Here is a 72,089-nt window from a genome sequence, read left to right on the forward strand (position 1 = left end):
CATTACACAAGGGAGAGTATGTACAACACAAGTATAACATAAACATACACACAGCAGCAGGGCTCAGCTGCTCACTGATGGAGAAACAGAGGAAGACTCCGGCCTCACATTTCCAGGATTACTTCATTCACAGTATTTCCATTGCCCACTTACACAGGACGCAGACATGTCCGTGGTGTTAGCAGGTGTAGGCATGATGTCAGAGGTAGCGTCATGCGTTACACCATATACCGGCTCTCTCGGCGATTAGCCATGTACCCTGTAGATGTACAGGGTCTAATTCACAGGAGCCATTAAATAAAAAGGGATTAAACAAAGCGTAATTTGCTCCTGGAACAACCATGCTGCAATGCATAGGTGTGCGGGTGCATTTATTGTTTGGCTTGCAGGCTAAGGGGGACATTTACTAAGCAGTGATAAGAGCGGAGAAGTGAGCCAGTGGAGAAGTTGCCCATGGCAACCAATCAGCACTGAAGTAACATCTATAATTTGCATACTATAAAATGATACAGAGCTGCTGATTGGTTGATGGGGAAATTTCTCCACTGGCTCACTTCTCCACTCTTATCATTGCTTAGTAAATATACCCCTAAGTACTGTCTGCTTTTGCATGTGGCCTACTAATGCTGGACAGTAATACTGAAATGTAGAAATAAGATAGGACTCGCCCCTTTTTCCAGCTGTATAAATCTCTCCGCACATTTTTCATCTGGCCCACATGCCGCGCAACGTGGTTTTATCAAGGTGCAAATTGCTCCTGTTTTTGCTCCTTTTTTATTTGATCCTACCCCAGAATCAAACAGTGTTCTGTAAACACCCTGTCGCCATTGAAACCCCCGCTAGAGTGTTACTGCCTTTTGCTAAATTTGCCCTATACTGTGCAGCACTAAAGGGGCCCAGTTATCATTGTATATTGGGCCTAATTCAGACCTGATCGCTCCTCTGTGAATTTGCAGAGGTGTGCGATCAGACAGCCGCCGCCCAGACAGAGTGAAAACCCGCCCTGTGCAAGTCTGCGAATGCATGTGTACGCCGTGCGAAAACTTCACCACAGCTGCAAATCCATTCGCATCTCACTCAGGGCCGGATTTAGGGGGGGGGGGGGGGGGCAAGGGGGCGACCGCCCCCCCCCTAACACAGTCATAGCCACGCCCACTTTTGAGCAGAAGAGAGCTCTCCAGGGAGAGCCTGAGGCAGAACGCTGTGCTGCAGCCTATACCACAGCAGCACAGAGGAGCCAGGAGAGCAAGGGTTACAGAGCATTTGCCCCTCTCTTGCAGTTGTGTGGGTACTAGGGCTAATAAATACAATTACCCAACAGCACAGTCACATGTACATAGAACAATCACAAAGCTCTATCTCAGTCTCACTCAAAAAATTCAGTTTTTCAGGACTTGAGAGAGGAGGAGTTAGAATTGCAGATGGGAGGAGTTGGGACTGGAGAGAGGAGGAGTCAAGATTAAACAGTAAACCGCCCCCCCCTAAAAGAAAAGTCTAGATCCGTCCCTGATCTCACTCACCATCTAATGATTTTTCCAGTCTGTGTGTAGCCCAGGATTTACTGCTACAGTGCAATAGAATCAGGCTGATCGGGGCCGGAGCTGACGTCACACACCCTCCCTGAAAACGCTTGGACACGCCTGCGTTTTTCCTGACACTCCCAGAAAACGTCCAGTTACCACCCACAAACGCCCGCTTCCTGTCAATCACCTTTTGTACGCCATAGGATCAACATTTTTGCATGATTTTTACGCTGTTTGGCATCACCCGTGCACACTACGATCCGTACGCATGCACAATCGTTCGATGATGGCCTGTCATGCGAAACCGCACAACAGCGATCAGGTCTGAATTAGTCCCTTTGGCCACTGTGCACGTGCAGACAGCGGGACCACGCAGAAGCCCTTGCAGCCCTTACAGCACATCGCAGTGATGAGCTCCTTTCAGGGCCCCTGTCTCTGTGGGCATAGGCATTTCTATAATGGGTACAGTGTGTGGGGTGCACGCGGTTCGGGGGGGTCACACCGCATACACTGCACCCATAGAGTATACTTACTCCTCCAGGAGTCCCTCGGCCGCGGCCCTGCAGTGCGGGCACAAATCACTTGGAAATGGCCGACATGGGAGATGTCCCCGGGAACAAGGAGCAGGCGCCATGTTCCCGGAGACCTGCACATGCATAGTAGACTCTAGCATTATGCCGGAGTCTACTAGCTGCCGTAGAGGAGGGGGCCCGCGGGTCCCCTCCTCTCTTAAAACGCCCCTGCCTGTGGGTGCATGATAATACATTTACCTGCAGGGCACTAATATGGCACCCTGGTCACAGTGAATATTCAATTAATGATAAATGGGCCCCTTTGAGCGTTATGAGGCGGTGAAGAGCTAAGTTGGGTCATTTTGCTGAGAAATTGTATCTCTGGTTAAAATGGCGGTACCTCACTGCTAGCGCCCAGGGAACAGATCTCCACTGACGTGCCCCCATCTCTCCTCCTGGAGTTGAAGTGCACCACCCCAACCACCCCCCAACCACCTTCAACTAATGTGGGCGGTGGGGGCATTGACATAACCCCTCTCACACGTGGTGCCCAGAGGCAAATGCAGGTCCCGCAGGCAACCGCTTCCACAGCAGCTGGCAGTTGCGCCACTGTCTGGCTTATTATTATAGCATATTATTATACGTTGAAGAAATTGTGGGAGAAGGAAGTTACAGAGGGTGCACAGCACAGGCAAGGACAGGAGAATACAGCAGGAGCCGACTGGAAGGTCATAGGTAAACAAGATGGGGGGTTTGCTCCCTATAAAACAAGTTCTAGATAGCCGCATAATAATCTTGTCCGAGTTGATCCCAGACCAACTTTGAACACGTTCAGTGCCATCAACATCCGGGTTTGAAGGCAGATATTGGTTATCCGGTCGCGCTCTGAGATTCGGAGGGGGCGGTCTATGAAATTGTGTATTTTTCAGAACGTTACAGCCCTCATGTAGTAAATGCATTCAAAAGGTGTCACAGATTTGGGGAAAATGAAACAAGTTATTGGACCGGGTTCAGTATGTTTGACCCCCGGACTGGGTGCCGGCCGTCACAATACCAACGTCAGCATCCCGATGTTTGAAATCCCAGTAGGATCGAGGTAAGTATGTTACCCTTTCTTCCGTAACCCTAACACCCCTTCCCCATAACCTAACTGTCCCCCCTTAGTGCCTAAACCTTACCTCCCCCTGGTGGTGCCAAGCCCCAACCCCCCTCCCTGCAGTCTAACTCGAACTCGGGAGCCATGAGGCATGAGGCATTTCAGGTGCAATTATGATGGTTTATATATCACTGAACACGTGTGACCCTGTATCAGTCAGTGGAATCCGTGGCGCAGTCCTTACAGCCACAAGAATCGGGACAATCACAATGCGTCTGAGAATTAAAGGTGACACCATAGATTTGTGGACCAACCTTTAAAAGGAGAAAGATTGAAGTTGGCAGAGGTAAGTGTGTTACTATGACAGAACAAACCAAGGAAACAGCTCGCGGGAAACATTCTTTCTTCTTACAATAGTGGAAATTATACGAAAGTAAGCAGTGATGCAATTAATTGCTCTGCGCTATAAATATCGTCTGTGATAAGGGAAGACTCATTATACAGAAATTCCATAAAGGAAATAAACCCTATACCTGCCAAACGATTAATACAATCTAAAACATAGTCCACATTTATGTATTATATCTAAAGATCATGCTTAAGAATCCCATAACACAAAATATTTAACAACTGACATCTGTCCCTGCCCCACTGAGCTAACAATCTATATTCCCTGCCACATGGACACACGCCAGGGTTACTTAACAAGAAGCCATTTACCCTACCGTTATGTTTGTTCACTGTGGGGGGTATTGCAAGCACCCAAAGGAAGCTCCGGCAAAGGTGGGGGTCACATACAAACTCTACACAGATACACTGGTCAGGTGGAATCTATGACTCAAGAGGCTGTGGGGCTGCAATGCTAACCACTGGTTTTGGTGATACACTCAAGGGTCTCGTCCTAAGAGGACAACTCAGGTACAGAAACACAATGAGATATTTTGTAAGCCTTAGCAGCCAATCAGATTCTGCCATATTTCCTGTTCAGTTTGGAAAATGAAAGCAAACCTCTGACTGGTCTGGGAAGCAGAGCAGCTGTGCACATTAGTAATAACTTAATTAATCAATTAATTAATTCATTCATTCATTAATTAATTAGTAACTGACTATATTTTATTGTTGTTTTTTTCCATTGCACTTATCGTCTCAACATTTTTTTGAAATGTTAAATATTTTCTGGCGCTAAAGTATTTTGAAATGTGAGGATTTTTTTTTCCGAAGAGCGGGGAATTATGGATTGTTTACATATTTGCAAAGAAAAAAAGGAAATAATTTAATGACTGTTCAAAAACAGCCCCAGATATTGCTGACTGCAGACGTTCAGTTCCACACAGCCGGCAGAAATCCTCACTGATATTTATGTCCCAACCGAGAAGAGTAATACTGCGCTGTGTGCGCCGGAGAGAAATAAACATTGACAGATTACAGAAGTGAAACACTTACTGGTCGATCCTACCCCACAACACCCACATTTCCTTTCAAAAGAGAATCCAACAGAGTGAGGGGGAGAGGTATCAAGCCTTGGATAGAGATAGAGTGGGGAAGTGTCCCAAAGCAATCAGCGTCTGTCATTTCAAAGACTGTGCTAGATAAATAACAGTTAGGAGCTGATTGGTTGCATTGCACAATGTCTCCACTTCCAAGGCTTGAGACATCTCCCCCTAGAGGAAGATAAATTAGACCAGTTTAACTGTTATAAGAGGAATTTGAACCTGGAGATGTAAGAGGTCGCTCTTGTTCTTGTTTTACAACATACATCCAACGTCAGAGAGACAGAGAGAAAACTAGAATTCATTACTTTATCAGGCACTAGCGTTTTACCACAGCTTCGCTGGGTATGGGTCATTTGGTCGACCTAATGCATGTCGACCAATAGTGGTCGACCTAATGACTGTTGACCTAATGACCGTATCCCACTTCGCTCACATGGATCTCTATTATTGCTCAGCGGAACTAATTTTACAAAGACCATCTAATGTTGTGATGTATATTTTATATTGTACACATTGATCACAACATTTCTCTGTAAACAATATTTGCCGTTTTTCCTTCAGGGATATTAACACATCTGACTCATGAGCAAGCCATGTAAAGCTGCCCCGGGGAGAAGCAGCTGGTCCTGGGATCTGCACCTGCAGTCCTGAGCACTTGCCAATGCAATTTGATCATCATAGTGAGCAGACGTTTCGCGGACACTGCAAGTGCTTGAAAAGCAAAATTGTTGGGGATAAGGGGTATACGTGGTATAAACACAGTCTCACCTGCGCCATATCCTGTTAGAATCTCTGTCTCTATTATACCCCTTTCAGACCGCATTGCTGGGTCGCACCTGGATTTTGTACACGGATCCTTCCTGGGTGCCATCCCGCTGAGGCCTCTTTCAAACTGGCAGCCTGATGATCTCAAAGCGCCACCTATTACGACTTTGCATCTCCCGTCCATGTGCGTGCGCCCATTTTCTTTGTTTGCGCTGTGAGAATTGTTATAAGATACACTCAGCAAATAGACGTCAGTCTGACCTTGCATCAGCTCCTCAGATGTTACTCAGAGTTAAAGGAGGATACGCTTGGGTGATGACCTCTCTGTGTCTGCAGTCACCGTCTGAGCGCACTCACTGCGCCCTAACCTCAGAGATCTTTCTATGTTTCAGATTCTAAGATTGACATTTGAACACAATTCACAGTAATCTGCAATTCCCAAAAAATGCCATGGTCCATCACTGGGGGGTTTCCACTACCAGCTCTGATACACACCTGGGGGGCATTCAACCAAGGAATGTGCTAATCAAGGTGATCCCTTCCCTACCTGGCCAGATGCTAATTACCATGCACTATCCCATCTCACAGTGTACGTACCTTCAGACAGCTCCTGCATTTACACTAAGGGGGTAATTCAGACCTGAATGCTCGCTAGCGCTGCGTTCAGGTCAAAACTGCGCATGCGTATATGCACCGCAATGCACAGGCGCGTCGCACAGGTATAAAGAGGATCGCCGCTCAGCGATGGGTTTGTGCGAAGAATCCATTCGCACGGGCGATCGCAAGGAGATTGACAGGAAGAAGGTGTTTGTGGATGGTAACTGACCGTTTTCAGGGAGTGGTAGGGAAAACGCAGGCGTGTCCGGGCGTTTGCAGGGCGGGTGTCTGACGTCAATTCCAGCACCAAAAAGACTAAAGTGATCGCAAGCGCTGAGTAAGTCCACAGCTACCCTGAAACCACAGAAAAATGTTTTTGCAGAGCGTTTGCAGGGAGGGTTCCTGACGTCAATTCTGGTCCCGGACAGGCTGAAGTGTTCGCAGCGGCTGAGTAAGTCCTGGGCTGCCAGAGACTGCTGTTTGCACAGCTCTGCTACACATGCGATCGCACACTTGCACAGCTAAAATACACTGCCCTATGGGCGGCGACTATCTGTTCGCAGCAGTGCAAATAACCCCTAGCGAGCGATAGGGTCTGAATTAGGCCCTAAATGTGGGGGAAGGAGCACACAGCCACAGGTAATAACAGGTATGGACGTGTAGGCAGGGCAGCCATCGGGGGGGACTATGGGGACTGGTGTCCCGGGCTCTTATAGAGAGGGGGGCCAACCCTTTCTCCTAGCACCAAAACCTGGAGAGCTGCACCAGTCTGTGAAACAACAGCAGTCTGATGCACGTCACTGCTATGTAGGCACATCTGTAAGCTAGACAAGTGTCTCTGAGGGGCCAATATATCAAACCCTTCAACCCCATAAACTGTAGAAACAGCAGTTTCTGTATTAGTTCAATAAAGTAGCTATTTACTAAGTGCAATGTGAACGGCCGCCCCCAGGCAATGTTTGGGGATATTGCAGTAATGAAAGTCATCCAGCACCAATAACCAAGTGTTTTCGGATATTGTCTGCGTAAAGTAATGCCATCTGAGAGAGAATGGCAGTACCCCGCTTACCTCTATGGAGCAGCCAGCCAGAGATGAGTCTTGAGACCCCTTCCTGGTGGACCTGAGCTGGTCACCATGAACATACGCAGTTACGTGGCCAACACCAAACTCAGAAGTAAAGTGATAGCGTTGGGCAGAGGAAGGAATGTCCCCACTCTACCCAACGGTGCCTATCGGCCGGTATTAAGATCCGCTCCTCCACAATTCCCGCCATGATAGAAATGTTGCTCATCCAACCAAAGCCACCACCGCTACGCCCACCAGTGTCCACTTTCGGATACAGTGACGCTTTGGGTGGCTGTGTCCAATTTGGGTGTAATGTTTGGTTTGGGCATGTGTTCAGGGTTTCTAAATAGCTCTGCTCTGGTCTCTGGTTGCTGAAGATGCCTGTCTGCCTACAACAGTACCTCTAAGTACCTTCACTGATATCCAGGGGGTCTGCAGACCCTCACGCTGGCTGCTGTCTCAGTAAAGGAACTCAGGTTGGACTTGGGGAATGGTGCAAGACAGATACATTAGAAGTGGTGGAATTACCATGGGCACAGGGAGCGTGCCTGCTACGGGGGTATGGAGGTGAGAGAAACCCAGCAATGTCAGGTCATCCTCCTGGTCCTAGGCCCCCACTCCTAAATTTAGATATGGGGATGACAATACACTGTTGTGCCTCAGTGTTAATGAATTAAGATTTATAAAAGTCACCATTTAGTTCGTGAACAGCCAGGAGGTAGCTGGCTATAGCGTTATCTCTCTGGGAGCACGTGTTGTGAAACACTAGTTTCCTTTTAAACAGCAGAAAGTTGTCAAGTTTCTTGTGGTCTGCAGGATGAGGTTTCGAGTTCCATGGGTTGTGTGTATGAGAAAAGCACTGAGAACGCATCCAGATCGCCCCCGTATTAGCCAAAGAGGAAGACAATGGGGCAGATAATTGAAATGACACAAAAATTAAATGAGTGATCAGTGACAAACCAGTCCTGTATCTCTAGTCAATGAAACTGAAGGGACCCAACCGGGTTTTACATTAAAGGGGCTTATTTAGTGACGTAACACATTGCTTTTATACGCGCAAATTATTAATTGAGAATAATTAAAATACGTCAAAATTTATATATATATATATATATATAAATATCCCAAATGGGACTGGCACTCTCCTGTCTGGCGTGAGGGTACCCCGGTGCCTTCTGTAGTAACAACGTAGAAATCCAGAAAAAACAGCGGCACTCGAGGATTTTAGTGAAGCAAACAAAGTTGTATTCAAAGAAAGTTACAAAAAGGCTTTTTGTAACTTTCTTTGAATACAACTTTGTTTGCTTCACTAAAATCCTCGAGTGCCGCTGTTTTTTCTGGATTTCTATATATATATATATATATATATATATATATAAAATTTATTTGAAAGTCCGCACTCACATCAGAAAAATCCATATATAGGGGTGCTCCTCAAAAAACCCCAAGGAGAGTTTCACATATACCAGGTATCCGAGACCAAAGAGATCTCAAAAGAGGGCACTCACCAGTCCAATAAATTAAAAGGCTTTTATTAGTTCATCGCAGTCATCAATAGATAGTCGACGTTTCGACCTATAAGGTCTTTTTCAGCATGCTGTTAGCTGGCATGCTGACTGGATGTCTGCGGTGACTGTCTTGAAAAAGACCTTATAGGTCGAAACGTCGACTATCTATTGATGACTGCGATGAACTAATAAAAGCCTTTTAATTTATTGGACTGGTGAGTGCCCTCTTTTGAGATCTCTTTGGTCTCGGATACCTGGTATATATATATATATATATATATATATACTTGCAATTCAGTCGGCACTCTATGGATTAAGAAATCACAACTAGCCTCCGTGCAGCGTTAGACATGTCAGATGCAGTACTCCAAGAAGAAAACGGCACTGGACGCAATGTATAAGAAAATAAGGTGTTTTTTGCAATACACCTTATTTTCTTATACATTGCGTCCAGTGCCGTTTTCTTCTTGGAGTACTATATATATATATATATATATATATATATATATACATATACAACTCAGCCGGCACTCAGTGTATAGTAGCAGCATGCCCCGGTGCCAGAATCCAGAAAAAAAAACATATAGATTCAACATTGGACAATAAAGGCACTCCAGAGGCTCAGTAATAATAGAAAAAGGTATATTGATGTGATGTTTCGGGGAGGGAGGGGCTCTGCCCCGAAACATCACATCAATATACCTTTTTCTGTTATTACTGATGAGCCTCTGGAGTGCCTTTATTGTCCACTGTTGGATCTATATATATATATATATATATATATATATAGTAAAACACAGGCGGCACTCCCAGACTTGTAAAAGTGAAGAAAACTTTATAGCAACGTTTCGGGGGGTCTCACCCCATCATCAGGATGATGGGGTGAGACCCCCCGAAACGTTGCTATAAAGTTTTCTTCACTTTTACAAGTCTGGAAGTGCCGCCTGTGTTTTACAATATCGATGGGAAATATCGTCTCTTGGATGGCACACCAGCAAGTTTTTAGGAGGTAACGCTGTCCTCAGAGTGCCGGATCCTGCACCAATATATATATATATATATATATATATATCACACTGGAAGGATATATATATATATATATATATATATTACTGTACAAACGTTTTAGGCAGGTACAGTACCTTTTTTATGGTCTGTACCGATTTTTGGTTCTCCAAACTTCCATTGAAAGTATAGGAAAAGGGGCGTATACCTGCGGCCACACCCCCTTTCCTAATGTGTACCGATTTTTATGTGTAAAATGTTGGAGGGTATGTTGTTATTATGTGTTGTGCTTAATAAATGTGCCCTATTCTCTTGTGTATCTATAAAACACAGGCCATATATAACACATCTCACGTATATCACAGTACATATATAACATAGCCCATGTATAACACAGTCCATGTACAGTATAACACAGCCCATATATTAATTATGTATTTATTATTATTTATTAACAGTTTCTTATATAGCGCAGCATATTCCTTTGCGCTTTACAGTTGGAACAACAATAATAGATCAAAACTGGGTAATAACAGACAGTGATAGAGGTAGGAGGGCCCTGCTCTCAAGCTTACACTCTATAGGGAAATAGACATTGATACGCAAGGTAAGGCGCTGTCTATTGCATAATGGTCCAGCAGATTGCACAGGTTCTCAGTTGGTTGTATGATATGATCACCCAACAATGTTGGCCAAAGGTCAAGTGAATGGGAAAGTGAAGAAAGAGAAAATATGTGAGGATATGTGTGTGGACTGTGTAGAGGGAGTTGGGTTCGATTTGCTGGCGGTAAGGAAGCCGGTGGTGAGAATATTGACCGCGACATCCCGATGTTCAGAATTGCGACAGGGGAAGCTAAGTATACTTACCTTCCCCCCCAAGCTACCCTCCCCTCACCCTACACCTAAACACCCCCCCCTCCCCTCCCTGTAGCCTAACCCTAACCATCAACGGTGGTGCCTAACCCTATCCTCCCTTCCCCGCAGCCTAAACCTAACCCTCACACTGCAGCTTAACCCTATCCCTCCCTGGTGGCTGCCTAACCTTAGCCCCCCCGGTGTTCAGCCTAACCCCAACCCCTCCAGGGCGCAGCCTGAACCCCCCCCCCCCGGCCAGTGTCCTCTCATTCGGCATCCCAGCTGTTGGGATTTTGGCTCCGGGATAGTGAACCTATTCGGGATGCCGGTGTCGGCAGTCCAAATAGTGTCGGGATTCGAGTTTTGGCATTCTTACCAGTGGCGTGCGGTGAGGTCAGTGGCTGGTGAGGCACTACAGCCATAATGTCCACCGAATCCTGCCGATGACCCCTACTGGCGCCGAGCCAATGCCCGCTACTGCCACTGAGCCGATGCCTGCTGCCACCGCCAATGGCTTACAAACTCGCCCACCATCAACTGACCCAGCCCTCCACCACTAATTTGCACCTCAGTCTGATGCCGCCTATGCCCGCTGCCTGCTCATCATACTTGTGATATATTGTACATTTTTATAGAAAAAAATAAAAATTAGTATTTGGGAAGGGAGTGGGAGGAGGACATGAATGCAATTTTGTTGTCCAGGGCTTCCATTAACTTAATGGAGAAGCATCTGAATGGGTTAAAAAAGGTAAAAAAAAATAAGAATTTACTTACCGATAATTCTATTTCTCGCAGTCCGTAGTGGATGCTGGGGACTCCGTCAGGACCATGGGGAATAGCGGGCTCCGCAGGAGACAGGGCACATCTAAAAAGCTTTTTAGGTCACATGGTGTGTACTGGCTCCTCCCCCTATGACCCTCCTCCAAGCCTCAGTTAGGTACTGTGCCCGGACGAGCGTACACAATAAGGAAGGATCTTGAATCCCGGGTAAGACTCATACCAGCCACACCAATCACACCGTACAACTTGTGATCTGAACCCAGTTAACAGTATGATAACAAAACGAAGTAGCCTCCGAAAAGATGGCTCACAACAATAGTAATAACCCGATTTTTGTAACAATAACTATGTACAAGCATTGCAGACAATCCGCACTTGGGATGGGCGCCCAGCATCCACTACGGACTACGAGAAATAGAATTATCGGTAAGTAAATTCTTATTTTCTCTAACGTCCTAGTGGATGCTGGGGACTCCGTCAGGACCATGGGGATTATACCAAAGCTCCCAAACGGGCGGGAGAGTGCGGATGACTCTGCAGCACCGAATGAGAGAACTCCAGGTCCTCCTTAGCCAGAGTATCAAAATTTGTAAAATTTTACAAACGTGTTCTCCCCTGACCACGTAGCTGCTCGGCAAAGTTGTAATGCCGAGACTCCTCGGGCAGCCGCCCAGGATGAGCCCACCTTCCTTGTGGAATGGGCATCTACATATTTCGTCTGTGGCAGGCCTGCCACAGAATGTGCAAGCTGAATTGTACTACAAATCCAGCGTGCAATAGACTGCTTAGAAGCATGAGCACCCAGCTTGTTGGGTGTATACAGTATAAACAGCAAATCAGACTTTCTGACTCCAGCCGTCCTAACTATATATATATATATATATTTTTAGGGCCCTGACCACGTCTAGTAACTTGGAGTCCTCCAAGTCCCTAGTAGCCGCAGGCACCACAAGAGGTTGTTTCAGGTGAAAACGCTGACACCCCTTCATGAAGAAACTGGAGACGAGTCCCAGTTCTGTCCTGTTCAAATGGAAAATTTTAATATGGGCTTTTGTAAGACAAAGCCGCCCATTCTGACAATCGCCTGGCCGAGGCCAGGGCTAACAACATGGTCACTTCCCATGTGAGATATTTGTCAACAGCATGGTCACTTTCCATGTGAGATATTTCAAATCCACAGATTTGAGCGGTTCAAACCAATATGATTTTAAGAAATCCCAACACTATGTTGAGATCTCACGGTGCCCCTAGGGGCACAAAAAAGCTGTATATGCAATACATCCTTTACAATCTGGACTTCAGGAACTGAAGTCAATTCTTTCTGGAAGAAAATCTACAGGGCCGAAATTTAAATGTTAATGAACCCCAATTTGAGGTCCAAAACACTCCTGTTTTCAGGAAGTGTAGAAATCGACCTAGTTGAATTTCCGTCGTGGAGCCTTCCTGGCCTCACCCACGCAACATATTTTCACCACATGTGGTGATGACGTTGTGCGGTCACCTCCTTCCTGGCTTTGACCAGGGTAGGTATGACCTCTTATGGAATGCCTTTTCCCCTCAGGATCCGGCATTCAACCGCCATGCCGTCAAACGCAGCCGCGGTAAGTCTTGGAATAGACATGGTACTTGCTGAATCAAGTCCCTTCTTAGCTCCCCAGGCCCTTAGTCCTCTGTGAGCATTTCTTGAAGTTCCGGGTACCAAGTCCCTCTTGGCCAATCCGGAGCCACTAGTATAGTTCATACTCCTCTATGTCTTATAATTCTCAATACCCTGGTTATGAGAAACAGAGGAGGGAACACATACACAGACTGGTACACCCACGGTGTTACCAGAACATCCACAGCTATCGCCTGAAGGTCTCATGACCTGGCGGAATACCTGTCCCGTTTTTGTTCGGGCGGGACGCCATCATGTCCACCTTTGGTCTTTGCCAACGGTCCACAATCATGTTGAAAAACTTCCCTATGAAGTTTCCACTCTCCCGGGTGGAGGTCATGCCTGCTGAGGAAGTCTGCTTCCCAGTCGTCCACTCCCGGAAAGAACACTGCTGACAGTGCTATCACATGATTTTCCGCCTAGCGAAAAATCCTTGCAGTTTTCACTGCCCTCCTGCTTCTTGTGCCGCCCTTCTGTTTACGTGGGCGACTGCCGTGATGTTATCCCACTGGATCAATACCGGCTGACCTTGAAGCAGAGGTCTAGCTAAGTTTAGAGCATTATAAATTTGCTCTAAGCTTATTTATGCGGAGAGAATTCTCCAGACTTAATCACACTTCCCTGGAAATTTTTTCCCTGTGTGACTGTTCCCCAGCCTCTCAGGCTGGCCTCCGTGGTCACCGGCATCCAATCCTGAATGCCGAATCTGCGGCCCTCTAGAAGATGAGCACTCTGTAATCACCACAGGAGAGACACCCTTTTCCTTGGATATAGGGTTATCCGCTGATGCATCTGAGGATGCGATCCGGACCATTTGTCCAGCAGATCCCACTGAAGAGTTCTTGCGGGAAATCTGCCGAATGGAATTGCTTCGTAATAAGCCACCATTTTTACCAGGACTCTTGTGCAATGATGCACTGACACTTTTCCTGGTTTTAGGAGGATCCCGATTAGCTCGGATAACTCCCTGGTTTTCTCCACTGGGAGAAACACGTTTTTCTGGACTGTGTCCAGAATCTTCCCTAGGAACAGTAGACGTGTCGTCGGAAAAAGCTGCGATTTTGGAATATTTAGAATCCACTCGTGCTGTCGTAGAACTACTTAAGATAGTGCTACTCCGACCTCCAACTGTTCTCTGGACCTTGCCCTTATCAGGAAAGCGTCCATGTTTCTTTTAAGAAAAATCATCCATTCCGGCCATTACCTTGGTAAAGACCCGGGGCGCCGTGGACCATCCAAACGGCAGCGTCTGAACTGATAGTGACAGTTCTGTACCAGGAACCTGAAGTACCCTTGGTGAGAAGGGCAAATTTGGACCTGTAGGTAAACGTCCCTGATATCCAGTGACATCATATCGTCCCCTTCTTCCTGGTTCGCTATCACTGCTCCGAGTGACTCCATCTTGATTTGAACGCTTGTATGTAAGTGTTCAAATATTTCAGATCTCACCGAGCCGGTTGGCTTCAGTACCACAATATAGTGTGGAATACTACCCCCTTCCTTGTTGTAAGAAGGGTACTTTGATTATCACCTGCTGGGAATACAGCCTGTGAATTGTGTGAGGGGGAGACGTCTCGAATTTCCAATGTACACCTGGGATATTACATGTAGGATCCCGGAGTTCCCTTGCGAGTGTTGCTGAAACTCTTGAGATGACCCCCTACCGCACCTGAGTCCGCTTGTACGGCCCCAGCGTTATGCTGCGGACTTGGCAGAAGCCGTGAGGAGCTTCTGTTCCTGGGAATGAGCTGCTTGCTGCAGTCTTCTTCCCTTTCCTCTCCCCCTGGGCAGATATGACTGGCCTTCGCCCGCCTGCCCGTATGGGGACGAAAGGACTGAGACTGAAAAGACTGTGTCCTTTTCTGCCAATATGTGACTCGGGGTAACAAAAGGTGGATTTTTCAGCTGTTGCCATGGCCACCAGGTCCAATGGACCGCCCCTTTATACGGCAATACTTCCATATGCCGTCTGGAATCTGCCTCACCTGACCACTGTCGTGTCTTCGTCTGGCAGATATGTACATCACATTTACTCTTTGATGCCAGAATGCAAATATGCCTCTGCGCATCACACATATATAGAAATGCATCCCTAAAATGCTCTATAGACAATAAAATCCTGTCCCTGTCAAGGGTATCAAAATTTTCAGTCAGGAAATCCGACCAAGCCCCCTCAGCGCTGCACATCCAGGCTGAGGCGATTGCTGGTCGTAGTATAACACCAGTATGTGTGTATATACTGTTATGATATTTTTCAGCTTCCTATCAGCTGGCTCCTTGAGGGCGGCCGTATCTGGAAACGGTAACGCCATGTTTTTTATATGCGTGTGAGCGCCTTGTCCACCCTAAGGTGTGTTTTCCAACTCGCCCTTACTACTGGCGGGAAAAAGGGTATACCGCCCATAACTTTCTGTCGGAGGAACCCCACGTATCATCACACACTTCATTTAATTTATCTGATTCAGGCAAAACTACAAGTAGTTTATTCCCACCCTACAAAATACCCTTATTTGTGGTACTTGTGGTATCAGAAATACGTAACACCTCCTTCATTGCCCTTAACATGTAACTTGTGGCCCTAAAGGAAAAATACGTTTGTTTCTTCACCGTCGACACTGGGGTCAGTGTCCGTGTCAGTGTCTGTCGACCGACTGAGGTAAATGGGCGTTTTTACAAGCCCCTGACGGTGTCTGAGACGCCTGGACCGATACTAATTTGTCCGCCGGCTGTCTCATGTCGTCAACCGGCTTGCAGCGTGTTGACATTATCACGTAATTCCATAAGTAAGCCATCCATTCTGGTGTCGACTCCCTAGAGAGTGACATCACCATTACAGGCAATTTTCTCCGTCTCCTCACCAACATTTTCCTCATACATGTCGACACACACGTACCGACCTACAGCACACACATACAGGGAATGCTCTGATAGAGGACAGGACCCACTAGCCCTTTGGGGAGACAGAGGGAGAGTTTGCCAGCACACACCAAAAGCGCCATAATGTATATAACAACCCTAGAAGGTGTTGTTTCTATATATGGGCTCTTAATATATAATTATATCGCCAATTTATGCCCCCCTTCTCTTTAACCCTGTTTCTGTAGTGCAGGGGAGAGTGGGAGCCTTCCTCACCAGCGGAGCTGGTCAGGAAAATGGCGCTGAGTGCTGAGGAGAATAAGCTCCGCCCCTTTCACGGCGGGCTTTTCTCCCGGTTATTAGGAAAACTGGCCTGGGTTAAATACATACATATAGCCTTAATGGCTATATGTGATGTATTTATTTGCCAAATAGGTATTTATATTGCTGCCCAGGGCGCCCCCAGCAGCGCCCTGCACCCTCCGTGACCGTGTCAGTGAGCCGTGTAGCAACAATGGCGCACAGCTGCAGTGCTGTGCGCTACCTCTCTGAAGACTGTGAAGTCTTCTGCCGCCTGTTTCCGGACCTCCGTTCCGCCGTCTTTCTTCAGCGTCTGTAAGGGGGATCGGCGGCGCGGCTCCGGGACGAACCCCAGGCTGGCCTGTGTTCCGACTCCCTCTGGAGCTCAGTGTCCAGTAGCCTAAAACTTCAATCCTCCTGCACGCAGGTGAGTTGCAAGTCTCTCCCCTAAGTCCCTCGTTGCAGTGATCCTGTCGCCAGCAGGAATCACTGATTAGAAACCTAAAAAAAAACTTTACTAAACAGCTCCTTAAGAGAGCCATCCAGTTTGCACCCTTCTCGGACGGGCACAAAAACCTAACTGAGGCTTGGAGGAGGGTCATAGGGGGAGGAGCCAGTACACACCATGTGACCTAAAAAGCTTTTTAGATGTGCCCTGTCTCCTGCGGAGCCCGCTATTCCCCATGGTCCTGACGGAGTCCCCAGCATCCACTAGGACGTTAGAGAAAAAAAAAATGCGTGAGGTCCCCCTTCCTAAGTATAACCAGCCTCGGGCTCTTTGAGCCGGTCCTGGTTGTTTAAATACTGGGGGAAAATTGGACAGGGGTTCCCCGTATTTAGACAACCAGCACCGGGCTCTTAGACCGGTTCTGATTCCAAAAATATGGGGGACAAAAGATGTAGGGGTCCCCCGTATTTTTAAAACCAGCACCGGGCTCCACTAGCAAGGGACATAATGCCACAGCCGGGGGACACATTTATGTAGGTCCCTGCGGCCGTTGCATTACCCCCCCAACTAGTCACCCCTGGCCGGGGTTCCCTGGAGGAGTGGGGACCCCTTAAATCAAGAGGTCCCCCCCCCTCCAGGCACCCAAGGGCCAGGGGTGAAGCCCGAGGCTGTCCCCAGCACCCCTGGGCGGTGGGTGCCGGGCTGATAGCCATAAGTGTGTATAAAAAAGAATATTGTTTTTTGTTGTGGAACTACAAGGCCCAGCAAGCCTCCCCCGCTTGCTGGTACTTGGAGAACCTCAAGTACCAGCATGCGGGGAAATAACAGGTACCTGTAGTTCTACAACAAAAAAAATACCCAAATAAAAACACAACACACACACCGTGAAAGTAAAAATTTATTAAAACACACTTACACACTCACACATACTTACCTACATCCCACGCCGGTCACGTCCACTTGTCCATGTAGAATCCAATAGGTGGTTCCTGTAAAAATGAGAGAGAGATTACTTACCTACATCCCACGCCGGTCACGTCCACTTGTCCAGTAGAATCCAATAGGGCCGGTACCTGTAAAAATGAAAATTATACTTACAAACAAAGTAATCCACAGGAGGAGAGAGAGAAATTAATGAATATTGGCCCTCATTCCGAGTTGTTCGCTCGGTATTTTTCATCGCATCGCAGTGAAAATCCGCTTAGTACGCATGCGCAATGTTCGCACTGCGACTGCGCCAAGTAACTTTACTATGATGAAAGTATTTTTACTCACGGCTTTTTCTTCGCTCCGGCGATCGTAATGTGATTGACAGGAAATGGGTGTTACTGGGCGGAAACACGGCGTTTCAGGGGCGTGTGGCTGAAAACGCTACCGTTTCCGGAAAAAACGCAGGAGTGGCCGGAGAAACGGTGGGAGTGCCTGGGCGAACGCTGGGTGTGTTTGTGACGTCAACCAGGAACGACAAGCACTGAAATGATCGCACAGGCAGAGTAAGTCTGGAGCTACTCTGAAACTGCTAAGTAGTTAGTAATCGCATTATTGCGAATACATCGGTCGCAATTTTAAGAAGCTAAGATTCACTCCCAGTAGGCGGCGGCTTAGCGTGTGTAACTCTGCTAAATTCGCCATGCGACCGATCAACTCGGAATGAGGGCCATTATGCACTCGCTGACGCGGGAGGACATTAGCACAGACAGGGGAGAGTGCTGCTGCTAACTGGGAGGATGGAGCAGGCTCCCCCAATAGTTGTGAGCCTAGTAGCTGTACCCCCAGTAGCTTTGCCCCCTGTAGCAGTGCCCCCAGTAGCAGTGCCCCGAGTAGTTGTGACCCCTGTAGTTGTGCCCCCAGTCGCTGTGCCCCTTGTAGCTGTGCCCCTTGTGGCTGTGCCCCCAGTAGTTGTGACCCCTGTAGCTGTGCCCGTTGTAGCTGTGCCCCTTGTGGTTGTGCCCCCAGTCGCTGTGGCCCCTGTAGCTTTGCCCCCAGTCGCTGTGCCACCAGTAGTTGTGACCCCAGTCGCTGTGCCCCTTGTAGCTTTGCCCCCAATAGCTGTGCCCCCTAGCTGTGCCCGAAGTAGTTGTGCCCCCTGTCGCTGTGCCCCCAGTCGCTGTGCCCCCAGTCGCTTTGCCCCTAGTAGCTGTGACCCCTGTAATTGTGCCCCCAGTTGCTGTGCCCCTTGTAGTTGTGCCCCCCAGTTGCTGTGCCCCTTGTAGTTGAGCCGCCCAGTTGCTGTGCCCCTTGTAGTTGTGCCCCCCAGTTACTGTGCCCCCAGTTGCTGTGCCCCTTGTAGTTGTGCCCCACAGTTGCTGTGCCCCTTGTACTTGTGCCCCTTATAGCTGTGCCCCTTGTTGTTGTGCCCCCCAGTTGCTGTGCCCCTATTGCTGTGCCCCTTGTTGTTGTGCCCCCCAGTTGCTGTGCCCCTGTTGCTGTGCCCCTTGTTGTTGTGCCCCTGTTGCTGTGCCCCTTGTTGTTGCGCCCTCCAGTTGCTGTGCCCCTTGTTGTTGCGCCCCCCAGTTGCTGTGCCCCTGTTGCTGTGCCCCTTGTTGTTGTGCCCCCCAGTTGCTGTGCCCCTTGTTGTTGCGCCCCCCAGTTGCTGTGCCCCTGTTGCTGTGCCCCTTGTTGTTGTGCCCCCCAGTTGCTGTGCCCCTGTTGCTGTGCCCCTTGTTGTTGTGCCCCCCAGTTGCTGTGCCCCTTCTTGTTGTGCCCCCCTGTTGCTGTGCCCCTTGTTGTTGTGCCCCCCAGTTGCTGTGCTCCTCTTGCTGTACCCCTTGTTGTTGTGCCCCCCAGTTGCTGTGCCCCTCTTGCTGTGCCCCTTGTTGTTGTGCCCCCCAGTTGCTGTGCCCCTGTTGCTGCCCCCAACACAAACACATAAAAAAAAAAAAAACCACACACATACTTACCGCTCCTGCAGCGCTGTCCTCCGTCTCCGTCCGCCGGCTCGTCTCTGCTGTACTAAGGGAGAGACGTCATGACTCATGACGTCTCTCCCATAGTAGCGGCGCTGGCTGCAGCGGGCGCCCACACAGCCCACGGCGCCTGCTGCAGCCGGGAAGGGGGCTCGCTACGCTAGTGATTGGACAGCGGATCCAGCACTGGATCTGCTGGGCCAATCACATCTGGGGCACTGACAGGGGCGCGCATTCATCGGGGCTGAATGCACGCCCCTCTCATTGCGGCACCAGTATAGGTGCCGCTTGTCCATTCATTTTCAATGGTCTTTCACAGCCCATTGCTGCGCCCCGCCCCCTGCCCGCCCCCCGCTGCCCGGAGTTTTAGTGTTAGCAGCGGGAGGCACCTCTCCCGCTGCATCCCACCCTCACAAGCAGCCACAGGGGGGGAGAATTATTAAAATAATAAAAAAAGATATTTATAACAGACTGTGTTATAAATATCTTCTTTTTATTATTTTAATCATTATGACAGGGGAGGCACTGCCTCCCCTGCCTCCCCTGACTGCACGTCCCTGATTCTGACTGCGGGGATCCTGACCAGATCCTCAGAGGGGGTGTAATTGGATATATAACACAGTAAATGTATAATAACACAGCCCATGTATAATACAGTAAATATTTAACACAGCCCATGTATAATACAGTAAATATTGTATATAAAACAGCCCACATATAACACAGCCTATTTATTACACAGTACATATATAACAGTACTAATATAACATAGCCCATATTCAGTATAACATAGTACATATATAACACAGCCCATGTACAGCACAGTACGTACAATATAACACAGTCCATGTATAACACAATACATATACATAACACAGCCTATGTATAACAGTACATACAATATAACACAGCCCATATATAACACAATACATATACATAACACAGCCAATGTATAAGACAGCCCATACATAACACAATACATATACATAACACAACCTATGTATAACTCAGTACATACAATATAACACAGCCCATATATAACACAATACATATACATAACACAGTCTATGTATAACACAGTACATATAATATAACACAGCTATAACAGTACATACAATATAACACAACCCATATATAACACAATACATAACACAGCCTATGTATAAGACAGTACATACAATATAACACAGCCCATATATAACACAGTACATATATATAACACAGCCAATGTATAAGACAGCCCATATATAACACAATACAAATACATAACACAGCCAACAGTACATACAATATAACACAGGCCATATATAACAAAATACAAATATATAACACAGCCCCCTTCTGATATGAGTAGAGTATTACGGCAGGAGTGAAGGGGCGGTAATGAAGGGGTTGCAGTGTGATGAGTAGATGGACATTGCATAGATTTTAGGACACTACATGTTGTTTTCCCACCCAAGGTAACTCTCTGCAGTACCGCACTGCACCCAGTGATACAGGCAATCATTTAATGTTGAAATATGGATCTGCGTAGATAAATGCAGAATTTGCGTCCTTACCAGTGTGCCCAACAGCAAACTTTCTAACAGAAAAGTAAAAACGTATGTTTGTGTAAATTTCTTTTATCTATGCATGGCCATGGACTGAATGTTAATATATGGACTTTATGTCTCTTTCCAGATGAAGTGGAGCTGTATGACATCTGTTTACATGACAGAACACGTTTCTCTGACAGGAATCCCATGTGCCGGCTAGCTACAGAATGCACATTGTCGGCCATGTCTATGTCCCTGATATGCCCAAGCCACACTTTGTACCAAACACCATCCGTTCAAAGTCACATTCTACCCCCAATAATCTGGGCTGCCAAAACAGGAACTATCATGAAACAGTGTCGGCAGCCATTTTGTTTATGTGAAAGGGTCACAAGATGAAATGAAAGGACTGTCAGTGAAGGTGAAACACACCCAGATATGGTTTGCCCAAAGGTGCCCAAGGCTCCAAGACAATGTAAGTAAGACTGAGGATGCAATCCTGCTCGCGGGCCATAAAATTATCTACTGTTCAAAGGGGTTTAGAGAACAGAAGATGTTCAGACAGCTGGTCCTCCAAGAGAGTTTTTAAAAGACTGTCCTGAGTGCTCTATATCAGGGACATTTGGGAGAAGACAAGACCCTGCCCCTCATCTCTGACAGATATTGCTGGACCAGAATGGAGCAGGGAGAGTAAATGTATTCTGAGAATAGAATCCATCCACCCAGCGCCCGTTACCAGCAGAAGGTCCTAGGAGACCATATGCATGGACTCTGTGACAAATGAAGCCGACGGGGGGGGGGACACCAGACCACTACTCGCAAAATGATCATTATTAAAAAAACAATAGCGTGATGAATGCGTAATAAGAAAGTCCTGTGCTACCAAAGGAGTGGATACATTGGGCATATTGTGCACACTTATAACGCAGTGGGCTCTTACACCTTTTTATCAGGAGAGGGGTTAGACACCAGGTTGTCTTCTGCTTTGCCGTCTCCTCTGAAGGTGCCTCAGCTATGTTTAGCCTGCAGAACATTGACACACTGATAGAGGAACTGAAAGAGGACCTTAACAGCTTGAAGGTGTCACAGAGAATTCCAGGAAGAAAAACAATGGTGAAAGAACACGATTGTGAACCTGGCCCTGATCACATATTTAGCAGTACCTGGTGAGAACAAATAACAGGACTTCTGGAGAGGTCCTTGGAAGGAGACCTTTCGGGTTGCAGTCTACTAGGGTATATGGGGTTAATGTATCAAGCAGTGTAAAGACTGGAGAAGTGGACCAGAGGAGAAGTTGCCCACAGCAACCAATAATCTTCTACCCATCATTTTATAGACTGTAGGCTACTTGATCAATGCTACCTGGAAACTGATTGGTTGCCATGGACAACTTCTCCATCGGTCCACTTCTCTACTCTTCTCACTGCTTAATACATCACCCCAATATATCACTATTTAATTTATGTTCGGTTTCCTTTTTAGCCCTGTGATTCAGAACATAGAGCCACCAGATTGTGAAAACATCCAGACGATGTGAAGATCATGTGAAGTGGTTTCTGCCTGAGAGCAATTTATCCAAACCGCATAGTATTCTATGGAATCGTTCAGCCGTGTTCCGGCAACACTGTGAAACCCCAAAACTGCCTGCGCCGGTCTTCTTACCTCAGCGTAGAGTCTCCCAGAAGACGTAGATCTTGGCAGAACCAGTATTAGAAATATATTTATCATGCAATCAGGAACAGGATATTGAGAGATCTGCATTTAGTTGCAGAGTTCTCAGCGTTTGCAGCCTCTGTGGTTCACCTCAAATGTCAAGTGCCAAGTCTGCCCTGTTGTAAGGCTGGAAGCTTTCGTGCCAACACTGTGCATACAAACAAAATTAGTAACTAATAAACTATGAAAGAGGAGCACCTCTCTAGGGGTGACCACAATTGCATCCTCACGTTCAGAATAATACAGTGGTGCAAGTGGAAAAAATGTCTTAGTGGTGCCGTGCCAAAACATGGCTGTGGACAAATGCCATACATGGTGTGGTCAATGAAAATAGGGGCGTGATACACATATGGGTGGCCAAATACACATGTGACCGCAATGGTGTAGTGCCAAATACACATATGTCCCCAATAGTGCAGTGCCAGATACACATATGCCCCCACAGTGCCAGGTACACACATGCCCCCCACAGTGCTGTTCATTGCAGCTTGCTGCTGTGTGTGTGTCAAGGGAGGAGAGTGCAGTGCGCACTTACCCTGCCCCTCAGTGCTCAGTCCGGCGGCGGCGTGTATCTCAAACCAGGCACCAGTTTGTGAGCCAATCAAAGTTTGCGGTCCGGCAGCCAATCAGGAGCCGCTGTTGCCGGTCCACGAGCTCTGATTGGCTCACGAACAGGCGGCTGGTTTGAGATCCTACACGCCACCACCACCTGACTGAACAATGAGGGGCAGGAGAGGCGCTCGCTGCGCTCTCCTCCCCTGACACACACACAGCAGCGGCTGCAAGTAAGGTGGACGGCCGGCGGTACTACGTACCAGCCATCAATTTCTTACCGGTACGCAGTACCACCCCGTATAGCCACACTTGCAGCAGTTACATGTGTTATATACAGGGTGTAGCTACCATAGGTGCAGGGAGTGCAGCTGCTATGGGGCCCAGAGCTGAGAGGGGCCACCTTCCCTGTCACAGTTACATGTGTTATATACAGGGTGTAGCTACCATAGGTGCAGGGAGTGCAGCTGCTATGGGACCCAGAGCTGAGAGGGGCCACCTTCCCTGTCACAGTTACATGTGCTGTATACAGGGTATAGCTACCATAGGTGCAGGGAGTGCAGCTGCTATGGAGCCCAGAGCTGAGAGGGGCCACCTTCCCTGTCACAGTTACATGTGTTATATACAGGGTGCAGGGAGTGCAGCTGCTATGGGGCCCAGAGCTGAGAGGGGCCACCATCCCTGTCACAGTTACATGTGCTGTATACAGGGTATAGCTACCATAGGTGCAGGGAGTGCAGCTGCTATGGGGCCCAGAGCTGAGAGGGGCCACCTTCCCTGTCACAGTTACATGTGTTATATACAGGGTGTAGCTACCATAGGTGCAGGGAGTGCACCTATGTGTAATATACATTTTTCGCCACTGGGTAGTACGTAGGGGTCTTTCAAACTTTTTCATTGGGGTCTGCAATAGATCTAGGTATGCCCCTGGACCTGCTCATTGTAGTGTGGTATAAAATGAACTGGAGGGCATTTTAATGTTATATAATATGAACCGGGGCACTGTAATGAGGCACAATATGAACGGGGAGCACTATATATCATAATGTGAATTGGGGGTACTGTGCGGCATAATGTGTACTGGCAGCTCTGAAATGTGACATAGGGTGACCGTAAGCACTACTGTAATTCATAAAAGAAACCTGGGCACAAATATGGGGCATAACAAAACATAAGGCTCTACTATGGTTCAGAAAATGAACTAGGGCACTATTATAGGGCATAACAATAATAACTGTAGCAGAGAAGTGTCTCTCTAGAAGCATTGGGACGGGGGCCCCTTCAAAATGTTGCTATGGGGCCCACAAAGTTCTGGCTACGCCCCTGCATCCTGGCATTTGAAATACCATCTTTAATATCTGTAACATAGAGGGTTTTTTTTTAGTTTGTGGGTTTTTTTATTTCTACTTTTGCATTTTTAAGGCTTTTTAGACATTTCCCATTTCAGATGTGTGCTCCAACAAGAGGAATGATATTACTGAGCAGGATGAAGAAAAGAGAATGAAAAAAAAAGTAAAAAGAAAGAAAATTGTCAAAAAAATGACCCAAACTTTTCTCCTCAGAGAGTGTCCGAGGGGAGGGGGTGGAGGGCAGTTTCAGCAGAATCTCCGCACGTGCTGACAGAGTGGGAGGGGGACTTAGGGGAAGGGTATCGGCTTGTGCAGCCACTCTGGTTCCTCCTTCTCGTACTGTCCACAAGCTGCTGTGTCACTCAGGACTGTCTAACTAATGTGACTGAGATGAAGTTTCTCAGCCCACACAGTAACTTATGTGGTAGCTGACGTCATCTTCCTCTCTAGGTGGAAGCGATTTATTTAAAAAAAAATCAACAAAAATATACTTTAAGATGACGCCCAAATTCTGCACAATATAATGCTGGACCAAGGCTTGGGGTCAGGATAACAACGGTATGGGTACAATGACCTAAGGGGCTCATTTATCAACGAATGATAAAACTCATTGCGTATAATAAATGGTGAGACAGGAAGATCTAACATAAATCACTTTAATACATTGTTGCAACATTAAATTACAATACACATTTACATTTCAGTTGACTGAGGAATAAGTCGACTAAACGTTGGGTTTAGGGGGCCGGCAGCGACCTTGCAGCAGTGGCGTGCGGTGAGGTCAGTGGCTGGCGAGGCACAATCCGCTAACATCCCCCCCCCCCCCCCCCCCATAGAGGATAAAAAAAAAAAAAAAAGCGTAGCCCCCCCCCCCTTATTTGTAAAGCAGCACCAGGCAGAACCAGCCAGGGGGGGTAATGCCATAGCAGGGGAGACACTCGGTATGGGGTCCCCCTGCTATAGCATTAATCTACCCCCCCAAGCTAGTCAGCCCAGGGCTGGAATTCCTCGGAAGTGGGGACCCCAAAAAATAAACATGGGGTCCCCCTCCCGAGCAATAACCCCTGGTGGCGGTGGGTGCGGGGTTCATTGTTAAAATTGTTCTTTACAGGTGGCCTACAGATCCCAGCAAGCCTGCCCCAGCATGCTGGCACTTGGAGAACCACAAGTGCCAGCATGCCCGGACATAATGGGCCCGCTGGCACCTGTAGTCCGCCTGTAAAGAATAGTAATATTGTTCTTTACAGGTGGCCTACAGGTCCCAGCAAGCTTGCCCCAGCATGCTGGCACTTGGAGAACCACAAGTGCCAGCATGCCCGGACATAAATGGCCTGCTGGCACCTGTTGCCCACCTGTAAAGAAAATATTAAAATAAAAACACCACACAGTCTTAAAAAATAAGTTTTATTGCACAGGGTCTTCACCTGGGGGCGGCGGCCTTTAAGCTCTTTTGCGTGGCCGCCGCCTTCCCAGGGCTTCTGGCGTCTTCACCTGGGGGGGCGCCACCTCCCCAGGGCTTCTGGCGTCTTCCTCCGGCGTCTTCACCTGGGAGGCGGCGGCCTGTAAGCTGTTTTGCATGGCCGCCGCCTTCCCAGGACTTCCAGCGTCTTCACCTGGTGGGCGGCGGCTGCTAAGCTCTTTTGTATAGCCGCCGCCCATCCAGGACTTCCGGCGTCTTCAACCTTCAGGAGCTCTTCTCCGCTCCTCCTCCACCGTCGGACTGACAGCCGCTGCCTCGTGCTGACTTATATAAGTCAGCGGAGGGGGCGGGGCGTTGACGCGGCGAGCCATGATTGGCTCGCGGCGGCCATCTTGAATTTAAAAAATTACGCTGAGGCGCCATTTTTGAAATGGGTACCGCTTCCGCTGCCAAACTCTGCTGAACTGTACGTACTGCCGCGTCCCGCCACCAGCACCTCCGCCGCCCGGCCCGCCGCATCCCGCACCTCCGCCGCCCGCACCTCCGCCGCCACCGACGCCCACACAGTGATTGACAGCGGATCCAGTGACGGATCCGCTGGCCAATCACTGTGGCCTCACTGACAGGGGACGTGCTTTCCCTGTAGGAAAGCGGCACCTCTAATGGTGCCACTTTCCCATACAATTTCAATGGGCTTTTCCTGCCCATTGCTAGGCCACGCCCGCGCCCGCCCCCTGCTTCCATATATTTTATCAATCACTGCGGGAGGCACCACGATCGGTACCTCCCAAAGTGATTTTACACAGTTTAATCATGAGTAAAATAATAAAGAAGATATTTATGTGTCATAAGTATCTTCTTTGTATTATTTTACTCATTAATGACAGGGCTGACTGCACGTCCCTGCCTTGCAGGGTATAATTGGTGAGTATTTTCTGTCCCTCGGTGCAGGGTATACTTGTTGGTAATTCTCTGTCCCTCGTTGCAGGGTATAATTGAAGGGTATTTCCTGTACCTCGGTGCTGGGTATAATTGTTGGATATTTTCTGTCTTTTGGCGCAGGATATAATAGGTGGGTATTTTCTGTCCCTCATGAGGGTATAATTGGAGGGTATTTCCTGTCCCTCGGTGCAGGGTATAATTAGTAGTGATGTGCACCGGAAATTTTTCGGGTTTTGTGTTTTGGTTTTGGATTCGGTTCCGCGGCCGTGTTTTGGATTCGGACACGTTTTGGCAAAACCTCCCTGAAATTTTTTTGTTGGATTCGGGTGTGTTTTGGATTTGGGTGTTTTTTTACAAAACCCCCTCAAAAACAGCTTAAATCATAGAATTTGGGGGTCATTTTGATCCCATAGTATTATTAACCTCAATAACCATAATTTCCATTCATTTCCAGTCTATTCTGAACACCTCACAATATTATTTTTAGTCCTAAAATTTGCACAGAGGTCGCTGTGTGACTAAGCTAAGCGACCCAAGTGGCCGACACAAACACCTGGCCCATCTAGGAGTGGCACTGCAGTGTCAGACAGGATGGCACTTCAAAAAATAGTCCCCAAACAGCACATGATGCAAAGAAAAATGAAAGAAAAAAGAGGTGCAAGATGGAATTGTCCTTGGGCCCTCCCACCCACCCTTATGTTGTATAAACAGGACATGCACACTTTAACAAACCCATCATTTCAGCCACAGGGTCTGCCACACGACTGTGACTGAAATGACTGGTTGGTTTGGGTCCCCACCAAAAAAGAAGCAATCAATCTCTCCTTGCACAAACTGGCTCTACAGAGGCAAGATGTCCACCTCCTCCTCATCCTCCGATTCCTCACCCCTTTCACTGTGTAATCCTCACAGATTATTAATTCGTCCCCACTGGAATCCACCATCTCAGGTCCCTGTGTACTTTCTGGAGGCAATTGCTGGTGAATGTCTCCACGGAGGAATTGATTATAATTCATTTTGATGAACATCATCTTCTCCACATTTTCTGGAAGTAACCTCGTACGCCGATTGCTGACAAGGTGAGCGGCTGCACTAAACACTCTTTCGGAGTACACACTGGAGGGGGGGCAACTTAGGTAAAATAAAGCCAGTTTCTGCAAGGGCCTCCAAATTGCCTCTTTTTCCTGCCAGTATACGTACGGACTGTCTGACGTGCCTACTTGAATGCAGTCACTCATATAATCCTCCACCATTCTTTCAATGGTGACAGAATCATATGCAGTGACAGTAGACGACATGTCAGTAATCGTTGGCAGCTCCTCCTTCAATGTCTCCAGCTTCTTCTGCAAAAGCCTGATGAGGGGAATGACCTGACTCAGGCTGGCAGTGTCTGAACTGACTTCACGTGTGGCAAGTTCAAAGGGTTGCAGAACCTTGCACAACTTTGAAATCATTCTCCACGGCGCTTGATTCAGGTACATTCCCCCTCCTTTGCCTATATCGTATCTAGCTGTATAGGCTTGAATGGCCTTTTGCTGCTCCTCCATCCTGTGAAGCATATAGAGGGTTGAATTCCACCTCGTTACCACCTCTTGCTTCAGATAATGGCAGGGCAGGTTCAGGAGTGTTTTCTGGTGCTCCAGTCTTCGGCACGCGGTGGCTGAATGCCGAAAGTGGCCCGCAATTCTTCGGGCCACCGACAGCATCTCTTGCACGCCCCTGTCGTTTTTTAAATAATTCTGCACCACCAAATTAAATGTATGTGCAAAACATGGGGGTGCTGGAATTTGCCCACATGTAATGCACGCACAATATTGCTGGCGTTGTCCGATGTCACAAATCCCCAGGAGAGTCCAATTGGGGTAAGCCATTCTGCGATGATGTTCCTCAGTTTCCGTAAGAGGTTGTCAGCTGTGTGCCTCCTATGGAAAGCGGTGATACAAAGCGAAGCCTGCCAAGGAACGAGTTGGTGTTTGCGAGATGCTGCTACTGGTGCTGCCGCTGCTGTTCTTGCTGCGGAAGGAAATACATCTACCCAGTGGGCTGTCACAGTCATATAGTCCTGAGTCTGCCCAGCTCCACTTGTCCACATGTCCGTGGTTAAGTGGACATTGGGTACAACTGCATTTTTTAGGACACTGGTGACTCTTTTTTGAGGTCTGTGTACATTCTCGGTATCCCCTGCCTAGAGAAATGGAACCTAGATGGTATTTGGTACCGGGGACACAGTACCTCAAGAAATTCTCTAGTTCCCTGTGAATTAACGGTGGATACCGGAAACACGTTTTTCACCACCCAGACTGCCAAGGCCTGAGTTATCCGCTTTGCAGCAGGATGACTGCTGTGATATTTCATCTTCCTCGCAAAGGACTGTTGGACAGTCAATTGCTTACTGGAAGTAGTACAAGTGGTCTTCCGACTTCCCCTCTGGGATGACGATCAACTCCCAGTAGCAACAACAGCAGCGCCAGCAGCAATAGGCGTTACACTCAAGGATGCATCGGAGGAATCCCAGGCAGGAGAGGACTCGTCAGACTTGCCAGTGACATGGCCTGCAGGACTATTGGCTTTCCTGTGTAAGGAGGAAATTGACAATGAGGGAGTTGGTGGTGTGGTTTGCAGGAGCTTGGTTACAAGAGGAAGGGATTTAGTGGTCAGTGGACTGCTTCCGCTGTCACCCAAAGTTTTTGAACTTGTCAATGACTTCTGATGAATGCGGTCCAGGTGACGTATAAGGGAGGATGTTACTAGGTGGTTAACGTCCTTACCCCTACTTATTACAGCTTGACAAAGGCAACACACGGCTTGACACCAGTTGTCCGCATTTCTGTTGAAATAATTCCACACCGAAGAGGTGATTTTTTTTTGTAATTTGACAAGGCATGTCAATGGCCATATTCGTCCCACGGACAACAGGTGTCTCCCCGGGTGCCTGACTTAAACAAACCACCTCACCATCAGAATCCTCCTTGTCAGAAGTTCGGGCTGGTTCGGACTCCGACGAACCGAACCCGCTCATCACTAATAATTAGTGGATATTTTCTGTCCCTCGGTGCAGGGTATAATTGGTGGGTATTTTCTCTCCTGCGGTGCAGGGTATAATTGGTGGGTATTTTCTCTCCTGCGGTGCAGGGTATAATTGGTGGGTATTTTCTGTCCCTCGTTGCATGGCATTATTGGTGGGTATTTTCTGTCCCTTGTACAAGGTATAATTGTTGGGTATTTTCTGTCCCCCGGTGCATGGTATAATTGGTAGGTATTTATTGTCCCTCGGTGCTGGGTATAATTGGTGGGTATTTTCTGTCCCTTGATGCAGTGTATAATTGGAGGGTATATTCTGTCCCTCGGTGCAGGTTATAATTGGTGGGTACTTTCTGTACCTCGGTGCAGGGTATAATTGGAGGGTATTCCCTATCCCTTTGTGCAGGTTATAACTGGAGGTATTTTCTGTCCCTTGGTGCAGTGGACAGAAGGGTTTGGAGGGTATTTTCTGTCCCTCGGTGCAGGGTATAATTAATGGGTATTTTCTGTCCCTCGATGCAGGGTGTATTTGGTGAGTATTTTCTGTCCCTCAGTGCAGGGTATAATTAGTGGGTATTTTCTGTCCCTCGGTGCAGGGTATAATTGGTGGGTATTTTCTGTCCCTTGGTGCAGGGTATAATTGGTGGGTATTTTCTGTCTCTCGTTGAGGGTATAATTTGAGTGTATATTCTGTCCCTCGGTGCAGGGTATAATTGGAGAGTATTTCCTGACCCTCAGTGCATGATATAATTGGTGGGTATTTATCATCCCTCGGTGCAGGGTATAATTGGTTGGTATACTATTTTTTGTCCCTCGGAGCAGGGTATAATTGGAGGGTATTCCCTGTCCCTCTGTACAGGTTATAATTGGAGGGTATTTTCTGTCCCTCAGTGCAGGGTATAATTGGTGGGTATTTTCTGTCCCTCAGTGCAGGGTATAATTGGTGGGTAATTTCTGTCTCTCGTTGATGGTATAATTGTTGGGTATTTTCTGTCCCTCGGTACAGGGTATAATTGGTGGGTATTTTCTGTCTCTCGTTGAGGGTATAATTGTTGGGTATTTTCTGTCCCTCGGTACAGGGTATAATTGTTGGGTATTTTCTGTCCCTCGGTACAGGGTATAATTGGAGGGTATTCTCTGTCCCTCAGTGCAGGGTATAATTGGTGGGTATTTTGTGTCTCTCGTTGAGGGTATAATCATCACCAACGCCTTGTACACCCGGTGCGGCGCCGGAATAAAAAGGGGTGTGGCTTCACAGAGGGGGTGTGACTTCGCGGAGAGGGTGGGGCTTCGATTCCCGACCCCCAATTTTCGTCACTTGGGGGTTCGGGAGGTGTGTGCTGTCTCTCGTGGAGTGCTTTATGGCCCTCATACCGAGTTGTTCGCTCGTTATTTTTTTCCGCTACGGAGCGATTAGTCGCAAACTGCGCATGCGCAATGTTCGCAGTGCGGCTGCGCCAAGTAAATTTGCACAAAAGTTTGGTATTTTACTCACGGCCTAACTAAGTTTTTTCATCGTTCTGCTGATCGGAGTGTGATTGACAGGAAGTGGGTGTTTCTGGGCGGAAACTGGCCGTTTTATGGGAGTGTGCGGAAAAACGCAGGCGTTTCTGGGAAAAACGCGGGAGTGGCTGGAGAAACGGGGGAGTGTCTGGGTGAACGCTGGGTGTGTTTGTGACGTCAAACCAGGAACGACAAGCCCTGAACTGATCGCAGTGGCAGAGTAAGTCTGGAGCTACTCAGAAACTGCTAAGAAATTTCTATTCACAATTTTGAGAATCTTTCGTTCGCAATTCTACTAAGCGAAGATTCACTCCCAGTAGGCGGCGGCTTAGCGTGTGCATTTCTGCAAAAAGTAGCTAACGAGCGAACAACTCGGAATGAGGGCCTATGGGCAGTGCCGGCTCCTGCTCAGTGACAGGAATAATGTAACAGTGCAGCACTCTGCTCCTGTCACTGAGCAGGAGCAGGCATTTCGGTGTCACCCCACGGCGGGTGACACCCGGTTGCGGGCCGCACCCCCCCTGGGACGCCACTGGGTATAATTGATGGTTATTTTCTGTCCCTCTGTGTGGGATATAATTAGGGTATCCGTTCAGATGGTCGACCATGTAATGGTCGACAGTCATTAGTTCGACCACTATTGGTCGACATTGACATGGTCGACATGGACACATTGTCGACACATGAAAATGGTTGACACATGAAAGGTCGACATGAGTTTTTTTACTTTTTTTTCTTTTGGGGAGCTTTTCCATACTTTACGATCCACGTGGACTACGATTGGAACGGTAATCTGTGCCAAGCGAAGCGGTAGCGTAACGAAGGCACCATGCCCGAAGCATGGCGAGCGAAGCGAGCCATGCGAGGGGACGCGGTGCACTAATTGGGGTTCCCAGTCACTCTACGCAAAAAACAACACCAAAAGAAGTTAAAGAACTCATGTCGACCTTTTCATGTGTCGACCTTTCATGTGTCGACCATGTGTTCATGTCGACCATGTCAATGTCAACCAATAGTGGTCAACCTAATGACTGTCGACCATAACATCGTCGACCATTCATACCGGAACCATAATTAGTGGGTATTTTCTGTCCCTCGGTGAGAGTATAATTGGTAGGTATTTCCTGTCCCTCGGTGAGAGTATAATTGTTGGGTATTTTCTGTCCCTCGGTGAGAGTATAATTGGTAGGTATTTTCTGTTCCTCGGTGCAGTGTACAAATGGTGGGTATTTTCTGTCCCTTGGTGTATAATTGGAGGGTATTTTCTATTCCTCAGTGCAGGGTATAATTGGGGGGTATTTCCTGTCCCTCAGTGCAGGGTATAATTGGAGGGTTTTTTCTGTCCCTCGGTGAGAGTATAATTGGTAGGTATTTCCTGTCCCTCGGTGAGAGTATAATTGTTGGGTATTTTCTGTCCCTCTGTGAGACTATAATTGTTGGGTATTTTCTGTCCCTCGGTGAGAGTATAATTGGTAGGTATTTTCTGTTCCTCGGTGCAGTGTACAAATGGTGGGTATTTTCTGTCCCTTGGTGTATAATTGGAGGGTATTTTCTATTCCTCAGTGCAGGGTATAATTGGGGGGTATTTCCTGTTCCTCAGTGCAGGGTATAATTGGAGGGTTTTTTCTGTCCCTCGTTGCAGGGTATAATTGTTGGGTATTTTCTATCTTTTGGTGCAGGGTATAACTGGTGGGTATTTTCTGTCCCTCGATGAGAGTATAATTGGTAGGTATTTTCTGTCCCTCGGTGAGAGTAAAATTGTTGGGTATTTTCTGTCCCTCGGTGAGAGTATAATTGGTGGGTATTTTCTGTCCCTCGGGGCAGGGTATTACTGGTAGGTATTTTCTGTCCCTCGTGAGAGTATACTTGGGGGTATTTCCTGTCCATCGGTGCAGGGTATAATTGGTGGTATTTTCTGCCTTGCAATGCATGATATAATTGGTGGGTATTTCCTGTCCATCGGTGCAGGGTATAATAGGAGGGTATTTTCTGTCCCTCAATGCAGGGTATAATTGGTGGGTATTTTTTGTCCCTCTGTGCAGGGTATAATTGGTGGGTATTTTCTGTCCCTCGGTGCAGGGTATAATTGGAGGGTATTTTCTATCTCTTGATGCAGGGTATAATTGGTGGGTATTTTCTGTCCCTCGGTGCAGGTTATAATTGGTGGGTATTTTCTGTCCCTCAGTGCAGGGTACAATTGGTGGGTATTTACTTTCCCTTGGTGCAGGGTATAACTCGTAGGTATTTCCTGTCCCTCATTAAGGGTAAAATTGGTGGGTATTTTCTGTCCTGTGGTGCAGGGTATAATTGGTGGGTATTTTCTGTCCCTCAGTGCAGGGTATAATTGGTGGGTATTTTCTCTCCTGCGGTTCTGGGTATAATTGGAGGGTATTTTCTCTCCCTCGGTGCAGGGTATAATTGGAGGGTATTTTCTATCTCTCGATGCAGGATATAATTGGTGGGTATTTTCTGTCCCTCGGTGCAGGGTATAACTTGTGGGTATTTTCTGTCCATCGGTGCAGGGTATAATTGGTGGGTATTTTCTGTCCCTCTGTGCAGGGTATAACTGGTGGGTATTTTCTGTCCATTGGTGCAGGGTATAATTGGTGGGTATTTTCTGTCCCTCTGTGCAGGGTATAATTGGTTGGTATTTTCTGTCCCTCGGTGCAGGGTATAATTGGTTGGTATTTTATGTCCCTGGTGCAGGGTATAATTGGAGGGTATTTCCTGTGCATCTCGATGCAGGATATAATTCTTGGGTATTTTCTGTCCCTCGGTGCAGGGTATAATTGGAGGGTATTTTCTATTCCTCAGTGCAGGGTATAACTGGAGGGTTTTTTCTGTCCCTCGTTGCAGGGTATAATTGGTGGGTATTTTCTTTCCTGCAGTGCCGGGTATAATTGTAGGGTATTTTCTGTCCATCGGTGCAGGGTACAAATGGTCGGTATTTTCTGTCCCTTGGTGCAGGCCAGGTATTACTGGTAGGTATTTTCTGTCCCTCGATGAGGGTATAATTGGTGACTTTTTCCTGTCCCTCGGTGCAGGGTATAATTGGTGTGTATTCTCTGTCCCTCGGTGAAGGGTATAATTGTTGGGTATTTTCTGTCCCTCGGTGCAGGGTATACTTGGTGGGTATTTTCTGTCCCTCGGTGAAGGGTATAATTGGTGTGTATTTTCTGTCCCTCGTTTCAGGGTATAATTGGTGGGTATTTTCTGTCCCGTGGTGCAAGGTATAATTGTTGGGTATTTTCTGTCACCCGGTGCATGGTATAATTGGAGGGTATATTCTGTCCCTCGGTGCAGGCTATAATTGGAGGATATTTTCTGTCCCTCGGTGCAGGGTGTATTTGGTGGGTATTTTCTGTCCCTCGGTGCAGGGTATAATTGGAGGGTATTTGCTGTGCATCTCGATGCAGGATATAATTCTTGGGTATTTTCTGTCCCTCGGTGCAGGGTACAAATGGTGGGTATTTTCTGTCCCTTGGTGCAGGCCAGGTATTACTGGTAGGTATTTTCTGTCCCTCGATGAGGGTATAATTGGTGACTTTTTCCTGTCCCTCGGTGCAGGGTATAATTGGTTGGGTATTTTCTGTCCCTCGGTGCAGGGTATAATTGGTGGGTATTTTCTGTCCCTCGGTGCAGGGTATAATTGGTTGGGTATTTTCTGTCCCTCGGTGCTGGGTATAATTTGTGTGTATTTTCTGTCCCTCGTTTCAGGGTATAATTGGTGGGTATTTTCTGTCCCGCGGTGCAAGGTATAATTGTTGGGTATTTTCTGTCACCCGGTGCATGGTATAATTGGAGGGTATATTCTGTCCCTCGGTGCAGGCTATAATTGGAGGATATTTTCTGTCCCTCGGTGCAGGGTGTATTTGGTGGGTATTTTCTGTCCCTCGGTGCAGGGTATAATCAGTGGGTATTATCTGTCCCTCGGTGCAAGATATAATTGTTGAGTATTTACTGTCCAACAGAGCAGGGTATAATTGTTGGGTATTTTCTGTGTATATGATCTGTCTCTTAGTATAAGGCAGTGTCAGAATAAGAACAGGGTGTCCGGAGTGGCTGCCTAGGGGCCAGCACACACAGGGGGCTCCCACGCGTAGCTAGGGAGTGGCCCATGCTGCAGCAGTGTATAATGTGACTTGGGGCACTATAGGTCAGATTGAGAGGTGGACCTGCTACCGATGTCGGACGTAGTGGAGCACGTATAGCGTGTATAGATGCGACAATAGACTCCGCTGCGGGAGCTTCTGCCTCTACCTCTGAATCAGATCCATTGTGTTATAATGTGAATTGAGGGCACTATAGTGTGTTTAAAACATTTGTGGCACTGGGAGTATTTACACATTATACTTTTTATTAAAGTCACCAATATATAATTTGCCAATTTTATTTTTAAGTCCCTTACCAGGGCCATATTAACCAATGACCGGGCCCCTAGGCTTTCAGGTATTTCGGAACACCTCCGGCACTTCAATCTTTCACCCCACTACAGCTGACGTTTGGGAAGCAGAGCTTATGCCATCATTTACACTTTCAGTAGTCACGCGGGCACCGATACCCAGTTGAAATCAAGTTTGGTGACCTCTTTTCTCACAGCGCAATCATTCTTCCTTTTCTCTTTTGAAATAGCGCTAGTGTGCTATTGGTCCGCTGTCTCTCCCTCCCCTCCCCCATTGTCTCAAAACAAATCTCAGCTGACTACGAGTGAGACTTGCTACAGCGCAGAGTGCAAAGTGCCTTAAGCCACTGGAGCCAGCTAACAGTGCCTCCACACACACAAAAATTGACAGGCCCCTGGTCCTGGTGATGCCCCTAGGCTTCAGCCTAGTCAGCCTAACTGATAATATAGTCCTGTCCCCCACAAGTTACTGTAATTGCCCAGGAATTTGTACAAGAGCTATAATCCAGCTCTAGTGCAGGGTATACAGTAGTTGGTATCTATTTCCCTGCAGAGTAGAGCAGTTTTCACACCTTCAATGTTGGGCATGAACTATTTTTGCTGCACTGTCCCAAATGTATCCTAATATCTGAATTTGCTATAGTCAAGCTGATTTCTAGCAGATCACTTTGTGCAAGTAAAGAAGGTAACAGACATACTTCAGAGTGCTTTCTGCCATCTTACCCTGATTATTTACTCACAGATAGATACCCTGTAGCCATCCCTTTTTTAATTTCACATTAAATGTTTTAAGGACCCAAAAATAATGGCTAACATATTTGGCTCAATCCAAGTTAAGTATACTCTCCTTATGGGAAACATAATTGATCAAAGCCATAATATAAAGACCTCTGTATACCTTTGTGAACTCTAAATGCAAAAACATAAGTCAGTGACATTGACAGTTCCCATAAAAAAACTGGTATCCGTTCACATGGTCGACCATGTTATGGTCGACAGTCATTAGGTCGACCACTATTGGTCGACATTGACATGGTCGACATGGACACATGGTCGACACATGAAAATGGCCGACACATGAAAAGGTCGACATGAGTTTTTTTACTTTTTTTCTTTTGGGGAACTTTTCCATACTTTACGATCCACGTAAACTACGATTGGAACGGTAATCTATGCCGAGCGATGCGGTAGCGGAGCGAAGGCACCATGCCCGAAGCATGGCGAGCACTAATTGGGGTTCCCAGTCACTTTACGCAAAAAAAGACACCAAAAAAGTAAAAAAACGCATGTCGACCTTTTCATGTGTCGACCTTTCATGTGTCGACCATGTGTCCACGTCGACCATGTCAATGTCGACCAACAGTGGTCGACCTAATGACTGTCGACCATAACATGGTCGACCATTCATACCGGAACCAAAAAAACTATATTAATGATGTAGAGTCGACACGAATCAATATAATGTAATCATGTTTCATATGTATAAGTGCAGAAAATTATATCATTTTGTTGTCTTTTATTGTGCATCTACAGTGTTCCATAAGGGAGTTTAAATATATTTTACTACCCATTAATATAATTCTTATTGGATAATCAGTTGTAAAACAGATTAGTAGAACAGCACCCTACTTTCTGTAATGTCACATAGGTTTTGGGCAAGAAAGAAAAGCTATAACTTGTATTGAATACTTATGGGTTATTGTCAGTTTTTGGGAATAAGTCTGAAATTGTTAAATCTTCCATCTTTTGTGGTGTCTTTCTGTTAAAGTTACTTTCTTGCATTTATACTCAGTAAGCCAGTTTGCTTGTGACTTATGATCACATTGGATCCAAGACTCTTAAAGAATTTGCCTGACAGGCTATCTCCTATATAATAGCCCCGGTGGTCATTCCGAGTTGTTCGCGCGGTAATTTTTTTTGCATCGCAGCGATTTTCCGCTAATTGCGCATACGCAATGTTCGCACTGCGACTGCGCCAAGTAAATTTGCTATGCAGTTAGGAATTTTACTCACGGCATTACGAGGTTTTTTCTTCGTTCTGGTGATCGTAATGTGATTGACAGGAAGTGGGTGTTTCTGGGCGGAAACTGGCCGTTTTATAGGTGTGTGTGAAAAAACGCTGCCGTTTCTGGGAAAAACGCGGGAGTGTCTGAAGAAACGGGGGAGTGTCTGGGCGAACGCTGGGTGTGTTTGTGACGTCAAACCAGGAACGAAACTGACTGAACTGATCGCAGTTGGCGAGTAAGTCTGGAGCTACTCAGAAACTGCTAAGAAGTGTCTATTTGCAATTCTGCTAATCTTTCGTTCGCAATTTTACTAAGCTAAGATACACTCCCAGTAGGCGGCGGCTTAGCATGTGCAAAGCTGCTAAAAGCAGCTAGCGAGCGAACAACTCGGAATGAGGGCCCCAGATCTGTGACTTTGTGCTTCATTTGCTAACGCTGGGCGGAGTCAAAACACTGGGCGGAGTTAGTCAAATGAGTCACAGATCTGGGCAAATCTATAGGAGACTTGGAGCAGGAGCAGATGGTATGGGCATGGCACAGGCAGGGGTGCATACCTCCCAACTTTCTTCAGGCAGGAGGGACACACGCATAGCAAAAAGGGGGCATGGCCAACGGGTAAGGGGCATGGCTTCACGGGTGGACCCGCGATCGCGAGCCACGCCCCTGTTTTAGTCAGTGAGGGGGCATGCCCAGCGCTCTGTGAGCTGCTGGCATGCCCCCAGCGGCGGATTATGAGTCCGGGGGGGCCAGGGCACTTGAGACAGGAACCCTATCTCATTGCTGTGCCTGCTGTGGATTTAGGGGCGTGGCCTAATTGCGCCTCTCGTGGCCACGCCCCCTTATTCAAATTCCGGGGGGGGGGGTTATTTATTTTTTTATGGGATTTTGGTCCCTCAGCTAGGGGTAAATCCAGAGGGGGTGGTCGCTCCCCCCTACACACCCGCACAGGCAGAAGAAAGCAGGGAGGCTGCTGCCTCCCTGCAACACCACAGACCTGCCAATATGCAGCAGCGTGTGCTGACTGTAACACAATGCTGCCGCTGTTACTGGCAGGACGGGAGAGCTTCAGAGCTGGGACAGAGCTACTCCAGCTGGGGGCCCCCCTAAAACTGTGAGGCCCAGGATACGTACCCCCTGGGCCCACCCTTAATCCGTACCCCTTGATGCCCCCTCTCCCTCTGTCTCCACTAAATAGACGCTGTGTGCATGCTAAGCAGAACAGCGAGTACAGGAGCTTCCCAACTGCCCCCCCCCAACCGCGGGACACTGCGGCCCGCGGGTTGGACAGTGGGACAGACCCCAAAAAATGGGACTGTCCCGCGAGGTGTGTGAGGGGGTATGCCATACAGACAGACGGGCACTGGCTCACTGTGTACTTGACCCCCCCACATCAGCATACTCAGCAGGGTCACTTTCTGGCACATTCCACGCCTCTTAGCTGCAGTTTTGTGGGGCACCTGCCGCTGTGCAGGTTACGTACTGCCTTTGTTATCTCCAGCCCCGGCAACCCCACCGCTAGCTGCAGCGCTGCCGCCCGCAGTGAGGTGCGCCCAGCTCCTTCACACACTTTAGCCGGCGGGCAGCGCTGCAGAAGTCCGCGCTGCTTGCAGGCTCCGACCCCCTCCTCCCTCCAGCCGCAGCGTCTCCTGGGGGCTAACCAGTCACTCCCAGTCTCCCCTTACCACAGTGCCTGGCAGCCGCGAGGTCCGCGCCGCGTGCATGCAATGACCCCCTCCTCCCTCCAGCCGCAGCGTCTCCTGGGGGCTAACCAGTCACTCCCAGTCTCCCCTTACCACAGTGCCCGGCAGCCGCGCGAGGTCCGCGGTGTGTGACTGAGGAGTGGGGGGGAGGGATGCAGACGGGCAGTGGAAGCAGGACTCCAGCTTGAGAGAGTCAACCATGCCAAGTCTCTACCAGCAGCAGATCCAAACAGGTTGGAGTGGAACAGCAGCAGCCAGCAGCAGTGACACATCTGTCTGTCACCACTGTTTTGTCCCTAATACCAATCTCTCCCGTGCCCTGTGTTCTGTCATGTCCCTGTCACCCCTGGCCTTGCCCTGTCACCCTTATCCTGGCCCTGTCACCCCTTTCCTGGCCCTGTCTACCAAATCCTGGTCCTGCCGCCCCTACCCTGGCCCTGTCACCCCTATCCTGTCCCTGTCATTTCTGTCCTGGCCCCGTCACCCCTGTCCTTGCCCTGTCACCCCTGTCCTGGCCCCGTCACCCCTGTCCTGGCCCCGTCACCCCTGTTCTGATCCTGTCACCCCTGTCCTGGCCCTGTTACTGCATACCCTGGCAGGTACAGTACCCGCAGTGCCTCCAGACCCCTCCCCAATGCACCACACCTCCGCACCTTCCCCTCCAACACATGCGACACTCCACCCCTCCCCCACACCCTGTGCCTCCAGACCCCCTACACCACCAGCTGCTCCCACTCCCCCACCCTTCCACCACCCACAGCACCTCCAGACCCCTTCCACCATCCACCCCCCATATATGTCTCCCCCCACACCTGCCCCCTCCACCCACAGCATCTGCAGACACCCTCCTCCATTCGCGGTCCCCCCCTCACCCACCCACGGCACCTCCGCACATGCCCCTCCACCACCTGCAGCGCCTCTGGACCCCCTTCCCCATCCGCCGCACCACCCGCACCTGCCTCTCCCCCACCGCGGTGACTCCGGACACCCCTACCCCACCCCCGCCCCTTCCCATCCCACAGCACCTCCGGAACCCTTCACCCATCCGCAACATCCCTGCACCTGCCCCTCCCTCGTGGCACCCCTGCCTCTCCCCCACCTGCAGTGCCTCCGGACCCCTCCCCCATCTACAGCCCCCACTCTTCTGTCTCTCCCCCACCCGCAGCACCTCCCAACCCTTCCCCATCCGGGCCCCCCCGCATCTGCCCCCCCCTCCACCTGCAGCATCTACAGACACCCTCCCCCATCCGCAGTCCCCCCCGCACCCGGTCATTCTGTACATCGAGCCCTGCAGGTGCTGTTCACGCCGTCGCAAGGGGCTGCACCTCCTTCACCATCGCACGCCCTTTCATTGTGCAATATTTAACCACTAACAAAGGAATGCAGGTAATACTCCATATAATACAAATATTGAACCCCATATAGGCATGGAAGGATTAAAGGGGCGTAGCCCCCTGCGACGGTGTGAAGAGCGCCCGTAGGGCGCGATGAAGCACCTAGTGTTTTTATAACACTATATTTATAGAGGGAACTCTTTGGTTTACAGTAACTTTGATTAATTTTAGGCTGTGATTGAATTTTGGCATGTCAGGTAGTAACTCATTGCATTCTGATTGCAGAGTGGTGGGACAGTGCTCCAAAATCGGACTATCCTGAGAAACACAGGACAGTTGGTAGGAATGTGAGTACACATTTTTACTCCAATGGTAATTTGTAAAACCTAAAGTAGATAATTACTCTGAGATCAAAACCTGTTACTTCCATTTACCCAAGGTGAGTCTCTGACTGACGCATCATAATATTGTCTGTATGTATACAAGTCTATTTTGCCATGCTTTCATGGGAAATACAATAGAGTGATGATGATGTAATATAGTTTTGGTGCTCAACTAGAGACTTCTGCAAAAAAAAATTTTTAGATACAGTATAAATGATTTTATGCTGTTGTGTTGGAAAAGGAAGTGTAGGAAATCCCGAAGAAGATGAGATGGAGGGAATCCCCCCTCTCCCACTCTTGTAGCCATTTGGAAAATGAAAGCTTTGCAGGGTTATATAAAACCTTAGAGATGGTGCTGTCAAGACACAGACTCACAAGGAGTAGATACTGTGACATCAAGCACCAACCGACAAGATGAACATATTCATTCCAGGTATGTGGATGGCACATTAAGTTCTTTGGAGGCATGGTGGTTATAGGGTCCTTATAGAGAAGATGCCAACTGAGTACCAAAGCTGGCATCTGATCCATAGCTTTGGCCGTAGAAGAAGAGTATAGGAAACCTTCACTAATGACTATTCCACCACACCAGGTCTCCTGGGATGAAACTGGGCAAAAGCAGGATAGGTCCGAAATCAATTCAGTGGGCAAACTAGTCTTAAGCTGTCAGAAAGGGCAACTTCTGTATGGAAACCAAAGAGGAAAACTTGAGATACACTTTGATTTTTTTATTAAAGTCCTAAGTGTAGTTATTGGCCAGAGATATGGTTGGTCTGCTCTCCAACATTTATCAGGCTAGAAGTTACACTAGGTGGACAAATTGGACAGACCGAGTCGTTTCATCGCCCCATCCACCCTGGGTGACAGCAGGGCTAGAGTGACGTAGCAGCATTTTGTTTTTCTTGTGGTAATGTTTACTTGTTCATGCACAGATCAGCCTACTTCTCTACCGATGGGTTTGGCCTGACAGTAAACTCTGCTGAGTATCTTCCTCACGAGGAAGGAAATTCAGATGTTACCAATTATAAAACTGCCCAGAGAATATTGTGTAACCTCGGCTGTAGAGGAACATGAGACAGCTACGTTATGCAGAGAGAGAGAGAGAGAGAGAGAGAGAGACAGAGAAGAGGAACACTGTGGTAAAGCACAGGCCAAGGAGAAGGGGGGTTAGTCTCAGTAACGGACCGAAAGTAGAAAGCTAGTAGACCGTGGATGGGATGTGAGGAGGTACAGGAGACCAGTGAAGGCTTGGGAAGACTTGGCAAGGTGAGAGAAGAGGCAAGGCTCTGAGTTGAAGAGGTGCAATCCATGAAAGCGAGTCAATCGGAACAGTCTCTTGACCTTGGTGGCTCCTTTGATGCGGCCAGTGCATAGCTGTTTCACTTGGTCACTTTATACCCTTGATAGCTTTTTCCATCTCTGCAGGTGTCCATTGGTTGCCAGTTCTGCTCTGTGGCATCATCTGGGGCTGGGCAGTAGATGGAGCCCCCGTAACTGGTGGAATGACTGTAAAAGATGGCAGCCTGCTGGATGACTTTGGCAGGAGCCTGAAACTGTCCAGGAAGCTATTGCGGGAAACACGGTCATTGGCACATGGCTACGTAAGTGTCTCAAACCTCTGATTACACTCTGCCTGCCCAATTCCATGCTAATTATGTAATATTCATATTTTTTTATATGTAGCACAGTTCTACCCAGTGAGGTAACTAAAGTATTATAACTCCAGTACATTGTCACTGTCCAGTTCAGTTTCATATTTGGTGGCCTGAGTAATAATGTGACTCCTGGACTTATACTTTGTCTCTTAATCACTCTGCCTAATCTTCTGACAATTGACATCTGTCAACGTCAACCCAAATATGGCTGTATATTGTCTCAGTCAGTCCGACCTCTCTTGCAATAGTTGTATGTATAAACCTTGTGTTTCATTTCTCTGTCTCTTCTGCACATGAAGTGGCTTCTCCTTACATTTTATACTGCACTAGCTGTTCTACCCGTTCTTCGCCCTGGAGTTTCTGATTGTCACGGTTGTACATATAAAAGAGTGTTAAAAATTTGGTAAATCTATAGAGATGTAAATTTGAGACATCTTAATGTAAGTAAATATTAATCCATGGTTCTTGGCGTTACCCGAGGAGCACCCGTAGCAGATACGGTAAAAAGTGACAGGACTATTTTTGTAGTTTATTAAATTTTACACACTGGAGGTACAATCCAAATGTTCATCCAATTGTCCGCATTGGTAATGATGCCATGATGTCAACCCCCTTTTCATCACCTTTGGGGAGGTTTATTCCTATTATGATCCGGCACTCAATTAATAGGAATTATTGCCCCGGTGTCCTATGTCCAACACGGTCTGCCCGCCAATGTATACCATAGAAGGGACGGCACTCAGAAGTCGTTTTTATGCAGCAATATTTGTATTCAAAACTTCTTACGAGACATCACATCAACGTTTTGGTGCATGTAAGCACCTTCATCAGGATGAATCTCAGCTGTTTTTTGTCACACTTTTAAGCTGAGATTCATCCTGATGAAGGTGCTTACATGCACTGAAACGTTGATGTGATGTCTCGTTGTAAGAAGATTTGAATACAAGTATTGCTGCATAAAAAGACCTCTGAGTGCCGTCCCTCCTATGGTATGTATGTATACATGACGAAAAACACGGAGAGTTGAAACGGCCGTCAGGCTGTAGTACTAGGATCATGTCCAGATGTTTCTTCTGTAAGGAATAAACCCCTTTTTTCTTTTCATCATCAAAACGTGAGTGCTGGTCTTTTTTTTCTTTTCTTTTGCAAAAGTGAGTGTCTGTATGTATATATATATATATATATATATATATATATATATACACTTTGCCACCTTGACTTAGTTGAGTCTTCTCCCATTATAAACCTTTTGGTGAACTTGATGTGACTACTTTAGGTCTTCTCCTCAGTGTTACAAGGCTGGTGAACAAGAACCAATAAAGTCTTTATCTTTCTTCCTACTGATATTTTCCTGCCTCCTGTCAATTCTATATACGTCATTCAGTTTTCTTTTAATTTCCATATGTCGTGGTGTTTTCAGACAATAACCTTCCTCACAATATGTCCTAATCTTTTCAGCGGTTGTGGAAATTACCTGGAGCACACCTGGACTTCATAGGGCACTCCCAAAATGTTCCTTCTGTCAGCATAAGCTTTGGTTCCTGGCTGAAGATACTGGTGAGACTATATTCTCCCTCTCCCCCTCTCTATCCCTCTCTCTCCCTCTCTTTCTCTCTCCATGTCCTCCTGAATCTCACCTTTTCCACTCTCTGCAGCCAGGTGAGCGTCTCAGGCTGCTCAATGGAGCCCTGCAGGTTTTCCCTGTGTATCTGGAGGAGCTGGAGAAGTGGGTGATAGAGGACACCAGCAACAGAGCATCTCACCTCAAGGAAAAAGTCACCAATGTGCGCTTGCATCTTCGGGATCTTCTGCATCACATCCAGAATCAGGTAAGTGACCATCTACCAGCCTGACCGGGTAGCACTGTAAGCTGTATACTATCTGCAGTGATAGTCTTGCAGAGTTTCACTATAAATTGGTAGAAAATGGCTTTGGTGATTAATATGGCCCTCTAATTATTTATTCCCTCCACTGCTAAGAATGAGTGGGACTTGTCCTCAGCCATGCAGGGGTTGAGATGGGGGAAAGGCGGGGGGGGGGGGGGGTACTTATCTAAAGGTCACTAGAGAAGACCCCTGCAATGCTGAAGCCCAGCATCATCTCAGATCACCAGGTGCTTTATGTGCTCAATCTCCCCCCGTCCAGGCACATACACACTTGGAGGCACTCTTGTTGTCACCTGTACCCTCATTCAAACAATGTTCTTATGCCTAGATCTCCCCCTGACTTCAGTAAACATGGTGGGGGGGGGGGGGGGGGGGGAGGTTTGGTCGCTTCTTTTGCTATGCAGCAATGTTCTTTTCAAAATTGTATGTCTTACTGGGATATGGTACATTTATGTGTTTCATATAGACATATGCATTATCATTTTCAAGTGCACATGTTATTGTGAAAAAACATAAATTAATCTTTTTGCTGTTTTGGAATGAGAGGTTAATGCTGTAGAAGCACAGTTACTTCTTTGGCCATTTTCAAGAAATTATTATTTATTACCAGTTATTTATATAGCGCACACATATTCCGCAGGGCTTTACAGAGAGAATATTTGGCCATTCACATCAGTCCCTGCACCAGTGGAGCTTACAATCTATATTCCCTATCACATGTACACACTCATTCACGCTAGAGTTAATTTTGTTTGAAGCCAATTAACCTACCAGTATATTTTTGGATTGTGGGAGTACCCAGAGGAAACCCACGCAAGTACAGGGAGAATATACAAACTCCACACAGTTGGGCCATGGTGGGAATTGAACCCATGACCTCAGTGCTGTGAGGCAGTAATGCTAACCATTACACCATCCGTACTGCCTGATACAAAGTCTTCTGAGAGAGGTATCATTTGTGTGCATAAATAATCACTGATACAATTGTCTCAGAAGAGAAGGGGTTAAACATGCTAGCAGTAGATACTAAGAAACTGTAGATGTACATTTAGGAGTTAAAGGTGAAGACCTCAATTTTTGCATCACTTTTTTTCTTTGGTATTTATTATTTATTTATTTATTAACAGTTTCTTATATAGCGCAGCAAATTCCGTTGCGCTTTACAACTGTATTAAAGCAAATGTTATATCTGCAGTGCTGTATTTCCCACTGTGCAGTGTCAGTGCAGTGTCTGAGCAGTTTCAGTGCATTATCAGTATATGTGCAGTGTCAGCGCCGTATCAGTATATGTGCAGTGTCAGTGTAGCCTTTGTGCAGTGCCAGTATAGCCTCAGTATATGTGCAGTGTCAGTGTAGCCTTTGTGCAGTGTCAGTGTATGTGTAGTGTCAGTATAGCCTTTGTGCAGTGTCAGTGTATGTGCAGTGTCAGTGCAGTATCAGTATATGTGCAGTGTCAGTGCAGCCTCTGTGCAGTGTCAGTGTATGTGCAGTGTCAGTGCAGTAACAGTATATGTGCAGTGTCAGTGCAGTCTCTGTGCAGTGTCAGTGTATGTGCAGTAACAGTATATGTGCAGTGTCAGTGTAGCAGCCCCCGCTCCCCTCCTAGCACTGAATGCATGCTGTGCTCGCCCGCGGGACACTGCTGCCCACGGGTGGGACAGGGTCCGAATAGCGGGACTGACAGTGGGAGGTATGGTGTAGTATCAGTATATGTGCAGTGTCACTACAGCCTCTGTGCAGTGTCAGTGTATGTGTAGTGTCAGTGTAGCCTTTGTGCAGAGTCAGTGTAGCCTCTGTGCAGTGTCAGTGTATGTGCAGTGTCAGTGCAGCCTCTGTGCAGTGTCAGTGTATGTGCAGACTCAGTGTAGCCTCTGTGCAGTGTCAGTGTATGTGCAGTGTCAGTGCAGCCTCTGTGCAGTGTCAGTGTATGTGCAGACTCAGTGTAGCCTCTGTGCAGTGTCAGTGTATGTGCAGTGTCAGTGCAGCCTCTGTGCAGTGTCAGTGTATGTGCAGACTCAGTGTAGCCTCTGTGCAGTGTCAGTGTATGTGCAGTGTCAGTGCAGCCTCTGTGCAGTGTCAGTGTATGTGCAGACTCAGTGTAGCCTCTGTGCAGTGTCAGTGTATGTGCAGTGTCAGTGTAGCCTCTGTGCAGTGTCAGTGTATGTGCAGAGTCAGTGTAGCCTCTGTGCAGTGTCAGTGTATGTGCAGTGTCAGTGCAGCCTCTGTGCAGTGTCAGTGTATGTGCAGACTCAGTGTAGCCTCTGTGCAGTGTCAGTGTATGTGCAGTGTCAGTGCAGCCTCTGTGCAGTGTCAGTGTATGTGCAGACTCAGTGTAGCCTCTGTGCAGTGTCAGTGTATGTGCAGTGTCAGTGTAGCCTCTGTGCAGAGTCAGTGTAGCCTCTGTGCAGTATCAGTGTATGTGTAGTGTCAGTGCAGCCTCTGTGCAGTGTCAGTGTATGTGCAGACTCAGTGTAGCCTCTGTGTAGTGTCAGTGTATGTGTAGTGTCAGTGCAGCCTCTGTGCAGTGTCAGTGTATGTGCAGTGTCAGTGTGGCCTCTGTGTAGTGTCAGTGTAGCCTCTGTGCAGTGTTAGTGTATGTGCAGTGTCAGTGTAGACTCTGTGTAGTGTCAGTGTATGTGCAGAGTCAGTGTAGTCTCTGTGCAGTGTCAGTGTATGTGCAGTGTCAGTGTATGTGCAGTGTCAGTGTAGCCTCTGTGTATTGTCAGTGTATGTGCAGAGTCAGTGTAGTCTCTGTGCAGTGTCAGTGTATGTGCAGTGTCAGTGTAGCCTCTGTGTAGTGTCAGTGTATGTGCAGTGTCAGTGTAGCCTCTGTGTATTGTCAGTGTATGTGCAGTGTCAGTGTAGCCTCTGTGTAGTGTCAGTGTAGCCTCTGTGTAGTGTCAGTGTATGTGCAGTGTCAGTGTATGTGCAGTGTCAGTGTAGCCTCTGTGCAGTGTCAGTGTATGCGCAGTGTCAGTGTATGCGCAGTGTCAGTGTATGTGCAGTGTCAGTGTAGCCTTTGTGTAGTGTCAGTGTTTATGCAGTGTCAGTGCACTATTAGTGGCTATGCAGTATCATTGTTATGAAACCATTATGCATGGGCAGATTGGGATGGAAAACCAGCCCGGGAAATTTATGGAAGCAGCCCTATTCGGGGTGAGGTCTATTGAGGAGGGTGGGATTTCTCCTAATTGGGCCTGATTGTACGCAGTTGCGGCCTTCCTTGCATCTTGTGCTGCAGTTGTGTCTGAGACCAGGGGCGGATTGGGAACTAAAAGTGGCCCTGTGACATTGTGTAGAAGTGGCCGACATGGCAGCACAAGAGGTTTATCATACCGTGTAGCCATGGCAGCGTCACTGGATGGCAGAGTTACCATACCGCAGAGATGGCATCACAGAATGAATGGGGACAGTGCAGTGTACGAGTGCGGTGGGCTGCCTGTCACATACCTCCCAACATGACCCTCTCCAGGAGGGACAGAATGCTCTGCTTCTGGACTTTTCTCTTAATTTATGATTGCCGGCACCTGTGCTGAACAGGTTAATGGATAAGAAAGGTGTTTCAGCACAGGTGATGGCAATCATATAATAAGAGGGAAGTCCAGGAGCAGAGCATTGTGTCACTCCCGGAGAGGGTCATGTTGGGAGGTATGCTGTCATGTGGGGTGGGTGGGGCCATGTGACAACGCACAAAACACACCCCACAGACACGTCGGCCTACCAGGAATCTTCCTGGTGAGCCCTATGACCAGTCCGCCCCTGCCATTATGTCACATGCACTTGTGGCATCAATTCTACTTGATACAACTAACACAAGACATTTTGTATAAATACGTTTTTAATGACGGCATGATGACAGACACCCCTCTCTCCTTCCTCCCGCAGATGTCATCGCATGGAGTCAGTCTCCCAGCCGCTCTGTCCCCGCATGGACCACCGACCTCCGGCAAAGACTGGTGCAGCCGTGTGCTGATGTTCCAAGCTCTCCGCACCTTGGAGCAGAGCCTACACCGGGCGGTGAGGGATTACTCTCTGTTGAAAAGCTCTCTTTGATTAAACACTGGGGATGGTTTGGGGGGTCAGGGGTGTCACCCCCATATTGTGAGTACACCCGTCATTTCCACCGTAATGCAGACAAGGACACTATTAGAAATCTGTACTGCTCTCCTCAAAGGCTGATGGGAAGTTATACGTGACTGGGGGAAAAGAATGTAGACAACTGGGACCTGAGCTGCACAACATAGCAGTAATACTCGATGAGGCCTACCTCTCTAGGGTCTTATCTAGGGCATGCAGTATACAGCTGTATAACACCCATTAGACTATAGGTGTAGTTCCACTGTGGCTGGGGTGGGGGGGGGGGGAGTAGGGGGGGCTGCATGTTTAATACATCTGGTGCCAGAGGTTTTGATGACATCCTAAGGACTATTCATAAGGGCTGACACTTGTTTGGGGTTTAATCAGAAGACAACATTTAAAATCAAGATTAAATTTAAATGACTGCGAATCACCTACAGGTTATCTGTCCTCAGCGAAGTCGAGTGGGACAAAGGGATATATTCCAGTTCTAATCCAATACTGAGTAACAGATTTTTTTTGACATAATTTCGGAATTCAACGCACAAGTTATATCATGCTTGTTCTCAGTCACCGACTAACTTCCCAGCATGCCTTGAAGCTAGGTCCGTTATCCATCTCATATGGAAGTATTTATATAAGTTGCCTAAATAAGTATTTATTGTTATTTATTGAACAGTGAACAATGCACTGAGTGTTAGCGCTGGACTCTTGGCTTGTGTTCAGATTGGATTGGACATCTAAGGAACAGAAACATCAAAACAAAAAATCTTTTGTTTTTAATTAAAATCTTTTGATGTAATGCAGGTAATCAGTTATATAAAACTACCGTAGTCTTTTCACAGTTCTCTAAATGGTACATAGATCTTCCTGATCCATATGTTTCACTATTGGTGAAGACTAGAGAGCGCTGTTTACACAACCGGCGTCATATCTTCTCTGACACTTAACATGTCGAGAAAGGTTTGATGATTTGATGTTACTTTTCCTTTGAGGAGATTGAGAATATGGTAAGAAACGTCAGGTGGTGTCATGGCGAGGGGACCTCAGTGTGAAGTTACTGATGACGATTACTTGAAGAATTCTTTTTAGGATAAGGATAAACTCTACTTGTTGTTTGTTTTTTACTTCATGTATTTGAAATCTGCTGCACAAACAGTAACCTAATCTGGAACAATAATCTATTGTGTCTCTTGTTTGGTTCTATATGTTCATCATGTTGTTATTTTAACATATGGGATTGATATTGGAATGTCTTAGATACAAACACAAGGTACTTCTGTTCTGTGTTCTTGGTTGAAATTTCCTAGTTTACATGTATTAGATGACCAAATATTTTACCACCATGTGCTCTTCACATACACGTTCTACACTGCCACACTACATGTACCAGTTTGCCACACACTTCACCAACATGTCCTAGCTGCCATGTTCTTCACTAACACATTATAGATTGCCACACTCTTCACCAACACATTATAGACTCATACTTTTCACCAACTCTTTACAGACTGCCACATTCTACACCAACACATTATGGACTGCCACATTCTTCACCAACACATTATAGACTGCCACATTCTTCACCAACATGTGCTAGGCTGGCACTCTATTCACCAACACATTAAAGACTGCCACACTTTTCACCGTCATGTTCCAGACTGACACACTCTTCATCAACCCATTATAGTTTGCCACACTCTTCACCAACATGTGCTAGGCTGCCACACTCTTCATCAACACATTATAGACTGCCACACTCTTCACCAACATGTTCCAGACTGACACACTCTTCATCAACCCATTATAATTTGCCGCACTCTTCACCAACATGGTCTGGGCTGCCACACTCTTCACCAATACGGTCTAGGCTGCCACACTCTTCACCAACATGTTCTGGGCTGCCACACTCTTCACCAACATGTTCTGGGCTGCCCCACTCTTCACCAACATGTTCTGGGCTGCCACACTCTTCACCAACATGGTCTGGGCTGCCACACTCTTCACCAACATGGTCAGGGCTGCCACACTCTTCACCAACATGTTCTGGGCTGCCACACTCTTCACCAACATGTTCTGGGCTGCCACACTCTTCACCAACATGTTCTGGGCTGCCACACTCTTCACCAACATGTTCTGGGCTGCCACTCTCTTCACCAACATGTTCGGGGCTGCCACACTATTCACCAACATGTTCTGGGCTGCCACACTCTTCACCAACATGTTCTGGGCTGCCACACTCTTCACCAACATGTTCTGGGCTGCCACACTCTTCACCAACATGTTCTGGGCTGCCACACTCTCCACCAACATGTTCTGGGCTGCCACACTCTTCACCAACATGTTCTGGGCTGCCACACTCTTCACCAACATGTTCTGGGCTGCCACACTATTCACCAACATGTTCTGGGCTGCCACACTATTCACCAACATGTTCTGGGCTGCCACACTATTCACTAACTTGTTGCAGATAGCCATATTCTCCACCAACATGTTGTAGGCTGCCAATCTCTTCACCAACACATTATACTATATAAAATATGAAAGATAATTTCTCAGCTTATAACCGTGGCAAGCCTCTGGTACCACCACGAAGCCTTCACCAAGATTTTAGATTTTTAAGACATTATAGACTGTCAAACTTTTCACCAACACTATATATATATATATATATATATATATATATATACACACATTTAAGAATCTCCCTTTGTAATTTGCAATGACTGACACTTACGTTTTTGCTACCACACCCACTGGTAAATGTATTTAATGAAACAAATTTCAGTGTTTTTTTTTTACTTATTTAAAAATTTTTTATACAGTGTGACGTTTATTTATTGTGAATTCTGATATTGTTACATTTATTTATCATCAAAGCCGTTATTTTTGTAACTACTATTTAACTGAATTTATGTATTTTTTTTATTTCACCGTTAATAAAATAAGCTGCATTTGAAAATGTTTGGCGCTGTTTGACTGCAAAGAGACGCAACTAAGTTGTACGGATGGCGGAGAAAGTCCCAGTGTTACAGAGGAAGTTTAATCCTTACCTCGTGCCTCCAAGCTGCCTCCTCAGTGCAACTGGCAATCACACTCCTCATCTCCATCCAATTAAAGGAAGGCATTGAGATCTTGGAAGATCCCTATTAGTGGTGCTAGAGAACTCCGGTTACTTTTGAGTCACTGTATGATGGGGGAAATTCTGTATCTTACCATAAACACAACTCCCCCCTCCCCACGGGATAAATATGTGTCTATTATATACAAAGTTACAAACCACAAAACAAACACACAATAATCCCCCCTCCCCCATTTATACTGCAGAAACTCATTATTATTACATATTTGTATATAGATTGTAGTAAACACCCTATACATATCCTGACATATACAGGGAACAGTCTGCGAGCCACAAGAGGTGCGGGTCAACCTGGTGCTCTTAGATTGACATGGAACTATGGCCCTCATTCCGAGTTGATCGCTAGCTGCATTCGTTCGCTGTGCAGCGATGAGACAAAAAAACGGCAGTTCTGTGAATGCGTATGCGGCGCAATGCGCACATGCGTCGTACTATTACAAAGAACTATGTAGTTTCACACAGGGTCTAGCGATGCATTTCAGTCGCACTGGTGGCCGCAGAGTGATTGACATGAAGTGAGCGTTTCTGGGTGTCAACTGACCGTTTTCAGGGAGTGTTCGGAAAAACGCAGGCGTGGCTGGGCGAACGCAGGGCGTGTTCATGACGTCAAAACAGGAGCTGAACAGTCTGAAGTGATCGCAAGCGCTGAGTAGGTATTGAGCTACTCTAAAGTACAAATAATAAATAAGCAGGTGCGCGACCAACAGCAGCAGGTAGGAGGAAGGTCAGTTCCTCAAAACTAAACAATAAAAAGGATATGTGTACCAGCGCTGGCTGAATAAATTAATCAGTTAGAATTTATGTTAATAATATGATAGTAATAATAATAATAAGGATGGTTTACTCTATGTAAAAAGGTAACAATTTATTTGACATGACACATGTAACAAATCTAAAAGAAAGGAATTCCTGTTGCCACTAGGTGGCGATAAAATTTCAATATATCTTATCTGGATAAAATTTCATAAATTCTCCTGTATTAGAATTGTCCATTCCTAAAGGCTAGGACAGCCTCCCTTTGTGCATTCACTGTAATGGGTAAATAATTACCAGATCCCCACGTTGGTAAGCATCAGCGTTGGAACAAGTCCTTTAGTAGCTGTAGGGGTGAAGTAGACCAATTTGATGATAAGGTCCAGTGATGGGAGAGAAGTCCAAATTATGCCGAAGGATGACACGGCTTTGCGGGCCGGTTTGGAGAACAAAGTCCAGACAGATGAAGTAAGCTCAAGTCCAGATGGATAGAGTAGGCTCAACGCGTTTCACTGGTATGATCCAGCTTCCTCAGGAGCATAAATTTTTTGAGCATAGGGTACTCCATTTATACCCTTCCTAATGAACTAGTTAGCACCACCTGTTTGGGTTATTACTAATACAAAAAAGCAAACCATCCATAGTAATAATATAAAAGACTATCAGTCCAAAGTACAATCTTAACATCTCTTTATAAATTGTATTACATTTAAAAAACGAGTATTATTCGCCTATTTAAACAGAAAAAAACATAAGATAGTGCCGATCATGTGACTTGCCTCGTCACATGATCGGCAAAAACAGCAGTCCCATTGGTCCAAAATGTTTCTCAATGGTCACATGAAATCTAACATGTGACCACGTACTTAAAGTCCCTTCTTCCAAGGTACACCCTTGCTCCAAGGGGAACTTGCAAAGCGTGGGATGCGCTCACGTGACGGGTCGGGTGATGACGCACGTCACGTAGGCGCTCCGTCAGGTGGTATAGATCTACCTATGGAACGGAGGATCGTCGAGGTCTCCGTAGGAGCAAGGGTGTACCTTGGAAGAAGGGACTTTAAGTACGTGGTCACATGTTAGATATCATGTGACCATTGAGAAACATTTTGGACCAATGGGACTGCTGTTTTTGCCGATCATGTGACGAGGCAAGTCACATGATCGGCACTATCTTATGTTTTTTTCTGTTTAAATAGGCGAATAATACTCGTTTTTTAAATGTAATACAATTTATAAAGAGATGTTAAGATTGTACTTTGGACTGATAGTCTTTTATATTATTACTATGGATGGTTTGCTTTTTTGTATTAGTAATAACCCAAACAGGTGGTGCTAACTAGTTCATTAGGAAGGGTATAAATGGAGTACCCTATGCTCATAAAATTTATGCTCCTGAGGAAGCTGGATCATACCAGTGAAACGCGTTGAGCCTACTCTATCCATCTGGACTTGAGCTTACTTCATCTGTCTGGACTTTGTTCTCCAAACCGGCCCGCAAAGCCGTGTCATCCTTCGGCATAATTTGGACTTCTCTCCCATCACTGCACCTTATCATCAAATTGGTCTACTTCACCCCTACAGCTACTAAAGGACTTGTTCCAACGCTGATGCTTACCAACGTGGGGATCTGGTAATTATTTACCCATTACAGTGAATGCACAAAGGGAGGCTGTCCTAGCCTTTAGGAATGGACAATTCTAATACAGGAGAATTTATGAAATTTTATCCAGATAAGATATATTGAAATTTTATCGCCACCTAGTGGCAACAGGAATTCCTTTCTTTTAGATTTGTTACATGTGTCATGTCAAATAAATTGTTACCTTTTTACATAGAGTAAACCATCCTTATTATTATTATTACTATCATATTATTAACATAAATTCTAACTGATTAATTTATTCAGCCAGCGCTAGTACACATAATAAGAATTTACTTACCGATAATTCTATTTCTCATAGTCCGTAGTGGATGCTGGGACTCCGTCAGGACCATGGGGAATAGCGGGCTCCGCAGGAGACAGGGCACATCTAAATAAAGCTTTTAGGATCACATGGTGCGTACTGGCTCCTCCCCCTATGACCCTCCTCCAAGCCTCAGTTAGGTACTGTGCCCGGACGAGCGTACACAATAAGGAAGGATCTTGAATCCCGGGTAAGACTCATACCAGCCACACCAATCACACCGTACAACTTGTGATCTGAACCCAGTTAACAGTATGATAACAAAAAACGAAGTAGCCTCTGAAAAGATGGCTCACAACAATAGTAATAACCCGATCTTTGTAACAATAACTATGTACAAGTATTGCAGACAATCCGCACTTGGGATGGGCGCCCAGCATCCACTACGGACTATGAGAAATAGAATTATCGGTAAGTAAATTCTTATTTTCTCTAACGTCCTAGTGGATGCTGGGACTCCGTCAGGACCATGGGGATTATACCAAAGCTCCCAAACGGGCGGGAGAGTGCGGATGACTCTGCAGCACCGAATGAGAGAACTCCAGGTCCTCCTTAGCCAGAGTATCAAATTTGTAAAATTTTACAAACGTGTTCTCCCCTGACCACGTAGCTGCTCGGCAAAGTTGTAATGCCGAGACCCCTCGGGCAGCCGCCCAAGATGAGCCCACTTTCCTTGTGGAGTGGGCCTTTACAGATTTAGGCTGTGGCAGGCCTGCCACAGAATGTGCAAGTTGGATTGTGCTACAGATCCAACGTGCAATCGTCTGTTTAGACGCAGGAGCACCCATCTTGTTGGGTGCATACAATATAAACAACGAGTCAGATTTTCTGACTCCAGCTGTCCTTGAAATATATATTTTTAATGCTCTGACAACATCCAGTAACTTGGAGTCCTCCAAGTCGCTAGTAGCCGCAGGCACCACAATAGGCTGGTTCAAGTGAAAAGCTGAAACCACCTTAGGGAGAAAATGAGGACGTGTCCGCAGTTCTGCCCTGTCCGAATGGAAAATCAGATATGGGCTTTTGTATGATAAAGCCGCCAACTCTGAAACTCTCCTGGCTGAAGCCAGGGCCAATAGCATGGTTACCTTCCATGTAAGGTATTTTAAATCTACCGATTTTAGAGGCTCAAACCAATGAGATTTGAGAAAATTCAAAACTACGTTCAAATCCCACAGTGCCACTGGAGGCACTATTGGGGGTTGTATATGTAGTACACCTTTGACAAAAGTTTGTACTTCAGGCACTGATGCCAATTCCTTCTGGAAGAAGATTGATAAGGCCGAAATTTGAACTTTAATGGACCCCAATTTTAGGCCCATAGACAATCCTGCTTGCAGGAAATGTAAGAATCGACCCAATTGAAATTCTTCCGTTGGAGCCTTCTTGGCCTCACACCACGCAACATATTTTCGCCAAATGCGGTGATAATGTTGTACAGTCACTTCCTTTCTAGCCTTAATCAAGGTAGGAATAACTTCCTCTGGAATGCCCTTTTCTTTTAGAATCCGGCGTTCAACCGCCATGCCGTCAGACGCAGACGCGGTAAGTCTTGGAACATACAAGGTCCCTGCTGAAGCAGATCCCTTCTTAGAGGTAGAGGCCATGGATCCTCCGTGAGCATCTCTTGAAGTTCCGGATACCAAGTTCTTCTTGGCCAGTCCGGAGCCACCAGTATTGTTCTTACTCCTCTTTTCCGTATAATTCTCAGTACCTTTGGTATGAGAGGCAGAGGAGGGAACACATACACTGACTGGTACACCCACGGTGTTACCAGAGCGTCCACAGCTATTGCCTGAGGGTCTCTTGACCTGGCGCAATATCTGTCCAATTTTTTGTTGAGGCGAGACGCCATCATGTCCACCTTTGGTCTTTCCCAACGGTTCACAATCATGTGGAAGACTTCTGGATGAAGTCCCCACTCTCCCGGGTGAAGGTCGTGTCTGCTGAGGAAGTCTGCTTCCCAGTTGTCCACTCCCAGGATGAACACTGCTGACAGTGCTATGACATGATTCTCCGCCCAGCGCAGAATCCTTGCAGCTTCTGTCATTGCTCTTCTGCTTCTCGTGCCGCCTTGTCGGTTTACGTGGGCGACTGCCGTGATGTTGTCCGACTGGATCAACACCGGCTGACCCTGAAGCAGCGATTTTGCCAGGCTTAGAGCATTGTAGATCGCTCTTAGCTCCAGTATATTTATGTGAAGGGACGTCTCCAGGTTTGACCACACGCCCTGGAAGTTTCTTCCCTGTGTGACTGCTCCCCAGCCTCGTAGGCTGGCATCCGTAGTCACCAGGACCCAGTCCTGTATGCCGAATCTGCGGCCCTCTAACAGATGGGCACTCTGCAACCACCACAGGAGAGACAACCTTGTTCTTGGTGACAGTGTTATCCGCTGATGCATGTGCAGATGCGATCCGGACCATTTGTCCAGCAGATCCCACTGAAATGTCCGTGCATGGAATCTGCCGAATGGAATCGCTTCGTAAGAAGCCACCATCTTTCCCAGGACTCTTGTGCATTGATGTACTGACACAGTTCCTGGTTTTAGGAGGTTCCTGACAAGTTCGGATAACTCCCTTGCTTTCTCCTCCGGGAGAAACACCTTTTTCTGAACCGTGTCCAGAATCATTCCCAGGAACAGCAGACGAGTTGTCGGGGTCAATTGAGATTTTGGAAGATTCAGAATCCACCCGTGTTGCTGAAGCACTACCTGGGTTAGTGCTACACCGACTTCCAGCTGTTCTCTGGACTTTGCCCTTATCAGGAGATCGTCCAAGTAAGGGATAATTAATACGCCTTTTCTTCGTAGAAGAACCATCATTTCGGTCATTACCTTGGTAAAGACCCGAGGGGCCGTGGACAAACCAAACGGCAGCGTTTGAAACTGATAATGACAGTCTTGTATCACGAACCTGAGATACCCTTGGTGTGAGGGGTAAATTGGGACATGCAGATAAGCATCTTTTATGTCCAGGGACACCATGAAGTCCCCTTCTTCCAGATTCGCTATCACTGCTCTGAGTGACTCCATCTTGAACTTGAATTTCTGTATGTACAGGTTCAAGGATTTCAGGTTTAGAATAGGTCTTACCGAACCGTCCGGCTTCGGTACCACAAATAGTGTGGAATAATACCCCTTTCCCTGTTGTAGGAGGGGTACCTTGACTATCACCTGCTGAGAATACAGCTTGTGAATGGCTTCCAAAACCGACGTCCTTTCTGAGGGAGACGTTGGTAAAGCAGACTTTAGGAACCGGCGAGGGGGAGACCTTTCGAACTCCAACATGTAACCCTGAGATATTATCTGCAGGATCCATGGGTCCACTTGTGAGCGAGCCCACTGATTGCTGAAAATCTTGAGTCGACCCCCCACCGCTCCTGAGTCCGCTTGTAAAGCCCCAGCGTCATGCTGATGGCTTTGTAGAACCCGGGGCGGGCTTCTGGTCCTGGGCAGGGGCTGCTTGCTGCCCTCTCTTACCCTTTCCTCTGCCTCGCGGCAGATAAGACTGTCCTTTTGGTCGCTTGTTTTTATAGGAGCGAAAGGACTGCGGCTGAAAAGACGGTGTCTTTTTCTGTTGGGAGGGGGTCTGAGGTAAAAAAGTGGATTTGCCGGCAGTTGCCGTGGCCACCAGGTCCGAAAGACCGACCCCAAATAATTCCTCTCCTTTATATGGCAATACTTCCATATGCCTTTTGGAATCCGCATCACCTGACCACTGTCGCGTCCATAAACTTCTTCTGGCAGATATGGACATCGCGCTTACTCTTGATGCTAGAGTACAAATATCCCTCTGAGCATCTCGCATATAAAGAAAAGCATCCTTTAATTGCTCTAGAGTCAATAAAATACTGTCCCTATCCAGGGTATCAATATTTTCAGTCAGAGAATCCAACCACACTACCCCAGCACTGCACATCCAGGCTGAGGCTACTGCCGGTCGCAGTATAACACCAGTATGTGTGTATATACTCTTCAGTGTAGTTTCCAGCCTCCTATCTGCTGGATCCTTGAGGGCGGCCGTATCAGGAGACGGCAACGCCACTTGCTTTGATAAACGTGTGAGCGCCTTATCCACCCTAGGGGGTGTTTCCCAGCGCGCCCTAACCTCTGGTGGGAAAGGGTATAATGCCAATTACTTCTTGGAAATTAGCAGTTTTCTATCTGGGTTAACCCACGCTTCGTCACACACGTCATTCAATTCCTCTGATTCTGGAAAAGCTACAGGTAGTTTTTTCACCCCCCACATAATACCCCTTTTTGAGGTACCAGCAGTATCAGAGATCTGCAAAGCCTCCTTCATTGCCGTGATCATATAACGTGTGGCCCTATTGGAAAATACGTTTGTTTCTTCACCGTCGACACTAGATTCATCTGTGTCGGTACCCGTGTCGACTGACTGAGGTAAGGGACGTTTTACAGCCCCTGACGGTGTCTGAGACGCCTGAGCCGGTACTAACTGGTTTTCCGGCCGTCTCATTTCGTCAACTGACTTTTGTAATGTGCTAACATTATCACGTAATTCCATAACTAAAGCCATCCATTCCGGTGTCGACTCCCTAGGGGGTGACATCACCATTACCGGCAATTGCTCTGCCTCCACACCAACATCGTCCTCATACATGTCGACACACACGTACCGACACACAGCAGCCACACAGGGAATGCTCTAATCGAAGACAGGACCCTCTTAGCCCTTTGGGGAGACAGAGGGAGAGTTTGCCAGCACACACCAAAAGCGCTATAAATGTATATAAACAACCCTAGAAGGTGTTGTTTTTGATATAAGCGCTTTTAATATATCAATATCGCCAAATTATGCCCCCCTTCTCTTTGTTACCCTGTTTCTGTAGTGCAGTGCAGGGGAGAGTCCTGGGAGCCTTCCTCACCAGCGGAGCTGAGCAGGAAAATGGCGCTGAGTGCTGAGGAGAATAAGCTCCGCCCCTTTTCCGGCGGGCTTTTCTCCCGGGTTTTAAGAAAACTGGCCTGGGTTAAATACATACATATAGCCTTAATGGCTATATGTGATGTATTTATTTTGCCACTAAAGGTATTTAATATTGCTGCCCAGGGCGCCCCCAGTAGCGCCCTGCACCCTCCGTGACTGAATCAGTGAGACGTGTAGCAACAATGGCGCACAGCTGCAGTGCTGTGCGCTACCTTCATGAAGACTGAGGAGTCTTCTGCCGCCTGCTTTCCGGACCTCCGTCTTCAGCGTCTGTAAGGGGGATCGGCGGCGCGGCTCCGGGACGAACCCCAGGAGGACCTGTGTTCCGACTCCCTCTGGAGCTAAGTGTCCAGTAGCCTAAGACTCCAATCCATCCTGCACGCAGGTGAGTTGGAAATCTCTCCCCTAAGTCCCTCGATGCAGTGATCCTGTTGCCAGCAGGATTCACTGAGATTTAAACCTAAAAAAACTTTTTCTAAGCAGCTCTTTAGGAGAGCCACCTAGATTGCACCCTTCTCGGACGGGCACAAAAACCTAACTGAGGCTTGGAGGAGGGTCATAGGGGGAGGAGCCAGTACGCACCATGTGATCCTAAAAGCTTTATTTAGATGTGCCCTGTCTCCTGCGGAGCCCGCTATTCCCCATGGTCCTGACGGAGTCCCAGCATCCACTAGGACGTTAGAGAAATCCTTTTTATTGAGCTACTCTAAAACTGCACCAAAAAGTTTGCCGCCGCTCTGCGATCCTTTCGTTCGCACGTCTAAGCTAAAATACACTCCCAGTGGGCGGCGGCATAGCGTTTGCACGGCTGCTAAAAACTGCTAGCGAGCGATCAACTCGGAATGACCACCTATGGCCCTTATTCAGAGTTGATCGCACCAAGCAACTTTTTGCTGCTGGTGCGATCAACTAATCTCCGCCTATGGGGGAGTGTATTTTATCATTTAGGGATGCGATCGCTTGTGCAGCCCTGCTATGCTAAAAAAGTACCACACAAAACAAGACTAGCCCTAGACCTACTTACCCTGTGCGACGGATTCAGATGCAGGTCCCGGCTTTGACGTCAGACATCCACCCTCCGTTCGGCTGGACACGCCTGCGTTTTTCTTCCCACTCCCCGAAAACGGATGAAAACGATGAGTATCCGCACCGGAATGCCTCCCGCCTGTCCATCTTCTTGCGATCGCCGCTGCGATCACATTTGTCGCTGGCGGCGTCTTTGCCCGGCGATGACCGTTGCCAAGCAACGATGGCGTGCGCAATGCATCCGCCATGCATGCGCATTTCAGACATGTTCGCACCGCAGCGAAGAACCGCTGCGTGCGAACGGGTCGGAATGAGCCCCTATATGTCCCAGAAGGTTACGCAGAGCATGCTGGGACTTGTAGTTCTGCAACTGCCGAAAAGCAACATATTCCTCAGGTGTAACATAGGCAATTAGGAAATATATGCACAGGTATTAATTCAGCGGCGTGTATGACATGCAACTGCAGATAGAGATGCAACATGACAGTGCTAGCTATACATGGGAATGCGGCATTCCCCTACTCGTACACAATACAATAATGAGGCGACACAAGGGTTATTCTTAAATGCAAAAATTGCATTTTACATATACAGGTTGAGTATCCCTTATCCAAAATGCTTGGGACCAGAAGTATTTTGGATATCAGATTTTTCCGTATTTTGCAATAATTGCATACCATAGTGAGATATCATGGCGATTGGACCTAAGTCTAAGCACAGAATACATTTATGTTTCATATACAATTTAATACAATATTTTTATTAACTTTGTGTATTAAACCAAGTTTGTGTACATTGAGCCATCAGAAAACAAAGGTTTGACTATCTCACTCTCACTCAAAAAATTCTGTATTTCGGAATATACCGTATTTTGGAATATTTGGATATGGGATATTCAACCTGTACTGTCAAATGTAATTAAATACAAACACACATTATTTACCACTGTGTAAATCTTATGGGAGTCCAAATGGAAGTGACTCACTGAGGAATGCAAATAGAGGAACGCAACACAATATAATATACACTAGCCACAATGCTAATGAATGACTGGAGGGGTTTAATATGCAACCAGCCAATCAGAAGCGTGTACATAGTGCTGCTGGTGACATCATCATTGTGTGTCATTATGCCCGGCTATGGCAGATGCAAAAGATGTGCAGCTGGTGAAATGTATCTGGGATGGATCTAAGTCTAATCGCATCATCCTTAAGGTGGGGTGACCCTAGATGATTCGCACCTGTGAGCGGTATCGTCTAGTGCATGGGTCTTCAACCTGCGGCCCTCCAGCTGCTGTGAAACTACACATCCCAGCATGCACTGCCTCAGTTTTAGCATACCTTAATAGCAAAACTGTGGCAGGGCATGCTGGGATGTGTAGTTTCACAGCAGCTGGAGGGCCGCAGGTTGAAGACCCATGGTCTAGTGTTTTCTCTTGACTCTCAGGCGGCCGATATAGTGCATACACACTGGATGATATCGCTACCGATATCGTTCAGTGACATCATGCAGGGAGAAGGCAGAGGGTGAGGCAGTAAGTGATGGAGAGCGATAGTAGGAGATGGAAAGGCAGTGTGTGACACTGAGAAGCTGTGGGTGACGGGGGAAGCAGTGGGTGATGCCAGGGAATGGGTGACAGGGGGAGGCAGTTGGTGACAGGGGGAGGCAGTGGGTGATGCCAGGGAATGGGTGACATGGAGGCAGTGAGTGACAAAGGCAGTGGGTGACAGAGAGAGAGGCAGTGGTGGCAGGGAGTGGCAGAGGGCAACAAGGAGATAGTGGGTGACTGGGGAGGCAGTGGGTGACAGAGAGAGGCAGGGGTGATATATCCAGTCACTTTTATGCAGGGATATTATTATTATATACATTATATACTTATAACAGTCTGTGTCCATCTGTTGCTCATGATGCTAGCGTGATGCACATGGATCAACATGGTATGGCGGTGTCATGGTCAGGGAATATTTGAAGCAGTGATATTTGCAATCACTGTAGATGTGGGATCTTGAGATGACCACAAAAAGATAACAACATGGGAGCCGGTCATTCCGCCAATCGCCAAATGACGCCACACGTGTGTTGGCAAAATAGGACAAAAGATTAGCTCAACTGATGGTGATGTCATACAACTGGAACATCACGTGTGTCACCAGTTCTTCATCCGGGGGAACATCTGAGACACCAAGGGACCGGTAACAGGATGGATTCCATTTGTGTTGAGCTGGAGGTTGGCTAGGATCACTCCTGCTGTCCTCTGTATGCAAATGAGGAGATGGCCTAAAAGGCATAAATTACCCCTGTCATTGTAGCTTTCAGAGGGTAACATAGAATCATAGGGGGGAATTTAAGTAGCTCAGCTAATTTAATCCCCCCCTAGAGTTAACAACCATATGGCCCATCCAGTCTGCCCTTTAGGGTTAAGGTATTAGGGTTAGGGTTTAGAGTATCAGGATTAGGGCAATTAGGGTTAGTTTAGGGATTTCAGTTAAGGGTTAGGGTATTTTCGATTGGGTATTAGGATTGGTTTAGTGGTTTGGGTTAGGGTATTAAGGTTAGGGGAGTGGGTTAGGTATTAGGGTTAGTTTAGGGGATTGGGTTAGGGTATTAGGGATAGGATATTAGACCTGGTTTAGCAGCAGAGCCGGCTCCAAGCCTACTAGCACCATGAGTGAGAAATTTTTGAAGTGCCCCCCCCCCCACCTTCCCAATGCACACGCACTCCTGGGAAAGTGGACGTGGCCTCCCAACTTTATATTATCAAACTATATATTTTCACACCTCCTCTACACTCACAATTAGCAGCCTTACACATAACAGCCACAGTAGTGTTCCTTACACATAATGTCCCCAGGATAGTGCCAGATACACACAATGACCCCAGTATAATGCCAAATACACACACTGACCTCGTAGTGCAGTGCCAGATGCACATATGCCCCCAGTAGTGCCAGATGCACATATGCCCCCAGTAGTGCCAGATGCACATATGCCCCCAGTAGTGCCAGATGCACATATGCCCTCAGTAGTGCCAGATGCACATATGCCCCAATAGTGCCAGATACACATATGCACCCAATACTGTAGTGCCAGATACACATATGCACCCAATACTGTAGTGCCAGATACACATATGCCCCCAATAGTGCCAGATACACATATGCCTCCAGCAGTGCAGTGCCAGATACACATGCACCTCCAGCAGTGCAATGCCAGATTCACCCAACATGCCCCCACAGTGCAATGCCAGATACACATAACATGCCCCCACAGACTCAGTGATCGCAAAAACGCGCTATGGCACGTATTTTACCCAAGTATTTATGGTGGGGACTCAAAATTAAAAACCCGCAGGGTCCCTCAGGAGGCGCTCTGACTTAGCAGCGCTGTCCTGCGCTGTCAGTGAATTTTCGTCTCCACGGCAGCAGAGGGAGAAACTTGGAAGGGGAGGATTCGAGGGTGTATTCACTCCCACCTCCCCTCACTGTCTGCTCTGCGTGCACACCGCCCCCTCTCCTGCCGGCGCCTCCCAACTTAGCCTCGCTGGCCCCACCCCTTCTGGCTTCACCGTATCTGTGTGTGCGCAGCGGCGGCGGGACGTTTCCATGGTAACGGGCAGTGGCGGCTATCAGCGCTCCTCCCGTGGCAGCCCGGCCTGAGCACCAGCGGGTTCCAGTGTGAGCGGCGTCCGCCCAGTACACCATGGCGCCGTACAGTCAGGGGGATGGAAAGAAGGAGGGCTGCTGAAGGTAAGAGGTTGAGCACAGCGCGGGGTCAGCACCGGCCAGCGGGAGGTGGGACAGCAGTGGTCTCAGGCTTCTCCCATACACCACCGTGCACCCGCTCCTCTGCGAGACCCTGGCTTCACCTGGCCCGAACCTGCACTACAGGTGACAGATGGAGGATGCTGGAGGATGTGTGATTGTGCCCAGACTAAAATCCGGAGGCTGATGTCCTGTAATGCAGGGACAGCCGAGCCTCTGCCTGCCCACAGGACCCCTCTCTCAGTGCCTCCCTCCAAAGTTTGTGTGCAGGATCCCAGGAGGGGTCTGCACTGTTCATAGCGTCCTCCTGGCTGTGCGACTGCTGTGACTGACAGTGTGCTCTCTGTGGTCATGGCCTCCTCCTTGTTATGTGGCCTTAGCTAAAGTTGTTCTGAGAGAGCAGAATACGTGTTGTGTGACAAATGAAATGCCTATACATTACACTATGGGGGTAATTCCGAGTTGTTCGCTCGTTGCTGATTTTCGCAACGGAGCGATTGAGGCAAAAATGCGTATGGTACGCAGTGCGCATGCGGTTAGAATTTTAACACAAAACTTAGTAGATTTACTCACGGCCGAATGAAGATTTTTCATCGCTGAAGTGATCGGAGTGTGATTGACAGGAAGTGGGTGTTTCTGGGCGGAAACTGACCGTTTTCTGGGAGTGTGCGGAAAAACGCAGGCGTGCCAGGATAAAACACGGGAGTGGCTGAAGAAACGGGGGAGTGGCTGGCCGAACGCTGGGTGTGTTTGTGACGTCAAACCAGGAACGAAACTGACTGAGCTGATCGCAGTGGCAGAGTAAGTCTGGAGCTACTCAGAAACTGCTAAGAATTTTCTTCTCGCAATTCTGCTAATCTTTCATTCGTTATTCTGCTAAACTAAGATACACTCCCAGAGGGCGGCGGCTTAGCGTGTGCAATGCTGCTAAAAGCAGCTAGCGAGCGAACAACTCGGAATCACCCCCACTGATCCTGCAAACATTGCTGTTGTAGTGTCTTTACCGTAACTATCCCTGATGTAACATAGTACTGGTCACCTAGAAATCTAAGTTGTTTTTTTATGTTATTTTAGTCATACTGTACTGAATGATGGCATTAGCCTATTATCAATGTACATTACTACCTCCTATCTTCTGAAAGATGGATTATTTTGTATAAGTGCTCTACCTGGCGCAATCTGTATAATGTGCTTCACCTGGCGCAATGTGTGTAACGTGCTCTACCTGGCGCAATGTGTGTAACGTGCTCTACCTGGCGCAATCTGTATAACCTGCTCTACCTGGCGCATTGTGTATAACGTGCTCTACCTGGCGCAATCTGTATAACGTGCTTTACCTGGCGCAACGTGTGTAACGTGCTCTACCTGGCGCAATGTGTGTAACGTGCTCTATCTGGTGCAATGTATGTAACGTGCTCTACCTGGCGCAATCTGTATAACATGCTCTACCTGGCGCAATGTGTGTAACGTGCTCTACCTGGCGCAATGTATGTAACGTGCTCTACCTGGCGCAATCTGTATAACATGCTCTACCTGACGCAATGTGTGTAACGTGCTTTACCTGGCGCAATGTGTGTAACGTGCTCTACCTGGCGCAATGTGTGTAACGTGCTCTACCTGGCGCAATGTGTGAAACGTGCTCTACCTGGCGCAATCTGTATAACGTGCTTTACCTGGCGCAATGTGTGTAACGTGCTCTACCTGGCGCAATGTGTGAAACGTGCTCTACCTGGCGCAATCTGTATAACGTGCTTTACCTGGCGCAATGTGTGTAACGTGCTCTACCTGGCGCAATGTGTGAAACGTGCTCTACCTGGTGCAATGTGTGTAACGCGCTCTACCTGGTGCAATGTGTGTAACGTGCTCTACCTGGCGCAATGTGTGAAACGTGCTCTACCTGGCGCAATGTGTGAAACGTGCTCTACCTGGTGCAATGTGTATAACGTGCTCTACCTGGCGCAATGTGTGTAACGTGCTCTACCTGGCGCAATGTGTGTAACGTGCTCTACCTGGTGCAATGTGTATAACGTGCTCTACCTGGCGCAATGTGTGTAACGTGCTCTACCTGGTGCAATGTGTATAACGTGCTCTACCTGGTGCAATGTGTGTAACGTGCTCTACCTGGCGCAATGTGTATAACGTGCTCTACCTGGTGCAATGTGTGTAACGTGCTCTACCTGGCGCAATGTTTGTAACGTGCTCTACCTGGCGCAATGTGTATAACGTGCTCTACCTGGTGCAATGTGTGTAACGTGCTCTACCTGGCGCAATGTGTGAAACGTGCTCTACCTGGCGCAATGTGTGTAACGTGCTCTACCTGGTGCAATGTGTGTAACGTGCTCTACCTGGCGCAATGTGTGTAACGTGCTCTACCTGGTGCAATGTGTGTAACGTGCTCTACCTGGCGCAATGTGTGAAACGTGCTCTACCTGGTGCAATGTGTGAAACGTGCTCTACCTGGCGCAATGTGTGTAACGTGCTCTACCTGGCGCAATGTGTGAAACGTGCTCTACCTGGTGCAATGTGTATAACGTGCTCTACCTGGTGCAATGTGTGTAACGTGCTCTACCTGGCGCAATGTGTGTAACGTGCTCTACCTGGTGCAATGTGTGTAACGTGCTCTACCTGGCGCAATGTGTGTAACGTGCTCTACCTGGTGCAATGTGTGTAACGTGCTCTACCTGGCGCAATGTGTGTAACGTGCTCTACCTGGTGCAATGTGTGTAACGTGCTCTACCTGGCGCAATGTGTGAAACGTGCTCTACCTGGTGCAATGTGTATAACGTGCTCTACCTGGCGCAATGTGTGAAACGTGCTCTACCTGGTGCAATGTGTATAACGTGCTCTACCTGGTGCAATGTGTGAAACGTGCTCTACCTGGCACAATGTGTGAAACGTGCTCTACCTGGTGCAATGTGTGAAACGTGATCTACCTGGCGCAATGTGTGTAACGTGCTCTACCTGGCGCAATGTGTGTAACGTGCTCTACCTGGCGCAATGTGTATAACATGTATGGTGTGTATAAGCGGCACTACTATGATGTGGCCATGCCCCTTCTCCACGAAAACATGAACCTACATTTTTGCAGCTGTCCATTCACATTGTAGGAGGGGGAGAACCAATTCAGTTTCTGCGAAAGGGAACCAAAATGTCTACTTACAGCCCTGTTGCAGAGTGTCCTGTATGCTACACAGCCCAGCAGCACTGTCACCCCCCCCCCCCCCCCCCCTCCTCCCTATGCAGCACTTTTGTAATGTCAAAATGAAGTCTGTGTTTTTATATTGGAATCATTAATAAGATTAATAAGAACTTTTATTCCGATGGAACCCAAAAAAGGACAGCCAGGACCCCAATTTTTAAAAGTGAGGGGTCCCTGTGACCCACTTTTTTTGGGGCTTAGCGCAATCACTGAGTCAGTGCAATGCCAAATACACATAACATGCCCCCACAGTGCAATGCCAGATACACATTATATGCCCCCAGCACCAGATACACATTTGCCCCCAGTACCAGGTACACATAATATGTTGCCAGTGCCAGATTCACATTTGCCTCCAGTGCCAGATTCACATTTGCCCCCAGTGCCAGATTCACATCTGCTGCCATTGCCAGATTCACATTTGCCCTTAGTGCCATTTTCACATTTGCCCCTTGTGAAAGATTCACATTTGCGCCCAGTGCCAAGTACACATTTGCCCTTAGTGCCAGGTACACATAATATGCTGCCAGTGCTGCAAGATTCTCATTTGCCCTCAGAGCCATACTCGCCACTGCTCACCACCGCCGCTGCCTCTGCTCTTCCCGGTGCTGCTGAGGGTCCGGTCTCCGGTGTCGGGTAAGTGAAGTCATGCGCCGATTCATGAGACAATCATAGTTCGCGGTCCGGCAGCCAATCAGGAACCGCCTCTGATCCGCGAGCTGATTGTCTGATGAACCAGCGCCATGACTTAACTGACGACCCGGCTGATGGCCACTCTTGGGATTCGGGCGCCCTGCGCGGCTGCTCTTAAGGAATGTGCATCGAGCCGGCCCTGGTTCTGGTCCAAATCCCAACATTTTTATCTTGAAATTTTGAATTTTGCACTAATTATATGCTCAGAGTAGGTGAAATGAAATTTGTTATAAATTATCGCTGCCTAATTGGATAATTGTTTTATGTGAGTCACGAAGGGAAACACATTTTTATTTGCAAAATGCATTTCCACAGCTAACAGGATACCCCCCTTTAACGCTCTCTAAGCTTTAATAAATACCGCCTTATACATTTATTATCAAGTAATAACACAATATAGAAGCCACACAGCCAGAGATATGAAACTTGACCATACTTGCCTACTCTACCGAAAATTGGTTGGCGCTTCCGGCCTCCCAGAAGAGCGAGCAAGTCTCCCAACCGGCGCCTCTCCCCTGCATCGTCAATGAAACCCCACAGTCCAAAGTGGGCAGCCCGGGGGATCGATGACGCAATTCACACAGAATAGCTTAATCATGGCCCCACCCCCTGCCCCGCAATGTCGGTAACACTTGGCACTGTGTGGAGGGGCGGGGCTACGATGACATGATCAGGTGGCCACGCCCCTATATGACATCATCGGCACAGGAGTGGCTGCAATATACCTGTCCCCAGGGCCGGTGCTAGGGTGTTCGGCGCCCTCTTGCAAACTATAAAATTGCGCCCTCCCTCCCTTAACTCATAAAGGGTCAGTGTGTGTCACAAAAGAGGGGGATTTACAGGGAGAGTGAAGGCAGGGGCACTGACAGTGAGTTACAGGAAGAGTGAAGGCAGGGGTAGTGACAGGGAGTTACAGGGAGGGTGAGGGCAGGAATGCTGATGGGGAGTTATAGGGAGAGTGAAGGCATGGGCACTGACAGGGAGTTACAGGGCGGGTGAGGGTAGGCACGCTTAGGGGGAGTTAGAGAGAGGGTGAGGGCAGGGATGCTGAGGGTGAGTTAGAGAGGGTGAGGGCAGGGATGCTGAGGGAGAGTTACAGGGAGGGTGAGGGCAGGGACGCTGAGGGGGAGTTACAGGGAGGGTGAGGGCAGGGACGCTGAGGGGGAGTTACAGGGAGGGTGAGGGCAGGGACGCTGAGGGGGAGTTACAGGGAGGGTGAGGGCTGGGACGCTGAGGGGGAGTGACAGAGAGGGTGAGGGCAGGGACGCGTGCGGTGGTCTTCCTGGGCAGATAGGCGCAGTGGCGGAACTAGAGAATAGTGGGCCCAGGTGCAACAATATGCATTGGGCCCCATCGCATATTAAAAATAGGGAAATGACATCCCCCAAAATATGGTTTGTCTCACTAACAAGGGGTGTCGCCACACAATAGTACTCCCAATTCACGTTACACCACACAGTAGAGAGCCTTATACACCGTATGCCATACAGTAGAGAAGCTTATACATGGTACACCACACAGTAGAGAGCCTTATACATGTTGCGCCACAGTTTAGCGCCTTACACAGGGTACGCCACACAATAGAGAAGATTATACATGTTACAACACATAGGGGGGTATTCAATTATTGCCAGCTTTTTCGACCAGTCGAAAAATCGGCAATTTATCTTCCGTTTTTAGGGCGAATTAGAATCGCCCTATTTAATGCCTGTGCCGATTTTTCGACTTGTTGAAAAGTCTGGCACTGGCAAAAACAACATGAATCTGCGAATTTGCAGTCGATCTACGAGTTTTGACGAATTTGGGGGCGTTTTCGCCCATGCCGATTCAACAAACAAAAGGGGGAAAATTCATGGGCGAAAAGGGATTCAAAATTGGTCTCAAAACACCCGCAATTGAATACAGATGGTCCAATTTGGCACATAATTGAATACCCCCTATAGTTGAGAGGCTTATACACATTACGCCACACAGTACAGAAGCTTATACACGGTACGTCACACAGTACAGAAGCTTATACACGGTACGTCACACAGTACAGAAGCTTATACACAGTACGCCACACAGTTGAGAGCCTTATACACGTTGCGCCACACAGTAGAGAGCCTTATACAGGGTATGCCACACAGTAGAGAAGATTATACATGTTATAACACGGCCGGATTATTAATTATTGCCGGATTATTTGACCAGTCGAACAATCGTCAATTATCAGCCGATGTAGGGAGGATTAGATTCGCCCTATTCAATGTTTGTGCCAATTTTTCAACTGGTCGAAAAATATGGCACTGGCAAAAACGACGTGGATCGCCGAATTTGCCGCCGATCCACGTGTTTTGTTGAATTTGTGAAAACACCGGCAATTGAATACCCTTGGTCGAATTTGTGCCATTTTTTCAGCTAGCCGAAAACACAGCACATAATTGAATACCCCCCATAGTAGAGAAGCTTATACACTTTACGCCACACAGTTAAGATCTTAATAAACAGTACACCCCACAGTAGAAAGCCTTATACACGTTACATCACACAGTAGAGAGCCTTATACACGGTACGCCACACAGTAGAGAGCCTTATACACGGTACGCCACACAGTAGAGAGCCTTATACACGGTACGCCACACAGTAGAGAGCCTTATACACGGTACGTCACACAGTAGAGAGCCTTATACATGGTACGCCACACAGTAGAGAGCCTTATACATGGTACACCACACAGTAGAGCGCCTCATATACGTTACGTCACACAGTAGAGAGCCTTATACACGGTACGCCACACAGTAGAGAGCCTTATACAAGGTATGCCACACAGTAGAGAGCCTTATACACAGTACACCACACAGCACAGCGCCTTATATACGTTACGTCACACAGTAGAGAGCCTTATACACGGTACGCCACACAGCAGAGAGCCTTATACACGGTACATCACACAGTAGAGATCCTTACACACGGTACATCACACAGTAGAGAGCCTTATACACGGTACACCACGCAGTAGAGGGCCTTATATACGGTACACCACACAGTAGAGCGCCTTATATACGTTACGTCACACAGTAGAGAGCCTTATACACGGTACACCACACAGTAGAGCGCCTTATATACGTTACGTCACACAGTAGAGAGCCTTATACACGGTACACCACACAGTAGAGGGCCTTATACACGGTACGCCACACAGCAGAGAGCCTTATACACGGTACATCACACAGTAGAGAGCCTTATACATGGTACACCACACAGTAGAGAGCCTTATACACGGTACACCACACAGTAGAGAGCCTTATACACGGTACACCACACAGTAGAGCGCCTTATACACGTTACGTCACACAGTAGAGGGCCTTATACACGGTACGCCACACAGTAGAGCACCTTATACACGGTACACCACACAGTAGAGAGGCTTATACACGGTACACCACACAGTAGAGAGGCTTATACACGGTACACCACACAGTAGAGAGCCTTATACACGGTACGTCACACAGTAGAGAGCCTTATACACGGTACGTCACACAGTAGAGAGACTTATACACGGTACGACACACAGTAGAGAGCCTTATACACTGTACGACACACAGTAGAGAGCCTTATACACGGTACGCCACACAGTAGAGAGCCTTATACACGGTACGCCACACAGTAGAGAGCCTTATACACGGTACGTCACACAGTAGAGAGCCTTATACACGGTACGTCACACAGTAGAGAGCCTTATACACGGTACGTCACACAGTAGAGAGCCTTATACACG

General features: G+C 47.6%; 1 protein-coding gene across 1 annotated transcript; it reads left to right on the forward strand.

The window, feature by feature from the left end:
- The first annotated feature begins 21,916 nt into the window (after window positions 1-21,916).
- On the forward strand, window positions 21,917-50,415 carry IL27 (interleukin 27). The gene is made up of 7 exons (XM_063933016.1): window positions 21,917-22,068; window positions 22,385-22,435; window positions 42,160-42,275; window positions 42,653-42,828; window positions 44,341-44,439; window positions 44,538-44,711; window positions 50,356-50,415. Exons 1-7 carry the CDS (start codon window positions 21,917-21,919, stop codon window positions 50,413-50,415), a joined length of 828 nt encoding a protein of 275 aa, XP_063789086.1.
- The last annotated feature ends 21,674 nt before the right edge of the window (window positions 50,416-72,089 follow it).

The sequence above is a fragment of the Pseudophryne corroboree genome, chromosome 7 (assembly GCF_028390025.1).
Source record: "Pseudophryne corroboree isolate aPseCor3 chromosome 7, aPseCor3.hap2, whole genome shotgun sequence".
Classification (NCBI taxonomy): domain Eukaryota; kingdom Metazoa; phylum Chordata; class Amphibia; order Anura; family Myobatrachidae; genus Pseudophryne; species Pseudophryne corroboree.

What these genes read in the sequence shown, in the direction of transcription:
- IL27 (XM_063933016.1), top strand. Translation starts at nt 21,917, where the DNA reads ATGTTTAGCCTGCAGAACATTGACACACTGATAGAGGAACTGAAAGAG. An exon ending in CACATATTTAGCAGTACCTG is followed by an intron (nt 22,069 to 22,384) that starts GTGAGAACAAAT and finishes TTTCCTTTTTAG; the next exon opens with CCCTGTGATTCAGAACATAG. An exon ending in GTTCCTGGCTGAAGATACTG is followed by an intron (nt 44,440 to 44,537) that starts GTGAGACTATAT and finishes CACTCTCTGCAG; the next exon opens with CCAGGTGAGCGTCTCAGGCT.